The 72089-nt window shown below is 46.9% G+C and overlaps 2 protein-coding genes across 10 annotated transcripts in view; one reads left to right on the top strand and one right to left on the bottom strand.

Annotated features, from left to right (window-relative positions):
* FUS (FUS RNA binding protein) overlaps window positions 1-8492 on the bottom strand; it is a 16891-nt gene extending 8399 nt beyond the window's left edge. For 5 of the 9 annotated variants that reach the window (XM_077447172.1, XM_077447176.1, XM_077447173.1 and 2 more), the window contains exons 1-5: window positions 8365-8492; window positions 3419-3443; window positions 3169-3332; window positions 382-544; window positions 10-290 (exon numbers count right to left, since the gene is read on the bottom strand). In XM_077447172.1, the coding sequence (XP_077303298.1) occupies window positions 10-290; window positions 382-544; window positions 3169-3332; window positions 3419-3443; window positions 8365-8377 (646 nt within the window). In that variant the 5' untranslated portion in view covers window positions 8378-8492. Of the gene's footprint in view, window positions 1-9; window positions 291-381; window positions 545-3168; window positions 3333-3418; window positions 3444-8364 lie in introns of those variants that run through there. The other 4 variants (XM_077447178.1, XM_077447179.1, XM_077447175.1 and 1 more) reach the window with 3 other exon arrangements.
* A 37364-nt stretch (window positions 8493-45856) lies between these two features.
* Window positions 45857-64696, top strand: LOC143923487 (up-regulator of cell proliferation-like). Its single transcript, XM_077447171.1, has 2 exons — window positions 45857-46010; window positions 59882-64696. The coding sequence occupies exon 2, from the start codon at window positions 59887-59889 to the stop codon at window positions 64609-64611; it is 4725 nt and encodes a 1574-aa protein (XP_077303297.1). The 5' UTR covers window positions 45857-46010; window positions 59882-59886; the 3' UTR covers window positions 64612-64696.
* The last annotated feature ends 7393 nt before the right edge of the window (window positions 64697-72089 follow it).

The raw sequence follows: 72089 nt of genomic DNA, 5'->3' as shown, positions 1-72089 counted from the left end.
CAGACTTACATCCACCACCGTACTGTGATTGCTGCTGCTGGCCATAACCCTGGGAGGCATTATAGCTGGACTGCTGCCCATAGGAGCTGGACTGCTGACCACCACCACCACCATATCCGCCCTGACTCTGACCTCCGTAACTGGACTGGCCGCCGCCGCCACCTCCTCCATAGCTGCTCTGCTGACCTCCACCATATCCACCACCACCTCCGCTTCCTCCACCACCGGATTGTTGTCCATACCCGCTGCCCTGCTGCTGCTGGTAGGAGGACTGAGAGCCACTGCCATAGCTGGAAAACAAAGGAACAGGTAAACAATTGATGATTTGCCACCCAACGATGAGGTATGGGGCCCAATAAAGACACTGAAATAGAATCTCACCTTCCAGTGTTACTGCTGGCTGGAGGCTGCTGGGAATAGCTGGAATAAGATGACTGGGAGGATTGTGGTTGCTGCTGTCCTCCACTGTAGGGGGTCTGGGAAGTTTGGGAGCTGCCATAGTTACCAGCGCTGTATCCTGGAGCCGACTGAGCGCCATAACCAGCTGTGAATCAACACACATCAATGAGCTAAATGTTAAATACATAAACCCAACATTTCATGATGTACTTGTATGAGAAACTATCCCGTTCTCTTGTATTGCTTCCTTTGAGTGAAATCCCTGGTGTTCCCGCCAGTCCCTCTGCTTTCATAATACAAGGTGACCATACTAAGCAGAAAAGTTTTCTAGTCGTGCAGAGAAATCAGCCCGACATTCTCAAATGATCGGACTTCTGCTGACCCCCACCCCCCAGATACACTTGGGTTATATGGTAATAGCGATGGATAGGAATCAACAAAGTTCTCCCTCAATTATCCCCCTTAGACTCCCCCATTTACAACTCAGAAAGATCTTTACCGTGTAGTTCAGTAAAATCACATTTAACAGCAGCAACTTGCATATAAAATCATGGAGTAGTTGGCATCGCTCCAATCATGGACTTCTGGTCTTGGCCATGACCGGAAGTAAAAGTCACCTGCCCAAAACATTGCGCCACAGATCACATGACTTACTGAGAAAGTCATGTGATCTGATTAGATTGATGCCGACTACTCTGTTTTTTTATTAGGCAAGTTGCTGCTGTCAAAAGTGATTCTACTGAAATACTACTCTATGGAGATCTCCATCTTTTGAGTTGTAAATGGAGATATTTACTTAGAGGGCGAACATTGGTTATTCCAATCCACCGTTACCATATACTGCACATGTACCCAACATTCTAAAAAGATTCGGAATCGGATTAGATCTGATGCGCCCTTAGACCCACTGGGGGATGATGATGTGTAATTGGTCTCCTCCACCAAGTACTGATGTTTATTTGTGCCGTTTTTTTTGATTATCGCACGTCCTGTGGACATTGAAGATTTGTGTTTGCACATGCACTTTTTTGCCTTTTTGAAATACTGACTTTATGGACTTGGATATACATTGCACTTTTCACACTGAATACTGATTTGAAGTTGAGATGATGTTTGATTTATACACTATTCTACATCTATATTTGAATATAGTATCTATATTCAATTACAGAAATGTGTTGTCTTTCAGCGCCATTTTGAATTGAATGGGTTATTTACAAAAAAACTGTTTACATAAAATATACTTTCATCCACACAAATAGAGATAGCCTTGTATTTGAATGAAAGTATTTTGTTCTTTGTATCGCTTCCTTTAATACCCTGTGATCCTTCCAGTGCCCCTGCTTTCCTATCCCAAACTGACCACACTAGGCATGAAAAAACACTCATTCTGATGGGTGGGATTTCTTTGTTTTCTATTGAAACAAGTCTGTACTCCATTGCTTAGACTTGTGCTGACAACCCCACCCCTTATGCAACTAGGGACAGTTCACATGATCACTTCTAAAAAAAAAAAAAGATCTAAGATGGCCTGAATTCTCCTAGGAATTGACAAACAGGAGGATGGATAAAAATGAGGAAACATGACATGATTTGTAGGTGTGAACGTGACACGTTTTGTGTTGGAAGCGATGTAACGCATTGCTTCCGCTGTGTGGTGAGACAGGAGCTCCCAGGTGAGACGCCCCACTTTCACCATTCACCGAGTGCTGCTAGTAATAGTCATGTCAGAGCTTACAGAGCTTCAAAGAGGGCAAATTGGTGCCTCGACTTAAGTTGCCAATTTGCGGCGTCACAAAGCATGCAAAAAAAAGGGTTAGGACAGCATATGCATATTCCGGGAAAGCGTCATCTGATAAGCACGGTCCACTGACCAAAAGACATTGCAGGAACCTGACCAGGAGTAAGAAAACTGCTGCAAAAGTCACAGCAAAGCTCAAGCTCCGTCTTCTACAGCCTGTGTCCACAAAATCTGCAGAGTGAACTTCGTAAGCAAAACATTCACAGGCAAACTACAATTGCCAAACCACTAGTCAGATTGTAGTGCCTGGAAGAAGATAGTGTGGAAACACCCATAAATGGGGGAATATGGATAAATGGAAGACCAGTATGGTCTGAGTGAGCTTCACACGGTTCCCAACCACTGCACATGTTTATGTTTACAAACAAGCTTATGAACAGGACCGTCTTGTAGCAATGGTAAAGCATGGTGGTGGTCCAATCAGATTACACCACCCAAGAGTTATATTTGTCAATTCCAAGGAGAATTCAGGCCGATATAGAAAGGCAGTCCAACACCATCAGGAAACAATTTCTTTTAATTGGTTTCCATAATTTTGATCTATATACAAAAAAAATTATAATATATATATATATATATATACACACACACACCACTTAAGTACACAATGGGGGTTTATTTACTAAAGTTGGAAAGTGCAAAATCAGGCTCACTTCTGCATAGGAACCAATGAGCGTCCAGGTTTTATTACCAAAGCTTAATTGAACAATCTGGGGTTAGAAGCTCATTGGTTTCTATGCAGAAGCGAGTGATTTTGCACTTTCCAACTTTAGTAAACCCCATTGTGTACTTAAGTGGGGTATGCCTGTATATACACACACACACGGTCTTGCATTTCTATTTTAAATGGAAAGGATTGTTTTACAAGGTGAGGGTTCACATATTTTATAAGACATACTATAATTGGATAAAACCAATTTCCACAATTAATGCTACATACTATTCCCTTCACAAAGCATTATACTTACAGCTCTGCTCCTGTCCATAGGAGGAGCCGTACCCTCCGCTCTGTCCATAAGAAGATGACCCTGTAGTAGACTGCCCATAGCCGCTGTAGCCCTGCTGGCCATAGGACTGGCTGCCCTGCTGGGAATAGCCGCCTTGTGCGGGTTGAGATGGGTAGGACCCATACCTTAAAACAAAAAATAAAAATACATGAGCAAAAACCAAACCACCACATAACAGTAATAAATAGTAAAAAGTTAAAATATATCTTACCCTTGGGCAGCTGGCTGTGAGTAATCTGAAAAAGAAAATAGGAAAGAAAAGGGTTACTGCTGAAGGTCGGGTAATAAACTAATCTTCAGCCCCCCCCTTCACATGTGACCTCTGTAATGCCCACCCAAGTCAGACTTCCAGCCCTCACTGATAAAACTCGAGTGGTGCCGGTGGCTTTTCATCTGGGCAACCAGAAGACTCCGGAGCTTCTCCAATGTGCTCAGCCCACAGGAAGTTGTGCTGCAAATTGGAGACATCCAGGAATTGTGTAATTCAGGGCTGTAGCCTGCATGGAATGTTTCAGGGATGACTGAACTTCTATAAGACTTTCCATTCTAAGAAGGTTTCTCACCACCTCTCTTATTTCGAAGTCAACGTTTCCATCCACTGCACTAAAAAGCATGAAAGGACTGTGCTCCAGAAGGCCTTCTAATCTATCAACTAAGCTGTACTAAAACCCTTCAGCTTATTACCATGTGCAATGAGAACTTCACCTACAGACGGATCCCTCACTGACCCATCGGGGGAGGGGGGTCCCGGCCGGATGCAGTTTCTGGGACAGAAGTGTATGAGGGTTCCAGCATTGAAAAGGTCCTCCGCTGAGGTGGTGCAAACATCACACAGGACACATCTCTGCTACAGAACAGATGGGGGAGGGGTGCTCCATTGACTCAATGCCTACACAGTGCTGCCTCATTCATTCCTAGGGGTGATCTGTACTCCTAGCAGGAATATAGACATTGCAAAGGAAGTCTCCAAAGAATGTCAAAAATCCCTTTCAGAGGTTGATTTACTAAAACTGGAGAGCACAATCTGGTGTGGCTGGGCATGGCAGCCAATCTTCTATTAAGCTTTGACAAGGAAACCTGGAAGCCGATTACAGCAGTGAGGCTTTACAACCCGTTCTATACATCCCAATAGACTTCTACAGAGAGCTCTCAGAGCAGCCCGTGAAAGTCTGCAGTGTTGTAATGTGCAGACACAGCCAGGAGAGGGAGCCTTTCATCACTGAATATAAAATAGAGGCCCCACCTGCTGGGTCTCAGTATGTATCCATCAATGGAGGGGGAGGGTGCAATTATTGCAAGGCAATATAAATAAAATCACAGTATATATGTAAGGACACCACTGATCCAAACCTATAACAATCCCTCAAATTCACACTCCAGGTGCTGAACAAAAGCCCAATCAGACCCCGCAAACTCAGCAGGAAGTCACCACGTCACATCTCATCCAACTTTATTAAAACCGGACAAAGCACACCCCCCGCCCCTTCGTTTCACCCAACAAAGGCTTGACCACAGAAATGTGATGAAGCCCGGATTGGGCGAGATGTTAGAGGGGCGGTCCTAGGCAGGACAGTCATGTGCTTTGCTTGAAATAAAGATGTATGGGACCCAACGTCAGTGTGCGACTTCCTGCTGTATTGAAGTTTGTTCTTTATGGCCGGTTTACACCAGATCCAAGTGCGGGAAACCAGCATTCCATGCGTGGATAAAATACCCCGCATCGGTGTAAATGTAGAGGTAGTAAACTGTTCTACCACTTGTCCCTACAGACAAGTCTATAGCAAGGACTGCCTGCTGCAAGTACTGTGAATATCTATTAGGCGTGTAGTTTAGGAGATATGGAGTGTATGGAGCCGGCAATGTCACCAGTGTACACCGTGCCGGACCTTCAGAGCCCTTCCATAAACCGTGTCTGCTACACGCATGCGCAGAAGTGACATCACCCCCCCCCCTCATGTAGCCAGTTATACATAGATATTCACCAGAACACCAACCACCATCCAAACGTTTCTATTCTAGAGATCACAAAACAGTGCAACGCTTCAGAACCACGGGGAGACTCTGAACCACCCCCCCCCCATCAAAACATTCTCTGCGGCCATTACCTTTTCTACCATCACCCCCCTCCCCTTAGAATGTAAGCTCTACGAGCCGGACCCTCCTGTATTGAACTGTAATTGTGCTCCCCCCATATATTGTAAAGCGCTACGTAAACAGTTGGCGCTATATAAATCGTGTATAATAAGGATGTGGAACTCCCTTCCCCAATTGGTGATGTCAGTGGGGAGTATAGTCATTTTTAAAATAATCCCCGGATGTGCATCTTAACCTGCGGCAGAAAGGCGCATACAGGCAGATTAACATACCTGTACGTTGCCCTTCAAGAGTCAGCCTGTGGGTGCACCGTGACCACAGGTCCCACGGACTCCATGTCCACCATCATCTCACGGAGAGGAAGAACGGGGAGATGCTAATGTGGAAAAAAAAAGCATCTCCCTATTCCTCCTCATGACACGGATCACAGCTCCCTGCAATCGGGAGGGGTGATCAGTGTTTTGACTGAAGTAGCCCATCCCCCCAGTTTGAATCACTCCCTAGGACACACTTAACCCCTACAGCACCCCTAGTGGTGAACCCCTTTCACTGCAAGTCACATTTACATAGTAATCAATGCATTTTTAATTGTACTGTTCACTGTATAAATATGTGAATGGCCCCAAAATCGTGCCAAAAGTGTCCGCCATAATATCGCAGTAATAAAAATAGCTGATCACCATTACTAGTAAAAATTTTTTTATAAAAACGCCATAAAACCATCCCCAATTTTGTAGACGCTATAACATTTGCGCAAACCAAACTTACTGATTTTTTTTTACCAAAAATATGTAGAATACATATCGGCCTAAACTGAGGAAAAAAGTGTTTATATTTTATTGTGGATATTATAGTAAAAATAATGAGCCTTTTCAAAATTGACGCTCTATTTTTGTTTATAGCTCAAAAAAATAAAACCCGCAGAGGTGATCAAATACCACCAAAAGAAAAGCTCTATTTGCGGGAAAAAAGGAGGCCAATTTTGTTTGGGAGCCACGTCGCACGCCCGTGCAATTGTCAGTTAAAGCCGCGCAGTGCCGAATCGCAAAAAGTGGTCTGGTCTTTGGGCAGCCAAATGGCCCCGGGGCTTAAGTAGTCAACCCTTTGGCCGCTAGCGCGGGGTTTAAATTGTCCCTGCTCACGGGCCAAAAAGTGCTGCTTTACCGCTAATGCAGATTTTGTTTGGGAACCACGCCGCACGACCGCGCAATTATCAGTTAAAGTGGAAGTAAACCCATCGATTTAAACAGTTAGGCTGGGTTCACACCATAGCGATGCGGGAACGCCGCGAATCCGCGGCGTTTTCCCGCATCGCATGCCTCCCACCGGCAGTTCACACTGCCCTATGCGGACTGCTGGGAGTGTCAATGAAATGTTAATGACACCCCCAGATCAGTTCGCATATCGCAGTGCGATCTGCAGACTCGCACAGGAATCAGATCGCATGGTGTGAACCCCCATGCGATCCGATTCTGCTGCGGACCAAAAACGGTCCCGTGCGAGTTTGCGGCGGGAGCGATGCGAATTCAGCCATACTATCTGTATGGCTGAACTCGCATCGCTACGGAGATCGGATGTGATTTGCACTGCAGTGCGAATCACATCCGGATCTCCCACCCGCAGCAGTGTGAACCCGGCCTTAAAAAAAAAGGCATGCCGGGAATACTAACTGCACATTGGCTGTGCTCTCAGCCAAACTATCAAACCATCCAATGGCGGGTGTCATAACGAATCACATGTGCAGCACCATAGCAGTTGAAGATTAAACAGAGGCAAAGCTGGCAGCTTCCATGGCTGAAGAGAATAGGGGAGTTTACTTCCACTTTAAAGCGACGCAGTGCCAAATCGCAAAAAGTGCAATGGTCTTCGGCCAGCCAAATAGTCCGGGGGCCCGAAGTGGTTAACCTTTTCTCTGCCCGCTAGCGCGGGGGTTTAAGTGCTCCCTGCTAGCGGCCAAAAAGTGCTGCTTTAGCGCCAAGTGTGAAAGGAGTCAGGAGCGTCAATGCCATCAGGCCCGTGCACTATGTGGCTTTTGGTAAATCTAAAGGAAATTGTACAACAAAAGTTGTAATAGTGTGTATGGGGGTCATTCAAGGGATGAGTATGATGGGAATATGGATCGTGTAGATGGAGGATGCAAATAAGGAAGACCGGGGTTAGCCATGGGCTTCATTTTAGGTCAAGTCTCATACTGCACCAGTATGCGGTGGCATGGCCTTGCAGGGGATATCGTCCCCCCCCACCCCAGATCACTGCCGCTATGATGCCAGCCACAGCGCAGTGCATTTGCCGCACTGATCACATGGTACAGTACCAGGCAGTCCAGTTTCTGTGCATTCCATGCTAATGAATGGGCTGCAATCACACCGCACCCGGATTGTATAGATTTTCTGTGTGATTCATGGCATGAGACGGGCCTTACACCCCTCCAAAAAAAAAAAAAACTAGATGCACTTGGCTCCAGCCCCATTTAGATTAGCTACAACCAGATATCAAATTATTAAACATTAAATGCAAAAACTTTATAGAAATGTATCCTAGGCGCGAGAACGCAATTTTTTTTCCATGTTACCAAAATAGATCATTGGGATGACCACGTGGTCACAAATAGCTCAATAGAACATCCCCCACCATAGATCACTGAATGATCACGTGGTCACAATTTTAACGCAATCCCTCCAGGCCTACACACAAAGGCAGGCTTGCGCAGGCCATTTCTACCTAGCAACAGCCGCATCCCCTCTCTCTCTCTAAGTAGCCCCGCCCACCACACTGCGGAATGGCCGCGCCGCAAAATGGCGCCGAGTCCCCCCGCGAGGACAAAGAATGGCGACCGGGAGACCGCGACCTCCCCGGGGAAGAGAGGGAGGGCACTTCCATCTCCCCACATCGACACCATACCCGGCCCAAAATAATAAACAAAGATATATAACCCGTAATGGTCGGTGATAGGGCCCCAAATCACGGCGCCATCACGTACCTCAGAGCGGATTATACAGAAATGTATCCCCACCACCCTCCCGCCTCACCACAATGTACGGGGCGCCCTCCCGGGGTACATACCGTTGGTCGCCATTATTCTCTTCTGATGGAATACGAAAAAGTTCTCGTGATGATTCTCCGCGCCGCACTGACCGGGGCGGAGCCGCACATGCGCTTTATCAGCCCTCGGACTAGTCCATTCCTCCGCCCGGGGAGGGGGAGGACAGGGAGGGTAAAACGCCCACCGTGTGTGATACTCACCCACCCCCCACCTCCCCACCCCACATACATAACAATGAATGTATGTATTATTAATCATGGCGACAAAACACGGCTCATAGACCATGAATTCCGCACAATACACGGGGGTGGGGGTGGTCTATTCCGCCGTACAATGTGCCATGGTGATAATAAAACAATGTAATATGAAAGTATAATATCAGATACAATCAGTACAGATCATATCACATAGAGCATTACCAACGTCATCATGTGTGACTGTAATGATCCCTCAAACAAGGAGCCCTCCACACCCCACAGGAGGGACAATGGCTTCCTTCCTTCCTGCACACAACATGGGCGCCATTTTGTTTCTCACACTCAGGTCATCATGGCTGAGGACCAGATCTATGAGGAAAAGGGCTCAGTGTGGGGTCATGATGTCTGGAGAATGGGAGAAGATGTGTCCTATAATAAGATGGAGGACATCTCCTTCATGTAATAAGATGGAGGACATCTCCTTCATGTAATAAGATGGAGGACATCTCCTTCATGTAATAAGATGGAGGACATCTCCTTCATATAATAAGATGGAGGACATCTCCTTCATATAATAAGATGGAGAACATCTCCTTCGTGTAATAAGATGGAGGACATCTCCTTCATGTAATACGATGGAGGACATATCTGTCATAAAATAAGATGGAGGACATATCTGTCATATAATAAGATGGAGGGCAGCTCTGTCATATAATAAGATGGAGGACATCTTATTAATAAGATGGAGGACATCTCCTTCATATAATAAGATGGAGGACATCTCCGTCATGTAATAAGATGGAGGACATCTCCGTCATATAATAAGATGGAGGACATCTCTATCATATAATAAGATGGAGGACATCTCCGTCATATAATAATATGGAGGACATCTCCGTCATATAATAAGATGGAGGACATCTCTGTCATAAAATAAGATGGAGGACATCTCTGTCATAAAATAAGATGGAGGACATCTCCGTCATATAATAAGATGGAGGACATCTCCGTCATATAATAAGATGGAGGACATCTCCGTCATATAATAAGATGGAGGACATCTCTGTCATAAAATAAGATGGAGGACATCTCTGTCATAAAATAAGATGGAGGACATCTCCGTCATATAATAAGATGGAGGACATCTCCGTCATATAATAAGATGGAGGACATCTCCGTCATATAATAAGATGGAGGACATCTCCGTCATATAATAAGATGGAGGACATCTCCGTCATATAATAAGATGGAGGACATCTCCGTCATATAATAAGATGGAGGACATCTTTGTCATATAATAAGATGGAGAGATCTCTGTAATTTAATAAGATCATCTTATGTGAATACAGATGTATTGTTTTTAATTGGGACATTGCCACAGGTGTATAAACATGTGCTGCATTCAGATCAATAACCAGTGCCAGAGCCTGTCTGAACGAACCCAAATTGTGGCGTATAGATGTATACAGCTGTCTTCATATTTACAAATGTGCCCATGTGCATTAAGCCATATGTGTTCCCTCCATCTTATTATATGGCAGGGATGTCCACCATCTTATCATATGACAAAAGTTCCTCCATATTATTATCCATCTTATCATATGACAGAGATGTCCTCCATCTTATTATATGACAAAAGGTCTTCCATAGTATTATATGACAGAGACGTCCTAAATATTATTATATGACAGAGATGTCCTCCATCTTATTACATGAAAGAGATGTCCTCCATCTTATTACATGAAAGAGATGTATGTCCTCCATCTTATTGTATGACAGAGATTTCTCCATCTTGTTACATAGCAGAGATGTCTCTAACTTATTATATGACAGGGATCTAATTATTCGCAGAGATGTCCTCCATCTTATTATATGGCACATACAGTATCTCACATAAGTAAGTACACCCCTCACATTTTTGTAAATCTTTTCTTCTATCTTTTCATGTGACAACACTGAAGAAATGACACTTGTCTACAATATAAAGTAGTGAGTGTACAGCTTGTATAACAGTATAAATTTGCTGTCCCCTCAAAATAACTCAACACACAGCCATTAATGTCTAAACTGCTGGCAACAAAAGTAAGTAGACCCCTAAGTGAAAATGTCCAAATTGGGGCCAAAGTGTCAATATTTTGTATTGCCACCATTATTTTCCAGCACTGCCTTAACTTTATTGGCAATGGAGGTCACCAGAGCTTCACAGGTTACCACTGGAGTCCTCTTCCACTCCTCCATGATGACATCACAGAGCTGGTGGATGTTGGAGACCTTGTGCTCCTCCACCTTCTGTTTGAGGATGCCCCACAGATGCTCAATAGGGTTTAGGTCTGGAGATATGCTTGGCCAGTCCATCACCTTTACCCTCAGCTTTTTAGCAAGGCAGTGGTTGCCCTGGAGGTGTGTTTGGGGTCGTTATCATGTTGGAATACTGCCCTGCAGCCCAATCTCCGAAGGGAGGGGATCATGCTCTGCTTCAGTATGTCACAGTACATGTTGGCATTCATGGTTCCCTCAATGAACTGTAGTTCCCCAGAACTCATGCAGCCCCAGACCATGACACTCCACCACCATGCTTGACTGTAGGCAAGATACACTTGTCTTTGTACTCCTCACCTGGTTGCCGCCACACATGCTTGACACCAAATTTAACACACCTGCTCCCCATTCACACCCGAGACCTTGGAACACTAACGAGTCACATGACACCGGAAGGGAAAATGGCTAATTGGGCCCAATTTGACATTTTCACTTAGGGGTGTACTCACTTTTGTTGCCAGCAGTTTAGACATTAATGGCTGTGTGTTGAGTTATTTTGAGGGGACAGCAAATTTACACTGTTATACAAACTGTATACTCACTACTTTACATTGTAGCAAGGTGTCATTTCTTCAGTGTTGTCACATGAAACATAATAATAAAAGATTTACAAAAATGTGAGGGGTGTACTCACTTTTGTGAGATATTGTATATCTCCATCTTATTATATGACAGAAGTTCCTCCATATTATTATATGACAGAGATGTCCTCCATTTTATCATATGAAACATATGTCTCCATCTTATTATATGACAAAAGTTTTTTCCATAATATTAAATGACAGAGATGTCCTCCATCTATCTTATTATGTGATAGAGAAGTCTCCGCCTCATTATATGACAGAGATGTCCTCCAACTTATTGCATGGCAGAGATGTCCTCCATCTAAAAATTGACAGATATGTCTCCATCTTATTATATGACAGATATGTCTCCATCTTATATGACAGAGACGTCCTCCGTCTTATTATATACAGAGATGTCTCCATTTTATCATATGACAGGAATCTCTCCATCTTATTATATGACAGAGATGCCCTTCATCTTATTATATGACAGAGATGCCCTTCATCTTATTATATGACAGAGATGTCCTCTGTCTTATTTTATAACAGAAATGTCTCCATTTTATTATATGACAGATATGTCCTCCATCTTATCCTATGACAGAGATGTCCTCCATCTTATTATATAGCAGAGATGTCCTCCATCTTATTATATAGCAGAGATGTCCTCCATCTTATCCTATGACAGAGATGTCTTCCATCTTATCCTATGACAGAGATGTCTTCAATCTTATTATATGACAGAGATGTCCTCTGTCTTATTTTATAACAGAAATGTCTCCATTTTATTATATGACAGATATGGCCTCCATCTTATCCTATGACAGAGATGTCCTCCATCTTATTATATGACAGAGATGTCCTCCATCTTATCCTATGACAGAGATGTCCTCCATCTTATTATATGACAGAGATGTCCTCCATCTTATTCTATGACAGAGATGTCCTCCATCTTATTCTATGACAGAGATGTCTTCAATCTTATTATATGACAGAAATGTCCTCTGTCTTATTTTATAACAGAAATGTCTCCATTTTATCCTATGACAGAGATCTCCTCCATCTTATCCTATGACAGAGATGTCCTCCATCTTATTATATAGCAGAGATGTCCTCCATCTTATCCTATGAGAGAGATGTCCTTCATCTTATTATATAGCAGAGATCTCCTCCATCTTATCCTATGACAGATATGTCCTCCATCTTATCCTATGACAGAGATGTCCTCCATCTTATCCTATGAGAGAGATGTCCTTCATCTTATTATATAGCAGAGATCTCCTCCATATTATCCTATGACAGAGATCTCCTCCATCTTATCCTATGAGAGAGATGTCCTTCATCTTATTATATAGCAGAGATCTCCTCCATCTTATCCTATGACAGATATGTCCTCCATCTTATCCTATGACAGAGATGTCCTCCATCTTATCCTATGAGAGAGATGTCCTTCATCTTATTATATAGCAGAGATCTCCTCCATATTATCCTATGACAGAGATCTCCTCCATCTTATCCTATGAGAGAGATGTCCTTCATCTTATTATATAGCAGACATCTCCTCCATCTTATCCTATGACAGAGATGTCCTCCATCTTATTATATAGCAGAGATGTCCTCCATCTTATCCTATGAGAGAGATGTCCTTCATCTTATTATATAGCAGAGATCTCCTCCATCTTATCCTATGACAGAGATGTCCTCCATCTTATCCTATGACAGAGATGTCCTCCATCTTATCCTATGACAGAGATGTCCTTCATCTTATTATATAGCAGAGATCTCCTCCATCTTATCCTATGACAGATATGTCCTCCATCTTATCCTATGACAGAGATGTCCTCCATCTTATTATATAGCAGCTAGCTACTGCCATAACCCAGGTATTTAACATCAAACAACTGACGTATTTTTTTGCTATAGGCCGGTCAGCAAGCGCTTAAAAAAAGAAAGCATGAGAAATTGAAGGACAGGGATGGAAAAGTTTTGGAGAATCTAATGGAAACAAACACATTTCTAATCGTTGAATTGGATTCCAACTGGTCAAAATTGTACTTAGCTTTATGCACAAACATTTGTCAAATATATCTACAAAAATGAAGACGTCGTCATTTTTACTTGAAGGAAAGGTCTTTTGAAATTAGTCGAGCCCATAAAGACGCCATCCAATGGTCGGATGAGCAAGTTTCATACTTTTTCATTCAAACTTTTGAATGAAATTCTACATGTGTTAGGCCGCCTTTAGTAAATACGGTCTCGCTCTTTGTTTTTTTAGTAAGTTGATTACCTCTATTGGGAAGTGTCTTGTTTTCCATCATCTACACATGAATGAGGGGAGCTGTGATCTGACAATGGCTCCTGTGGGTGTGAGAGCCAACCATTGTTTACCCAGGTACTGACCTTACAACAGACGCCCGTTTTTTATTGTTTACCTTTAAATTCAAATTTCACTTCTTTGTCTAGAAGACATCCCATACACACTGCAGAGAGAACCATTCGCCTAAAGAATTTATAGAGGGCATCAATTCTGGAGTCATAACCCAAGATTTTGTGGCACGTTCAGTTTTTGGGTTGTTTTTGTGCTGGCAACCCAAAGATTTTAATAGGCTGCCTTAACGCAACAAATGTTAAAAATAGTTAACAAAGCACACAGATGTAAATAGGCCCTTGAAGTATACACTATATTACCAAAAGTATTGGGACGCCTGCCTTTACACGCATATGAACTTTAATGGCATCCCGGTCTTATGCCCTGTACACGAGATCGGACATTCCGATAACAAAATCCATCAGATTTTTTCTGACGGATGTTGGCTCAAACTTGTCTTGCATACACACGGTTGCACAAAGTTGTTGGAAATTCGGATCGTCAAGAACGCGGTGACAACACGTACGACGGGACTATAAAGAGGAAGTTCAATAGCCAGTAGCCAATAGGTTCCGTCTCCTTATTTATTCGGAGTATGCGTGGCACTTTGTGCGTCGGAATTGTCTACACATGATCAGAATTTACGCCATCAGATTTTGTTGTCGGAAAAATTTAGATCTAGATCTCAAACTTTGTGTGTCGGAAATTCCGATGGAAAAAAGTCAGATGGAGCCTACAAGCGGTTGGAATTTCCGAAAACAAGCTCCGATCGCACATTTTCCGTCGGAAAGTCCGACTATGTATACAGGGCATAAGTCCATAGGGTTCAATATTGAGTTGGCCCACCCTTTCCAGCTATAACAGCTTCAACTCTTCTGGGAAGGCCGTCCACAAGGTTTAAGAGGGTGTCTATGGGAATGTTTGACCATTCTTCCAGAAGTGCATTTGTGAGGTCAGACACTGATGTTGGACGAGAAGGCCTGGCTCTCCTTTTTTAATTTATCCCAAAGGTGTTCTATTGGGTTGAGTTCAGGACTCTATGCAGGCCAGTCAAGTTCCTCCACCCCAAACTCGCTCATCCATGTCTTTATGGACCTTGCTTTGTGCACTGGTGCGCAGTCATGTTGGAACAGGAAGGGACCATCCCCCAAACTGTTCCCACAAAGTTGGGAGCATGAAATTGTCCAAAATGTCTTGGTATGCTGACACCTTAAGAGTTCCCTTCACAGGAGCTAAGGGGCCAAGCCCAACCCTTAAAAAAAAACCCACACCATAATCCCCCCTCCACCAAATTATTTGAACCAGTGCACCAAGCAAGGTCCATAAAGACATGGGTGAGAGAGTTTGGGGTGGAGGAACTTGACTGGCCTGCAGAGTCCTGACCTCAACCTGATAGAGCACCTCTGGGATATATTAAAAAAGGAAACTGCGAGCCAACATCAGTGTCTGACCTCACAAATGTGCTTCTGGAAGAATAGGCAAACATTCCCATAGACACACTCCTAAACCTTGTGGACGGCCTTCCTAGAAGAGTTGAAGCTGTTATAGCTGCAAAGGGTGGACCAACCCAATATTGAACCCTACGGACTAAGACTGGGATGCCATTAAAGTTCATGTGTGTGTAAAGGCAGGTGTCCCAATACTTTTGGTAATATAATGTATCTAACCGCCACCCCCCCCCCCCCCCCCCAAAAAAAAGTGAAACATTCCTGTTTATCACTCTGTAGATATAATGGCGACATTAACCATTTCTCACTCTCCCCTGTACACCCCTATGGAACAGAGTAACTTTTACATTTCTGTTTACTTGGCAATGACTTTATAATTACTTACCCGTTTGCCATCCGCCCTATAGGAGTTTTACTGCTACAGGGCCACAGCTCTGCACTGAATCCTGTATATATATATATGTGACCCCGAACTGCCGTGTAGGGCGTGAGCATGAGCACCGCCGGTGTTCTGGTAGATAGTGTCCTGCCATCGTATAGTGTCCGCCCCGTACTGCGCATGAAGCTTCGGAAAATCTCTGAAGATGAACGGCGCCTGCGCCGTGAGTGGAGGTGGTAGCCCCACCATCCAAGCGGACATAGGGTTGGGAAAATTATAGGGCCCCTCGCGGGCGAGCTTCGCTCGCCACACTTCGGGCTCGGCCTCGCTGCACTCGGCTCTTTTATATTCCTACTCTATGTCCACTTGGATGGTGGGGATAGAACCTGGACTCACGGCGCCGTTCATCCTCTGTTATTTTCGGAATCTGTGTGTGCTGTGTACTGCGCATGCGCAGTACATAGCAGACACTGTTCGATGGGGGACCATATATGATAGGACACCGGCAACTCACTTGTATGCTTCGAACAAGGACTTTACCCAAGACCATGTAAGGGTGAAGTTCCCAGAAATCCTCTCCTCCTGCACAAACTTATGCTGAAGCACATTCATTTCCTGTCATATCTTGTTTGCAAAAGAACCCACTCTGAATAGCCTCTAATGCTGACTCTGGTTGCTCGCTGCTACTAGGCCAGAGGCCTGCAGTACCTCTCCCCAGAGGCCTAGTAGTTTAAAAGCACATGTTGGACGGTGGACTACTGTTCCCAGCTAGCCCAGCTTGTAAATCCTGTGCCTTCAGGCCACATCGATTTGACACAACTCCGCACAGTCTTTCCTCTGATCCAGGACTCCTAATCAATGACCGTGTAATGATGAGGACTTCACCAATGACCGTGTAAAGATGAAGTTCCCTCACAGACTTCCTGGCATGTCGCCACATCCAGACCTCCACTGTGGTACACTCACCGACCTTTCTCTGCCCTGAGTCCATGATGGAGAACTTAACTGTACCGTACGTTTCGACAGCTTCACCTGCCCCTTTGCTCCAGGACTTCTAATTAATGACCGTGTAATGATGAGGACTTCACCAATGACCGTGTAAAGGTGAAGTTCCCTCACAGACTTCCTGGCATGTCGCCACATCCAGACCTCCACTGGGGTAAACTCACCGACCTTTTTCTGCCCTGAGTCCATGATGGAGAACTTAACTGTACCGTACGTTTCCACAGCTTCACCTGCTCCTCTGCTCCAGGACTCCTAATCAATGACCGTGTAACGATGGGGACTTCACCAATGACCGTGTAAAGGTGAAGTTCCCTCACAGACTTCTTGGCATGTCTCCACATCCAGCCCCCCACTGTGGTACACTCTCCAACCTTTCTCTGCCATGAGTCCATGATGGAGAACTTAACTGTACCGTACCTTTCGACCGCTTCACCTGCCCCTCTGCTCCAGGACTCCTAATCAATGACCGTGTAATGATGAGGACTTCACCAATGACCGTGTAAAGGTGAAGTTCCCTCACAGACTTCCTGGCATGTCGCCACATCCAGACCTCCACTGGGGTAAACGCACCGACCTTTCTCTGCCCTGAGTCCATGATGGAGAACTTAACTGTACCGTACGTTTCCACAGCTTCACCTGCCCCTCTGCTCCAGGACTCCTAATCAATGACCGTGAAATGATGGGGACTTCACCAATGACCGTGTAAAGGTGAAGTTCCCTCACAGACTTCTTGGCATGTCTCCACATCCAGCCCCCCACTGTGGTACACTCTCCAACCTTTCTCTGCCATGAGTCCATGATGGAGAACTTAACTGTACCGTACCTTTCGACCGCTTCACCTGCCCCTCTGCTCCAGGACTCCTAATCAATGACCGTGTAATGATGAGGACTTCACCAATGACCGTGTAAAGGTGAAGTTCCCTCACAGACTTCCTGGCATGTCACCACATCCAGCCCCCCACTGTGGTACACTCAACGACCTTTCTCTGCCCCGAGTCTGTGTAAAGGTAAAGACACCAATGACTGTGTAAAGGTGAAGTTCCCTCACAGCTCTCTTGGGCCTTCTCCTGCGATCGACCCCCCCCCCCCCCAGATGGGGGATGGCCTTCTGCTGCTGTCTAGTACTCTATTCTCCACTTCTCCCAGTCGACAACTCCTCCCAGTGGCCTGTTACCTCAGCTTATATATGAGGCCTGCCCCCTGCCAAATACCAGTTGGGGATTGGTAAAGGCTCCCACATGAGCTGCCCGCCACTCCAGTTCTAGGCCCTTCCCCTCTTCCAGAAAATTCTACCTGGAAGCAGGGGAGGTGCCTCAGAACTAGAGCACAGGTGGTCACACCCACTGCTACACTAACCACTCCCAGCCCCCAGATCAAAACAAACAGGCCTAGCTCAAAGCATAGGCCTGCCTAAATTTACCTGTGCTGACAGTTTCCCTAGCAAAAATCCCATGCTAGCACCTACCTATGGTAGAGGGTGCTACACTATGATGCTCATGTGCACTACACTGCACAGTGCACGCGCATCATGGGAAATGTAGTTTCAAAACATCTGGGGTGCCAAGGTACTCCATCACTGTTCTAGTGGATTCTAGAAGAAGAGGAGGGGAAGAGAGGTGGAACTGTCTGGGGTGTCTCAGTGTGCCTAGTTGGGAATCCCCAACTATGATTGGCAGGGGTCAGGCCTCCTTGAAATACCCAGGGTCAGCCCAGCTGGGGAGGAGTTGTTGGGTGGAAGAACTGAGGATGGAGTACTTGGCTGTCGGGGCCTTTGAGGGAACTCCCCAGTCTGGGGGGGGGGGGGGTGACCTTGGGCCTGGGACTTGGGTGCAGGACGGAGTCCTTCAAGAACTCATGAAGGGTCCAAACAGGAGGCACAGGAGGAGTCAGAGATGACAGCAGGAGCTCGTACTGCTGGGCAAGCCTTCAGGAGGGAACCACCGGTTGCAGCCAGGAGGGCTGTTGAGTGACATGTGCATTCGGTAGGGCTGGAGAGGCATGCCAGAGAGGACTGAGAGGAAACAGTCAGACCTGGGTGTGGAGCCAGTTGTGAGGACTGCAATGTCATGTGTAGTGGAGTCGGGGCAGCTGCGGCCAGGAGGGCTGGCAGGACCTGAAGAGGACTGACTGGGAGCAATAGTCAACCAGAAGGACATGCTAGCACTAATAAGACTTTTCATATTTTCTGCTACATTATAGGGGCCCGTGGTCCCTGCCTGCAAAGGGCACGTTACTTAGGCCTGGCTGAGCCAGTGTCAGGTCTAACCACCATGTGCCCACTGATCCTGGAACCACTAAATAGGAAGCGGCATCCAGGAGGGATGGAGTGAACTACTAGATAGGAAGTTAAGAGTTGTGCTGGAGGAGTCTGGAGAAATGGTCAAAGAGCGTACATAGTTGCCCCTAGCAACCTTGCTATTATTTCACTGAGCATCCCATATAGTCCTTTACCCATCCAAGTTTATCCTCTCAATAATAAAAAAAAAAAGCCAATGGAATGTTCATTGTCTTAGAGTGTCTGAGAAGTGAATGCCAGGCTGGGCAGGGAGACAGGCGGGCAACATCACTTAGCAGCCCCTACGGGGGTAAATCTTCCCGGAGGTCAAGTAATCCGAAAAATGTGCAAACAAAAAAAGATAGCAGTGTTTATGAACCAATTGCTGTGCATTGTACAGATCTATGATGTAATGCCTGCAATGACCTACATTTTATTTTTTGCTGCGCAATCACCCCGTATCCCTCCCTCCCTGTCTTCCTATGGAGACCAGACTGGACTGAGCTAGAATGGAGGAAACCATTCAGGAAGAGTGGAGGGGGGGGTGGATTGCAGCACAGAATGCAGAGCTGGAATATTGCAGTGAGTCACGTGTGCACAATGGCGTGTTCATCCTCCTCTGGATGTACATATGCATGCACCGTGCAAAGGGCTGCAGCTGCACAAACCCCGTGTCAGTGATTTCCAGCTTAGGTGACATTGCCGGGATAAAAGGAATTCCCATCCCATCGGCTGCCTTTGTATATTCAGAGCAGCAGAGGAGATGGATGCTTGGCATGACTCCATACATCCAGGGTCACCTAATACGACTTTTCACTAGCAAGTTGACTGCCAAAATCCTGTCCTGATAACTGGGAAGTGTATGGGAACGTCATTTGTACGGATGGAGCCTCCCATGGTGCCGTTTTTTAACCCCTTCAATACCGGGCACTTTCACCCCCTTCCTGCCCAGGCCAATTCTCAGCTTTCAGAGCTGTCACACTTTGAATGATAATTCTGTGGGTATGCTACACTGTACCCATATGATAAACAGAAGTTTATTTTGGTGGTATTCAATCACCACTTGGGTTTTTATTTTTTTGCTAAAAAAAAAAAGTTTTTCTGTTTTTCTGTTTTTCTGATGAGGCTGCACTGATTAGGCAAAATAAGTAATTTTTCTCCTTCACTGATGGGCACTTATAGGCTGCACTGATGGGCACTAATAGGCGGCACGATGAGTATGATGAGGTGGCACTGACTAGGCAAAATAAGTAATTTTTCTCCTTCACTGATGGGCACTGATAGGCTGCACTAATGAGGCGGCACTGATGAGCACTGATAGGTGGCACTTAGGCCGCGTACACACGGGCGGACTGTTCGCCCAACTTTGTCCGCTGAACAGTGTTTGGGCGGACAGTCCGCTCGTGTGTGGGCTTTCAGCGGACAGTTTCAGCGGACAGTTTGACGGACAAGGTTTTTCGGAATTTCCGAAAAACTGTCTGCTGAAACCTTGTTTCAGCGAACAGTCCGCTCGTGTGTAGGCTTGTTCGTCAAACAAAGTTGCGCGCATGCTCAGAAAGGATTTTCACGCCGAAAGTTATAATGCAGTGTATAGGACGTCGTATTTTTCGTCCCGTATTTTTCGTCCCGTCGTACGTGCCGTTCACGTCATCGCGCACGGTTTCAGCAAACTGTTCGTCCGTCGTGTGTGGCCATGTCCGTCCATGCTAAGTTTGAGCGGACTGTTTGCCGAAACTGTTTGACGGACAAAGTTGGGCGAACAGTCCCCGCGTGTGTACGCGGCCTTATGGGCACTAATAGGCAGCACCGATGGGTGGCACTGATGGGCGACACTGAGGAGCAGGCACTGAAAGGCAGCACTGACTGGTGTCACTGATGGGCACTGGTTGGTGTCACTAATGGGCACAGACTGGCATCACTTGCTGGGCACTGTTGGTGCTGCACTGCAACCAGGGCACTGATGATCAGTGCCCTGATTTCCTGTAAGTCTCCCCTGCGAGGAGATACCGCTGATCGGCTCTCCTCTCCTCTCCTCACAGTCTGTCAGTTTGAGGCAAGGAGAGCCGATAAATGGCATAAATTTACATGTGATCGGCTGTGCTTGGACACAGCCAATCACATGGGTAAAGAGCCACGTCATCGGCTCTTTACTGAGATCGGGGTCACGTCATGTCCTAGGCCGTGGGGGCACGCAAGAGCGGTGACACTAGGGCGACATCATTTGACATCTCCCCAGAAAACGAGAGAGGATCACGCCCGCTGTAATTTCCCTATACGGAAGAAAGAGGTTAAAGTGGTTGTAAACCCTTACAACATACTTTGACCTACAGGTAAGCCTAGATTAAGGCTTACCTGTAGGTCCAAGAAATATCTCCTAAACCTACACGGTTTAGGAGATATTTGCCGAAAGACAGGCACCGGCGCACTGAGCGCGGCACCGTCAACGGCGAATATGCCGCGCGTGGTGGCTCCCGTGACGTCATCGTGGCTTCGCCGAATGACAGCGGCGGAGCAGCGAGACCCACCGAGAAGAGGAATGCGGCGGACTACAGGGGACAGTGGTGACTTTGCTGGCTCTTGTGTTAGGTAAGTGAAACATAATGGACTACTATGCGATGCATAGTAGTCCATTATGCTTTACCTTTGCAGGGAATGAAAGAGGAAGTAAACTCATCAGGGTTTACTTCCTCTTTAAACACAGGGGATAACATGACCGGACTGTAGCAGCCTGAAAACAGGTGTATACATCTTTTCTACACAGGGGGCTGAAAGAGAGGCGGATGAGAGAGAGAGGGGGTGGAGAGAGAGGGGGGCTGAGAGAGAGGAGGGGCTGTGAGAGAGAACAAGGAGGGCTGAGAGAGAGGGGGGGGGGGGCGAAAGAGAGAGTGGGCTGAGAGGGGGTGTGGAGGAGGGGATGAGAAAGAGGAGGGCTGAAAGAGAGAGGGGTGTGCAAAGGAGAGCGGGAGCTGAGAGAGAGGGGGGTGAGAGAGAGAGAGAGAGAGGGGGGGGATTGAGAGAGAGAAGGGCTGAGAGAGAGAGAGGGAAATTGGGAAAGGAGGCTGATAGAGAGAGAGGGAGAGAAAGAGGGCTGAGAGAGATGCGGGATTAGAGAGAGAACAAGGAGGGCTGAGAGAGAGGGGGTGAGAGAGACAGCAGAGCTGAGAGAGAGAGAGGTGGGGCTGAAAGAGATAGAAGAGGCTGAAAGAGAGAGAGGGGGCTGAGAGTGGGGTGAGAGAGAGTGATGTAGTGCTGAGAGAGAGTTGGGTGAGAGAGAGAAAGAGGAGGGCTGAGAGAGACGGGGGCTGATAGAAAGGTTTGAAAGAGGGGGCTGAGAGAGAGAGGGTTACTGAGAGAGAGTGAGGTGAGAGAGAGGGGATTGAGAGAGAGGGGTGAGAGTGACAGGGGGCTGAGAGAGAGAGGTCTGATAGAGAGAGGGGGTTGAGAGAGAGAGAAGGGGCTGAGAGAGATGGGGGATGAGAGAGAGAACAAAGAGGGCTGAGAGAGAGGGGGTGAGAGAGAGTGATGGGGAGCTGAGAGAAAGTGGGGTGAGAGAGAGAGAGAGAGAGGAGGGCTGAGAGAGACAGGGGGCTGAGAGAGCGAGTGGTGGCTAAGAGAGAGAAGGGGGGCTGAGAGAGAGAGGAGGTTGAGAGAGAGAGGGGGCTGAGAGAAAGAGGGGGAATGAGAGAGGAGAGGCTGAAAGAGAGAGTGGGGGCTGAGAGACCGGGGGGCTTATAGAGATGGGGGCTGAAAGCGAGAGGGGTGGCTGAGAGAGAGAGAGCTGAGAGGGAGACAGGGGGGCTGAGAAAGATGGGTCTGAAAGAGAGAGAGGGGGCTGAGAGAAAGAGGGGGCTGAGAGAGAGACAGGGGGGCTGAGAATGATGGGGGGTGAAAGAGAGAGAGGGGGCTGAGAGAAAGAGGGGGGCTGAGAGAGAGACAGGGCTGAGAGAGATGGGGCTGAAAGAGAGAAAGGGGGCTGAGAGAGAGAGGGGGGCTGAGAGAGATGGGGCTGAAAGTGAGAGAGGAGGCCGAGAGAAAGAGGGGGGCTGAGAGAGATGGGGCTGAAAGTGAGAGAGGGGGCTGAGAGACAGGGGGGCTGAGAAAGATGGGGGCTGAAAGAAAGAGAGGGGGTTGAGAGAAAGAAGGGGGCTGAGAGAGATGGGGCTGAAAAAGAGGACGGCTGAGAGAGGGGGGGGGCTGAGAGAGATGGGGGTTGAAAGAGAGAGGGTGCTGAGAGAAATAGGGGGCTGAGAGAAATGGTGGCTGAAAGAGAGAGGGGCTGAGAGAAAGAGGGGGGCTGAGAGTGAGAGAGAGAAAGACACGGGGTTCAGAGAGATGGGGGCCGAAAGAGAGAGAAGGGGACTGAGAGAGAGATGAGGCTGAGAGAGACAGGGGGACTAACAGAGAGGTGGGACTGAGAGAGGGAGGGGGCTGAGAGAAAGAGGAGGGAATGAGAGAGAGAGGAGAGGCTGAAAGAGAGAGAAAGAGGGGCCGAGAGAGAGAAAGGGGAGCTGAGAGAGATGGGGGCTGAAAGAGAGAGAGTGGGGGCTGAAATAAAGAGGGGGCTGAGAGAGAGACAGGGGGGCTTATAGAGATGGGGGCTGAAAGCGAGAGGGGGGCTGAGAAAAAAAGGGGGCTGAGAGGGAGACGGGGGGCTGAGAAAGATGGGACTGAGAGAGAGAGAGGGGGCTGAGAGGGAGACAGGGGGCTGAGAAAGATGGGGGCTGAAAGAGAGAGAGAGGGCTGAGAGAAAGAGGGGGCTGAGAGAGAGATGGGGACTGAGAGAGATGGGGCTGAGAGAGAGAGAGAGGGCTGAGGGAGATGGGGCTGAAAGTGAGAGAGGGGGATGAGAGAAAGAGGGGGGCTGAGAGAGGGACGGGGCTGAGCGAGATGGGGCCGATAGAGAGAGGGGGCTGAGAGAGAGACAGGGGGGCTGAGAGAGATGGGGCTGAAAGTGAGAGAGGGGGCTGAGAGAAAGAGGGGGCTGAGAGAGAGACTGGGGGGCTGAGAAAGATGGGGGCTGAGAGAGAGAGGGGGGACTGAGAGAAAAAGGGGGGCTGAGAGAGAGAGGGGGGGCTGAGAGAGAGAGAGGAGGGCTAAGAGAGAGACGGGGGGCTGAGAGAGATGGGGGCTGAAAGAGAGAGGGGGCTGAGAGAAAGAGGGGGCTGAGAGAGATGGGGGCTGAAAGAGAGAGGGGGGCTGAGAGAAAGGGGGGCTGAGAGTGAGAGAGAGAGAAAGACAGGGGGCTCAGATAGATGGGGGCCGAAAGATAGAGAGGGGGACTGAGTGAGAGAGGAGGCTGAGAGAGAGAAGGGGACTAACAGAGAGGTGGGACTGAGAGAGCGAGGGGTCTGAGAGAAAGAGGAGGGAATGAGAGAGAGAGGAGAGACTGAAAGAGAGAGAAAGGGGGCTGAGAGAGAAAGGGGGGTTGAGAGAGATGGGGCTGAAAGAGAGTGAGGGCTGAGAGAAAGAGGGGGCTGAGAGAGAGACAGGGGAGCTTAGAGAGATGGGGGCTGAAAGCAAGAGAGGGGGGCTGAGAGACAGGGGGCTTAGAGAGATGGGGGCTGAAAGTGAGAGAGGGGGGCTGAGAGAAAGAGGGGGCTGAGAGGGAGACAGGGGGGCTGAGAAAGATGGGGGCTGAAAGAGAGAGAGGGGCTGAGAGAAAGAGGGGGGCTGAGAGAGAGAAATGGGGGCTGAAAGAGAGAGAGGAGGGCTGACAGAGAGAGAGGGGGGGGGGGTGAGAGAGATGGGGGTTGAAAGAGAGAGGGGGCTGAAAGTGAGAGACAGAGGGGCTGAGAGAGATGGGGACTGAAATAGAGAGAGAGGGGCAGAGAGAGAGATAGCAAAAAGGAAAAATATTGTTTTTGTTTTTCAAAATTATCGCTTTTTTTGGGTTTATAGCGCAAAAAAGAGAGAGGGGGCTGAGAGAGAGACAGGGGGGCTGAGAAAGATGGGGGCTGAGAGAAAGAGGGGGGCTGAGAGAGAGATGGGGCTGAAAGAGAGACAGGGGGCTGAGAGAGAGACAGGGGGGCTGAGAGAGATGGGGCTGAAAGAGAAAAGGGGGGCTGAGAGAGATGGGGGTTGAAAGAGAGAGACAGAGGGGCTGAGAAAGATGGGGACTGAAAGAAAGAGAGAGGGGCAGAGAGAGAGATAGTAAAAATTAAAAATATTGTTTTTGTTTTTCAAAATTGTCGCTTTTTTTTGGTTTATAGCGTAAAAAAAGAGAGAGGAGGCTGAGAGAGAGACAGGGGGGCTGAGAGAGAGAGACGGGGGGCTGAGAGAGATGGGGCTGAAAGAGAGAGAGAGGAGGGCTGAGAGAGAAGGGGGGCTGAGAGAGATGGGGGGCTGAAAGAGAGAGAGAGGAGGGCTGAGAGAGAGAAGGGGGGCTGAGAGAGATGGGGGGCTGAGAGAGAGAGGGGGGGCTGAGAGAGATGGGGGCTGAGAGAGAGAGGGGGGGCTGAGAGAGATGGGGGCTGAGAGAGAGATAGCAAAAAGTAAAAATATTGTTTTTGTTTTTCAAAATTGTCGTTTTTTTTTGGTTTATAGCGAAAAAACACCCAAAAAACGCAGAGATGATCAAATACCACCAAAAGAAAGCTCTAATTTTAAACATACACGATGGTCACGACGGCGCCATTGTCGGTTAAAGCGATGCAGTGCCGTATCGCAAAAAATGTCCTGGTCATTAAGCCGAAAAAATCCTTTCCGGGGCTAAACTAGTTAAAGCGGGATTCCACCCTAAAGTGGAACCTCCGCTGATCGGATCCCTCCCCCCCTCCGGTGTCACAATTGACACCTTTCAGGGGGGAGGGGGGGTGGAGATACCTGTCAAAGACAGGTATTTACACCCACTTCCAGGCATAGACTCCCGTGGGAGTCTACGCCATTTCCTGTCCTGCCGCGCTGTCTGCTGGGACACACACGGGTCCCAGTGACAGGGCGGAGATTTCCTATTGCGCGGCGCGGCTCGCGCATGCGCAGTAGGGAACCGGGAAGTGAAGCCGATTCGCTTCACTTCCTGATTTGCTCACCTAGAATGGTGGCGACAGCAGCCGAGGGCCGAGAGATCGATCGGCCTCGGCATCGCTGGAACCCGGGACAGGTGAGTGTCCATTTATTAAAAGTCAGCAGCTGTAGTATTTATAGCTGCTGGCTTTTAATATTTTTTTTTTTGGTGGAATCCCTCTTTAATCATTTATATATCAGCAGTGTGTGGTGGGGGTGGGTGCAGAATTATATACAGAAGAGCGCCCCCTCCGGAATGGTATGATCCGAAGGCTGATAAAGAGCGGCGTGGCCCCGCCCCCCGGTCACAGCAGCACGGTGAATCTTCAGGCGGAGAGAGATTTGTGTTTCATCGCAAAAAGCAACCAACAGTACGTACTCCGGGCCGGTGTTCTGCCTAATAGAGTCCGGCCATCGATATGTGTCCGTTCCGTACTGCGCATGCGCAGTACGGAGCAGACGAAGCTTCGGAAAATCTCCGAAGCTGAACGGCGCCTGCGCCGTGAGTGGAGGAGGTAGCCCCACTATCCAAGCGGACATAGGGTTTAGAATTTTAGAGGGCCCCTCGCGGGCGAGCTTCGCTCGCCACGCTTCGGGCTCGGCCTCGCTGCGCTCGGCTCTTTTTTATTCTAACTCTATGTCCACTTGGATAGTGGGGATAGAACCTGGACTCACGGCGCAGGCGCCGTTCGTCCTCGGCAATTTTCGGAATCTGTGCTCCTGTGTACTGCGCATGCGCAGTACGCAGAGGACAGCATCTGATGGAGGACCCTAATTGACAAGACACCGGCCCATTCCTGAGGGGGGGGGTGCCCCGGGCCTCGCGCCCCGCTCCCCTGTGATGAGGGGGGATATAGTCCGCTCTGAATGATAGGCTGGTGCTGTGATTTCGCTCCGTGTTGTTAATGATCATTGCGGGTTATACCCGCTTTGTTGTCCGCTATGGACAGCGCAGTCGTTGTTCAGCGTGTAGGGGTGGGGCTAGTTACTGAGGGGATGCGGCGGGATTAATGATTGGCTGCGGCTGTTACCAGGCAGAATTAGCCTGTCTGCTATGGATGACATTGGAGGGAGGTGATTGGTTCACGTTGAATGATTGTGGAAATTGCTATAGAATAAAGTGTTTTTTTTTTTTTTTTTTTTTATTTAAAATTGAATAATTTTTAACCACTTCAATACCGGGCACTTTCACCCCCTTCGTGCCCAGGCCACATTTCAGCGCTGTCACACTTTGCATGACAATTGCGCGCTCATGCTACATTGTAACCCAAATTATATTTTTATAATTTTTTTTCCACACAAATATTGCTTTCTTTTGGTGGTATTTAACCACTTCAACCCCTATAGCTCTTTAAGGAACTGCCGTACCGTTGCGGCAATTTTGCGCAATACAGCTGACCTGTCGCCGTGTGTCGGCGGCGGCTGGTCGGCAAGTGGTTAAAATGCTATAACACTTAACACCCCCCCCCCCCCTTTCCTGCCCAGGACGATTTTTAGCTTGCAGCGCGGTCACTCTTTGAATGATAATTGCGCGGTCATGCAACGCTGTACCCACAGGACATTTTGTTCACACAAATAGAGCTTTCTTTTGGTGGTATTTAATCACAACTGGGCTTTTCATTTTTTTTGCTAAATGAATAACCACTTAAGCCCCGGACCATTTTGCAGCTAAAGGACCAGGCCCCTTTTTTTGCGATTCGGCACTGCGTCGGTTTAACTGACAATTGCGCGGTCGTGCGACGTGGCTCCCAAACAAAATTTGGCGTCCTTTGTGCCCCACAAATAGAGCTTTCTTTTGGTGGTATTTGATCACCTCCTGTGGTTTTTATTTTTTGCTCTATAAACAAAAATAGAGCGACAATTTTGAAAAAAAAAACGCAATATTTTTTTCTTTTTTTTTGCTATAATAAATATCCCTAAAAATGTATAATTTTTTTTTTTCCTCAGTTTAGCCCGATACGTATTCTTCTACATATTTTTGGTAAAAAAAAAAAAAATCGCAATAAGCGTTTGGTTTGCGCAAAAGTTATAGCGTCTACAAAATAAGGGATAGTTTTATGGCATTTTTATAAATATTTTTTTTTTTTACTAGTAATGGTGTCGATCTGCTTTATTTATTTATTTTATTGTGACTGCGACATTATGGCGGACACGTCGGACAATTTTGACACATTTTTGGGACCATTGGCATTAATACAGTGATCAGCGCGATTAAAAATGCATTGATTACTGTAAAAATGTCACTGGCAGTGAAGTGGTTAACACTAGGGGGCAGTGTAAGGGTTAAGTGTGACCTAATGTGTGTTTTTTTATTTTTTTACTGTAGGGGGGCGTGGCTTGGCGTGTGACATCACTGATCGTCGTTCCCTATGACAGGGACAGGCTCACTAGGAAGCACGAGGAGAGGTTTGTTTACACTTACATCTCCTCGTTCTTCAGCTCTGTGACCCGTTCGCGGGACACCAGCGGCGATCGGGTCCCACGGTCACGGAGCTCTGGTCCGGGTCGTGAGTGCGCCGCCCACGGCTGGGCTCTTAAAGGCCAACGTACCTGTATGTGCTTGTGCCCAGCCGTGCCATTCTGCTAATGTACATTAGTGTGAGGCGGTCCTTAAGTGGATAACGACAAACAACGAAAATGTCAGTTTGTTATAAAATCTAGCAAACGGGTAATTTTTCTCCTGCGCTGGCGGGGCAGAGATTGGGGGCTGCGCTGGCGGGGCAGAGATTGGGGGCTGCGCTGGCGGGGCAGAGATTGGGGGCTGCGCTGGCGGGGCAGAGATTGGGGGCTGCGCTGGCGGGGCAGAGATTGGGGGCTGCGCTGGCGGGGCAGAGATTGGGGGCTGCTCTGGCGGGGCAGAGATTGGGGGCTGCGCTGGCGGGGCAGAGATTGGGGGCTGCGCTGGCGGGGCAGAGATTGGGGGCTGCGCTGGCGGGGCAGAGATTGGGGGCTGCGCTGGCGGGGCAGAGATTGGGGGCTGCGCTGGCGGGGCAGAGATTGGGGGCTGCGCTGGCGGGGCAGAGATTAGGGCAGCGTGGTGAATCCGTGGCAGAGACCACTTTTATCTTGTGCCGGCCGGACACGGCGATATCGGGGTTATGGCAGCTGGTTGCTGTCATAAGAACGATATCCGTCCTCAAAGTGAGGATGTATATCGGCGTGCGGCCGTCCGGAAGAGGTTAAAAAAAAAAAGTATCGGTGAGTAATTGAAAAAAAAGTATCGGTACTTTGTACTCGGTCTTAAAAAAAAAAATAAAAAAAGTTGTATCGGTGCAACCCTAGGGGGGCGGGTGACAGCGGACACCGCTCCATAGGAGGCTGCAAGGTCTGATCGAATCCGCACTAAAAAACTGACGGGTGGATCTAATCGGACATCCCGTGTGAAAAGCGTCTTTAGAGAAGAGTCTTCGGATTGTTTGCCAAGATGGAAAGTCATCTGAACCACTCAAGTTTTTGACCACAACGAATGTGGTGAAGTTCTTACAGTTGAAACCTGAGCAGGCGTTGCCGGGTTCAGATGATGGGGGGGGGGGGGGGGACGACTGAGAAGATGATTTTTGGTTTATTACCCCGACCTTCCAACAGTAACATTTTTCTTTTCTATTTTCTTTTTCAGATTACCTACAGCCAGAATCCCAAGGGTAAGATAATACACACTCACCGGCCACTTTATTTAGGTACACCTGTTCAATCGCTCGGTAACACAAATTGCTAATCAGCCAATCACATGGCAGCAACTGAATGTATTTAGGCATCTAGACGCGGTGAAGACAACTTGGTGAACTTCAAAACCCGAGCCTCGGAATGGGGAAGAAAGGGGATTTAAGTGACCTTGAACGCGGCATGGTCGTTGGTGCCAGGCAGGCTGGTCTGAGTGTTTCAGAAACCGCTGAACTGCTGGGGTTTTCACGCACCACCATCTCTCGGGTTTACAGAGAATGGACGGAAAAAGAAAAAATTTCCAGTGCGCGGCGGTTGTGTGGACGAAAATGCCTCGTTGATGTCAAAGGCCAGAGGAGAATTGACAAACTGGTTCAAGGCGATAGGAAGGCAACGGTAACGGAAATAACCACTCGTTACAACCAAGGTAGGCAGAATACCATCTCCGAACGCACAACGCGCCGGGCCTTGAAGCAGATGGGCTACACCAAAAGACCACACCTGATAGCCAAGAACAGGAAACTGAGTCAGCAAGCCGCACAGGCTGACCAAAATTGGACAGCAGAAAACTGGAAAAACGCTGCCCAGTCCGAGAAGTCTTGATTTTAACCTTTTTATTATGGATTTAAAAAAATAAATTGTATATAAACAACTGTGTGTTTTCTACTTCAGGGGGGAGTTTGATTGATCAAGTGTTGGTCAGTAATTATCGCAGGTGAGAAGAGTTCTGCTCTGTGATCTTGTACCTGTATCTCCTAATCTGGGAGAAAGAGAAACCTATACAGCAGGGATATGCAATTAGCGGACCTCCAGCTGTTACAAAACTACAAGTCCCATCATGCCTCTGCCTCTGGGTGTCATGCTTGTGGCTGTCGGAGTCTTGCTATGCCACATGGCACTTGTAGTTCTGCAACAGCTGGAGGTCCGCTAATTGCATATCCCTGCTATACAGGGTTCCCCACTCTGCAACCAAAGAAAAGGAAAATTTCCCCGCAAAGCACAAGCTTTGCACAAATAGGCGTGGGTTGTGTGAAACCAACCAACATAAACCATGGCAATAAAATAACAGCCTTGTGAAAATTATTTCACACATTGACCTCTAATAATTGAGCAATGAAGGTACCAAAGGGTTTGCAGGATTCCTAAATGAGTTATTAAATGTTACCCTGTTTCACTGGCTTTCTAATCAATAGACCAGCCTTTTTTTCAACCAGGGTGCCCTGAGGTTTCTCCAGGGGTGCCTTGGCAAAATGCTTCTACCCGATGACATCAGCTGATAAGGAGGATGTTGGTTGCGTACATAGTTAGGTTGAATAAAGACACCAGTCCATCCAGTTCAACCTGTGTGAGTGTCTACAATTGTCCCTATCCCTATACATTGCACACTCACATCGGTCCCTACCCTCAAGGAGCCCACGATCCAAGGTCCCCATTCATATACTAGGGACAATTTTGGACAGAAGCCAATTAACCTACCTGCATATCTTTGGATTGTGGGAGGAAACCGGAGTACCCGGAGGAAACCCACACAGGCACAGGGAGAACATGCAAACTCCAAGCAGGTAGTGTCGTGGTTGGGATTCGAACCAGCGACCCTTCTTACTGCTAGGTGAGAGTGCTAACCACTACACCACTGTGCTTACCATAAGGCGGGGCCTCACGATCCTTCTGACTTTTTGGGTTTAAGCTGCAGGTGTCAGAAAAGTTACCAGAGAAACATACCATCCTTGTTTGACCCTTCCTTGCCTCTCTCCATTAGCTTTTGGGGTCTCAGCTGAGTGATGAAAAAAAAAAAACAGAGGGAGAAGAGAAACATTGGAATACTAGTCAGTACCAGTTTGCAAAAGTGTATTTGCTTTGAAAGAATAAATCACCTCTGAGTTGGGATGTTGCTGCATTATGTAAAACTTTTGGAATAGTTTTTACATTTTAGAATGGGGGTGCCTCAAGACTGTGCATCATTTTGGAGGGTGCCTTGACTGAAATAAGGTTGGGAAACGCTGCAATACACAGTGGAACTGACTACTAAAACTTCAGAGGTTGCTGGATAAATTGCTACAATTGTCTTTGCCTTGTATCATTTCTTCACACTGTTGATATAACAATCTTCCTCTATAGAGAGCTCAATGATATTCCTACATCATGGCAGCCCTCAAAATTTCTGCTTGCATTTGGCGAGTGGAAATAAGGTGAAGGCGAGTGTGAGTTGGAGGAGAGGGACGGACGCCTATTCTCTTCCCAGCGATCGGCCAGAAATTGTGGTGTCCCTAGAACAATCTTCCAGTATAGAGAGCTCAATAATATTCCTACAATAAAGGCAGCCCTCAAAATTTCCACTTGCCTGCTCGCATTTGGCGAGTGGAAATAAGGTGAAGGCGAGTGTGAGTTGGAGGAGAGGGACGGACGCCTATTCTCTTCCCAGCGATCGGCCAGAAATTGTGGTGTCCCTAGAACAATCTTCCAGTACAGAGAGCTCAATAATATTCCTACAATAAAGGCAGTCCTCAAAATTTCCACTTGCCTGCTCGCATTTGGCGAGTGGAAATAAGGTGAAGGCGAGTGTGAGTTGGAGGAGAGGGAGGGACGCCTATTCTCTTCCCAGTGATTGTCCAGAAACTGTGGGGTGCCTAGAACAATCTTCCAGTACAGAGAGCTCAATAATAATCCTACGTAAAGGCAGCCCTCAAAATTTCCACCTGCCTGCTCGCATTTGGCGAGTGGAAATAAGGTGAAGGCGAGTGTGATTTGGCAGAGAAGGATGGAGGCCTATTCTCTTCCCAGCAATCGGCCAGAAACTGTGGGAAGAGGAGAGCCGGCCGAATCACACACAGCGGGGATCTCCCACAGTGACCCAGCTTGGATCTGTAAATGGCAGCCGCTGTCAAAGTTCCACCTCCTGGACCAGCTCCTATGATAGACGGCACACTGGTCCAATGCTGAGAAATTGAAGCAATGTGACATCTTTAATAGAAGGCGGGACATTGTTTGACAGCGGCCAGCGTTTCCGATCGAAGCTGTGTCACAACGGGAGATCCCTGCTCTGTGTGATCCCCATGCACTGATGAGGCTGCACTGATGGGCACTAATAAAGTTGTTAATTATTTTTGTAACTTAACTCTGCATAAAACATTTAACTAGCCTTTCATGAGATCATTATCAAGGGCGTGTTTAGGGGCCGAGTAAGGCTTGGGTGGGGCAACTGGTGGCGAGCAATGCTTAAAGGATTGCATTAAGATAAAAAAACCTTTTATGTGTAGCAGCCTCCCCAGCACCCCCTAATTACTTACTTGAGTCCCGTCTCTCTCCAGCGATGTCCACAAATGTCTAAGCCGTCCCGGACACTCCTCCTGATTGGCTGAGACACAGCAGCGGCGCCATTGGCTCCCTCGGCTGTCAATCAAAGTCAGCCAATCAGGGAAGAAAGGAGGCGGGGGCAGATCGGGTCTCCGTGTCTGAATAGATACACGGAGCTCTGCCTCTGCTTGGGTGCCCCCATAGAATGCTGTTGGCTGGGGGGGCTCTGAATGGGGGGGGGATGGGTCAGGAGCAGCAAAGAGGGACCTGAGAAAGGGAGGAACCTGGGCTGCCCGGTGTACATTTATATATATATATATATATATATATATATATATATATATATATATGTGGGAAGTAGTTAAAATCTGGCCTGTTAGTAGGTCCTGAGGACAGGAGTTGAGAACCGCTGCCTTACACGTTTCGCTCAATGAAGAGCTTCATTAGGTGTGTTAAAATAAAAATATAAGGACTACCAACATAAAGTGTGAAAAAAAATAAAGGGGGGGGGTGAGATAAACTATTCCCACATGGTAAAAAATGGCTTCTCCCCCCCCCCCCCCCCCCCTCCCTCTGCCTCTCTATTTATAATATTTTTCCAAGATGGTCACCACTTTGGCAACACATACTTGTGTGTTATCGCCATCTTGTGGAGAGAAGACAGAAGGCAGGTTCTTCAGGTGGGAAAAATTGTGAATGTATGGGAGTATTTATAAACTTGTTATGTTAAAATGCTTCCAGTGACCCATAGAAGCCCTCCTTTAGTCTGCCAACCTTTATATTCCCATGTTGGCTGCCCCTTACGCCACATCTCCATCTCTGCCTCATATTATTTACACAACCAGTATATACCAAAAATAATATAACATTTGAGGCATCTAGACGCACACTACCAAATACAGACTACAGAACTACTCATGCACAAATGGCAGATACTGTATGTAAAGGTGCCATTCAGCCCATGTGGAGCGTGTGAGTTGAGATGAAATATCCATCTCGACTCTTATTGAAGTCGCCTTTTCTCGGCCCAAGTTGAAGTTGTTCAATGACCCAAAATGTCAAACAATCTGGTTTTGCTCAATGCGTTTTCCACATGCGTCTTGCTATAGGTCTATCCTTCTTTTTCATGCTCCTGGAGACAATGCCTGAACTGGCTTGTCTTCCCCACATACATTATATTGTCAAAAGTATTGGGACGCCCGCCTTTACGCACATGACCTTTAATGACCTCCCAGTCTTAGTCCGTAGGGTTCAATATGGAGTTGGCTCCACCCTTTGCAGCTACAGTGCCTTGAAAAATAATTCATACCACTTGAAAATGTCCACATTTTGTCATGTTACAACCAAAAAGCTATTTTATTGAGATTTTATGTGATAGACCAACACAAAGTGGCACATACCGTATATACTCGAGTATAGGCCGACCCGAATATAAGCCGAGGCCCCCAATTTACCCCCAAAAAAACTGGCAAACTTATTGACTCGTGTATAAGCCGAGGGTGAGACATGCCTGTCCATCCCTGTGTGTGTGTCCGTCCATCCCTGTGTGTCCGTCCATCCCTGTGTGTCCGTCCATCCCTGTGTGTCCGTCCATCCCTGTGTGTCCGTCCATCCATCCCTGTGTGTGTGTGTGTCCATCCATCCATCCATCCCTGTGTGTGTGTGTCTCCATCCATCCATCCATCCATCCCTGTGTGTGTGTGTCTCCATCCATCCATCCATCCATCCCTGTGTGTGTCTCCATCCATGTGTGTGTGTGTGTGTGTGTGTGTGTGTGTGTGTGTGTGTGTGTGTGTGTGTGTGTGTGTGTGTGTGTGTCCAGCCTACCTTTGTCCCGAGCCTCCGTCCCGTGCCTTGCCTCCTTGCCTCCGTCCCGTGCCGTGCCTTGCCTCCTTGCATCCGTCCCGTGTCGTGCCTTGCCTTGCCCCCGTCCCGTCCCGTCCCGTGCCGTGCCGTGCCTTGCCTTGCCTCCGTCCCGTGCCCTCTTCGTCGGCGGCCATTGTAAAGTTCAAAAGCTGCGCCGCCGCCTTCGCCTGTGATAGGCGGAACACTGAATTTCCCAGCAGCCTGTGTTCCGCCTATCACAGACGTCGTATCATCCTCGTCCGTAGTACGAGGATGATACGATGTCCGTGATAGGCGGAACACAGGCTGCTGGGAAATTCAGTGTTCCGCCTATCACAGGCGAAGGCGGAGCCGGAGGCGCGGCTTTTGAATAGAATGGCCGCTGTCTGTCTGCTCGACACGCTGATCGAGCGGGCAGACAGCGATGACTCGAGTATAAGCCGAGGGGGGCACTTTCAGCCTCAAAAAAGAGGCTGAAAATCTCGGCTTATACTCGAGTATATACGGTAATTGTGAAGTGGAAGGAAAGCGATAAATGGTTTTCCAATTTTTTTTTTACAAATAAATATGTGAAAAGTGTAGGGGGGGGGCATTTGTATTCAGCCCCCTTTACTTTGATACCCCTAGCTACAATCTAGTGGAACCACTTGCCTTCAGAAGTCACCTAATTAGTAAATGGAGTGTGTAATTTAATCTCAGTATAAGTTCAGCTGTTCTATGAAGCCTTCAAAGGTTTGTTAGAGAACCTTAGTGAAGAAACAGCATCATGGAGGCCAAGGAACACACCAGACAGGTCAGGGATAAAGTTGTGGAGAAGTATAAAGCAGGGTTAGGTTATAAAAAAAAATCTCCCAAGCTTTGAACATCTCACGGAGCTCTGTTCAATCCATCATCCAAAAATGGAAAGAGTATGGGCACAACTGCAAACCTACCAAGACATGGCTGTCCGCCTAAACTGACCGGCCGGGCAAGGAGAGCATTCATCAGAGAAGAGCCAAGAGGTCCATGGTAACTCTGGAGGAGCTGCAGAGACCCACAGCTCAGGGGGGAGAATCTGTCCACAGGACAACTATTAGTCGTCTCTCCACAAAAACGGCCTTTATGGAAGAGTGACAAGAAGAAAGACATTGGTGAAAGAAAGCTTGCAGTTTGTGAGAAGCCATGTGGGGGACACAGCAAACATGGAAGAAGGTGATCTGGTCAGATGAGAGCAAAATTTAACTTTTTGACCTAAAAGCGAAACACTGTGTGTGGCGGAAAACTAACACTGCACATCACCCTGAACACACCATCCCCACTGTGAAACATGGTGGTGGCAGCATCATGTGGTGGGGATGCTTTTCTTTAGCAGGAAAAGGGAATCTGGTCAGAGTTGATGGGAAGATGGATGGAGCCAAATACAGGACAATCTTAGAAGAAAACCTGTTAGAGTCTGTAAAAGGCTTGAGACACCGGGGTGTAGGTTCACCTTCCAGCAGGACAACGACCCAAAACATACAGCCAGAGCTACAAAGGCAAGGTTTAGATCGGGGGTAGGCAACCAGTATCTCCAGCTGTTGTGGAACTACATTTCCCATGAGGCATTGCAAGGCTGGCAGTTACAATTACTCCCAGAGGCATGGTGGGACTTGTAGTTCTGCAACAGCTGGAGGACCCCAGGTTGCCTACCCCTGGTTTAGATCAAAGCATATTCATGTGTTAGAATGGCCCAGTCACAGTCCAGACCTAAATCCAAATGAGAATCTGTGGCAAGACTTGAAAATTGCTGTTCACAGACGCTCTCCATCCAATCTGACAGAGCTTGAGATATTTTGCAAAGAAGAATGGGCAAAAATGTCCCTCCTAGATGTGCAAAGCTCCAAAAAGACTTGCAGCTGTAATTGCAGAGAAAGGAGGTTCTACAAAGTATTGACTCCGGGGGGCGCCATACAAATGTACCCCCCCACACTTTTCACATATTTATTTGTAAAAAAAAGTTTGAAAAGCATTTATCATTTTCCTTTCACTTCACAATTTTGTGCAACTTTGTATTGGTCTATCACACAAAACCCCAACAAAAATACATTTACGTTTTTGGTTGTAACATCACAAAATGTGGAAAGTGTCAAAGGATATGAATCTTTTTTCAGGCACTGTATAACAGCTTCAGCTTTTCTGGGAAGGCCGTCCACAAGGTTTAGGAGTGTGTCTATGGGAATGTTTGACCATTCTTCCAGAATCACATTTGTAAGGTCAGGCACTGATGTTGGACGACAAAGCCTGGCCCACAGTCTCCACACTAATTCATCCCAAAGGTGTTATATCGGGTTGAGTTCAGGACTCTGTGCGGGCCAGTCAAGTTCCTACACCCCAAACTTGCTTTGTGGACTGGTCATGTTGGAACAGGAAGGGGCCGTCCCCCAAACTGTTTCCACAAAGTTAGGAGCATGAAATTGTCCAGAATGTCTTGGTATGCTAACGCCTTAACTGCTTCAGCCCCGGAAGATTTTACCCCCTTCCTGACCAGAGCACTTTTTGCGATTCAGCACTGCGTCACTTTAACTGACAATTGCGCGGTCGTGCGCCGTGGCACCCAAACAAAATTGACGTCCTTTTCTTCCCACAAATAGAGCTTTCTTTTGGTGGTATTTATCACCTCTGCGGTTTTTATATTTTGCGCTATAAACAGAAAAAGAGCGACAATTTTGAAAAAAAAGCAATATTTTTTACTTTTTGCTATAATAAATATCCCCTAAAATATATATATATATAAAAACAAAATTTTCCTCAGTTTAGGCCGATATGTATTCTTCTACATTTTTTTGGTAAAAAAAAAAAATGAGCAATAAGCAAATTTGTGTCTACAAAATAGGGGATAGATTTATGCATTTTTTATTATTCTTTTTTTTTTTTTTAATTAGTAATGGCGGCGATCTGAGATTTTTTATTGTGACTGCGACATTATGGCGGACACATCGGACACTTTAGACACTATTTTGGGACCGTTGTCATTTATACAGCGATCAGTGCTATAAAAAAAGCACTGCTTACTGTATAAATGACACTGACAGGGAGGGGGTTAAACACTAGGGGGCGATCAAGGGGTTAAGCGTGTCCTAGGGAGTGATTCTAACTGGAGGGATGGGCTAAAACTGACATGACAGCGATCACGGCTCCCAGTGACAGAGCAGTGGATCTCTGTCATGTCACTAGGCAGGACGGGGAAATGCCTTGATGTGACACGATCGCCGGGATTTTAATGGTGGTTCATGGACGTTTAGTTTGAAATAGATTTTCTTTGGAAATTGTATGGACACTTACCATGGGGGCTTTGGCACATATGTTTTATGAATTCACTTATGATTTCAGCACTATTATTGTTTATGTATGTATATACTGTGGAACCTTGGTTTACGAGTAATGCGGTTAACGAGCGTTTTGAAAGACGAGCAATTTTTTTTTTTTTAATTCTGACCCGGTTTGCAGTTGCTGTCTTGCAAAACGAGATGAATTCAAGCTAATGGGCGGTGCAGTACTGCATTTGGCCAGAGGTGCGGGGGCGCCGGGGACACTCGGAAATACTCGAAATGACTCGGAAATAGTTCTCGAGTGTTTCCCCGGCTTTCCGAGTTCAGCCGAGCTGTCCTCGAGTATTTCTGAGGCTCTCCGGCGCCCCCCCCCCACCTCTGGCCACATGCGGTATTGCATGTAATAGAAGTCAACGTGGAACGAATTATCTTAGTTTCCATTGACTTCTATGTTGAAACTCGCTTTGATAAGTGAGTGCTTTGGATTACAAGCATTCTCCTGGAATGGATTATGCTCGTAATCCGAGGTTCCACTGTATGATGTTTTAGAGCGTGGTATGAAATTGAGTTCTTTAACACCTTCCACTTCTCAATAATAGACTTCACTGTGCTTCTAGGCATTGATAAAGCCTTAAAAAAAAATTTTTTTTGTATCCATCTCTTGACTTGGGCCTGTCCGCAACTTTATTCCGGAGACCCCGGTGACAATGCCTTGCCACCCATAGCTGATTGTTTGCTTCAGTTGCACTATCAGGGACTGAAATGCTCCAGGAAAGCTCTCTGCATGCTGAGCTAATCACAATGACCACAGCTGATCACAGTTGAAAGTCAAATGGCTTTGAGTGCCATTGAAAAGGTGATTAGCTACACCTGATTGAGTTTACAAGTCTTTTTTTTTTTTTTTTTGAGGAGGGGGGTGATCCTTTTTCCAACTCAGTGATTCTGTTTTTTGTTTTTCTTTCTGACATGTTGGTGTTATATCTTTCACTTGGATGTTATAAGTTGCACTGAGAAAATACAGCTGGATAAAACAAAAACTGCGCTGTGTCTGTCTTCATTTCAGGCTGCAAAGCAAAGAAATTATTTTTTTTGGGGGGGAGGTATTATTTTCTTTACCCAGTGTATGTGATTTGCTACGTTTTACTAGGGGTGCACCAAAACCGAGACTTTGAGTCAATACAAAATGTACAAATCGCACTGCAAAGAATTGCATGCGATTTTGAACAGCAATGCTGTGCGATTCCTGTCCAAGTCACTTGCGATTTCCCCCACTGCTCCTGTGTGTGTGTGCATATAGAAAAGGATTAAAGCGCCATCTAGTGGGCAGTTTAAAAAAATGTTAGAACTCACAGTACGTATCTGGCTAAATGCAAATGATATAAAATCACGGCCGCTGGAGGGGCTCACAGGGCTGGAGAAGATGTAGAGGCGGTGCGCCTCCAAGCTGACATCACTTCCGCCCTATACTCACAGGATTCCCAGAACTTCCCCTCCAGCACTGTGAGCAACTACAGCGGCCCTGATTTGCTATCGTCGGCAGACCGGGACACCCACATAGATTATTTTGCATGTGCCCAGATATAGATGGGCATTACAATGTCTAAGTGTAAAAAAATGAGTGAAACTCCGCTTTAAGAGTCAAATTTTGTTTGTATGAATAGTTTGTGATAGTTACAGTTTGTCTAGTTGAAAAGTTATATTATGTACACTTAGGAAAGAATCCAGGCCTTTCTTAAAGAAATCTACTGAGCTGCTGGCCAGAATCTCCTCTGCAGGGAGTCCATTCCACATTTCCACAGCTCTTAGGCCGCATACACACGAGAGGACTGTCTGCCCAACTAAGTCCGTCAGACAATCCGACGGACAGTCCGTCCTACTTTCGAATGAACGGACTTGACCACACACGATGAACAGACAGTCCGCTGAAAGCTTGCGCGATGACGTGTACGGCACGTACGACGGGACTAGAAATACGACGTCCAATACACGGCAATGCAACCTTCCGCCGTGTAAATCCTTTCTGAGCATGCGCCATACTTAGTCCGTCCAACTAGCCTACACACGAGCGGACTGTCCGCTGAAACCAAAGTTGGACGGACAAAATTACGGAAATTCGGAAAGACTTAGTCCGCCAGACTGTCCGCTGAAAAAGTCCGCTGAAGCCCACACACGAGCGGATTGTCCGCTGAAACACGTTTCAGCGGACCAAGTCCGTCAGACAGTCCGCCCGTGTGTACGCGGCCTTACTGTGAAGAAACCTTTCCGTATTTGGAAATGAAATCTCTTTTTCTCTAGATGTAAAGAGTGCCCCCTTGTCCTCTGTGCTGACCTAAAGGTCAATAACTCAACGCCAAGTTCACTATATGGACCACTTATATATTTATACATGGTGATCATATCCCCCCTTATGTATTTATACATGGAGATCATATCCCCCCTTATGTATTTATACATGGTGATCATATCCCCCCTTATGTATTTATACATGGTGATCATATCCCCCCTTATGTATTTATACATGGTGATCATATCCCCCCCTTATGTATTTATACAGGGAGATCATATCCCCCCTTATGTATTTATACATGGAGATCATATCCCCCCTTATGTATTTATACATGGTGATCATATCCCCCCTTATGTATTTATACATGGTGATCATATCCCCCCTTATGTATTTATACATGGAGATCATATCCCCCCTTATGTATTTATACATGGTGATCATATCCCCCCTTATGTATTTATACATGGTGATCATATCCCCCCCTTATGTATTTATACAGGGAGATCATATCCCCCCTTATGTATTTATACATGGAGATCATATCCCCCCTTATGTATTTATACATGGTGATCATATCCCCCCTTATGTATTTATACATGGTGATCATATCCCCCCTTATGTATTTATACATGGTGATCATATCCCCCCCTTATGTATTTATACAGGGAGATCATATCCCCCCTTATGTATTTATACATGGAGATCATATCCCCCTTATGTATTTATACATGGAGATCATATCCCCCTTATGTATTTATACATGTAGATCATACCCCCCTTATGTATTTATACATGTAGATCATATCCCCCCCTATTTATTTATACATGTAGATCATATCCCCCTTATGTATTTATACATGGAGATCATATCCTCCTTATGTATTTATACATGGAGATCATATCCCCCTTATGTATTTATACATGGAGATCATATCCCCCTTATGTATTTATACATGAAGATCATATCCCCCTTATGTATTTATACATGGTGATCATATCCCCCTTATGTATTTATACATGGAGATCATATCCCCCCTTATGTATTTATACATGGAGATCATATCCCCCTTTAATCTCGTCTTCTCCAAAGAATACATTCAGTTCCTCTCATCTTTCCTCATAGCTGAGCTCCTCCATGCCTCTTATCAGTTTGGTTGCCCTTCTCTGCACTTTCTCCAGTTCCAGATAGGGATTGGTTAACATCATCTAACATACACTTACCGGCCACTTTATTAGGTACACCTGTTCAATCACTTGGTAACACAAATTGCTGATCAGCCAATCACATGGCAAAAACTCAATGCATTTAGGCTTCTAGATGTGGTGAAGACGACTTGCTGAAGTTCAAACCGAGCATCGCAATGGGGAAGAAAGGCAATATAAGTGACTTTGAAGGTGGAATGATTGTTGGTGCCAGACGGGCTGGTCTGAGTATTTCAAACACTGCTGATCAACTGGGATTTTCACACACAACCCTCTCTCAGATTTACAGAGAATGGTCTGAAAAAGAGAAAATATCCAGTGAGCGGCAGTTGTGTGGAGGAAAATGCCTTGTTGAGGTCAGAGGAGAATGGACAGACTGGATTTGAGATGATAGAAAGGCAACAATAACTTAAATAACCACTCGTTACACCCAGGGTACACAGAATACCATCTCTAAATCCACAACACATCAAACCTTGAAGCAGATGGGCTACAGCAGCAGAAGACCAAACCGGGTGCCACTCCTATTAGCTAAGAACAAGAAACTGAGGCTACAATTGGCACAGGCTCACCAAAATTGGACAATAGAAGACTGAAATAACATTGCCTGGTCTGATGAGTCTGGATTTCAGCTGCGACATTCAGATGGGGGGGGGGTCAGAATTTGGTGTAAAGAACATGAAAGCATGAACGTTCATATAGAAATCAGGATTCCAAAAAGTGACAATGTGCATAAATGAAGAATGAAAATGGATGCCAGAAGTGTGACCTCCACCATAAGACCCTCTTTATCACTCACCATAATGATAGGAGAGTCAACAAAGGGTCAAAAAGGATTTCCCTTACAGGCAAAATCCTGGAGAGTAGAGATAAACCTCTTCAGAGTGCAAAGCACAGGGATCACCACATCAGCTCATATACAGGGGATCGCAGCAGAAGATCATCAGTGTCCCAATATCCCGACATATGTAAATAATGAGGATTTTTACATGTAGGAGAGAAATGTCAGAATTGACCTGGGTGGCAAGGGGTTAAAAACTTTTTTTTAACTTAAAGTGATTGTAAAACTTTGTGTCTTAAAAAAATAAATAAATAATAAGAAACATATCATACTTACCTCCACTGTGCAGAGTGGTCCTGAACATCCTCTTCTGGGGTCTCTCGGCGGCTCTGGTAGCTCCTCCCCACATCATATAACCCCCTAGGAGAAGCGCTCTCGGGGAGGGGGGGGGGGGGGTTACCTTACGGGTGCGCTCCAGAGTCCATCATTTGCATCCATAGTTGCAGAATGCTGGACTCCGACCCCTGCCCCCCACCCCCACGACGCGTCATTGGATTTGATTGACAGCAGTGGAAGCCAATGGCTGCGCTGCTATCAATCTATCCAATCAAGACCTGAGAACCCCCCCAGGCAGAGGAAGAGCGTGTCTCCGCCATGGGAATTACAGGGCTCAGGTGAGTAAAACGGGAGGTTGTGGGCCGGTCACTACTGACTTACTGACTCCGGTGTCTGGGCTCAGCAGCCCTGATATATGGGAGCCAGCACAGAGAGGGGAGGGGGGAGAGGACACAGGAGACACAGAAGAGAGCTGTGTATGACGGAGACATGTACCGATTCCCGGTGTCTGGGCTCAGCAGCCCTGATATATGGGAGTCAGCACAGAGAGGGGAAGGGGGGTAGAGGACACATGAGACATAGAGGAGAGCTGTGTATGACGGAGACATGTACTGACTCTGGTGTCCGGGCTCAGCAACCCTGATATATGTGGGAGTCAGCACAGAGAGGGGAGGAGGGAGAGGACACAGGAGACACAGAGGAGAGGTGTGTATGATGGAGACACTTACTGACTCCAGTGTCTGGGCTCAGCAACCCTGATATATGGGAGTCCGCACAGAGAGGGGAGGGGGGAGAGAACACAGGAGACACAGAGGAGAGCTGTGTATGATGGAGACATGTACTGACTCTGGTGTCTGGGCTCAGCAACCCTGATATATGGGAGTCAGCACAGAGAGGGGAGGAGGGAGAGGACACAGGAGACACAGAGGAGAGGTGTGTATGATGGAGACACTTACTGACTCCAGTGTCTGGGCTCAGCAACCCTGATATATGGGAGTCAGCACAGAGAGGGGAGGGGGGAGAGGACACAGGAGACACAGAGGAGAACTGTGTATGACAGAGACACGTACTGACTCCGGTGTCTGGGCTCAGCAACCCTGATATATGGAAGTCAGCGGAGAGGGGGGGGGGTAGAAACTGTCAGGATCAGCCAAGGTATTACAGGTGATACAGGGGGCCAAATGATACAGCACAATCACTGTGCTGTATAACATGTTTTAAAGTGGTTGTACACCCTATATTAAGGCTTACCTGTAGGTGCTTGAAATATCTCCTAAACTTCCATGGTTTAGGAGATATTTACGAAAAAGCCCAGCGCACTTTAGAAAGGGCATGTCATGCCATTTCTAATAGGGGTAATACCGTGACTGCCGTGCATGTGCATGCGCGGAAGTGACGTCACGCGACTCCAGCCAGTCACAGAACCGGCCCTGGAAGGAAGAGGGGTGAAGATGGACGCTCGCTGCCAGTGGGGACAGCGGTGACATCGCAGGCTTCAGTTTCAGGTAAATGACACATATTGGGCTACTATGCGATGCGATGCATAGTAGCCCATTACGCTTTACCTTTGCAGGGAAATAAAGAGGACGTAAAATCTGCCAGGGTTTACATCCTCTTTAAAGGAGCAGGATGTTTATTGATTTTTTTTTTTTTGGGTTAGCAAACGCTTTAGGGCCGGTTCATACTGCAGGCGCGGCGAGGCGTCTCCGACTTGCCTCGCCGCGACCTGCGGCGGCCTCGGCGGCGACTTGCAGATGACTTCTGTATAGAAGTCAATGCAAGTCGCCCCCGAAGTCGCCCAGAAGTAGTACAGGAACCTTTTTTCTGAGTTGGAGCGACTCGAGTCGCTCCTCTCAGAACGGTTCCATTGTACAGAACGGGGGCGACTTGCGGGAGCGAGGCGAGGCGAGTCGTCACGCCTCGCATCGCCCGCTGTGTGAACCGGCCCTTACACTTATGTTATGATTTATTTGGAGACAGATTCTCTTCAGAGACATGCAGGGTTTACAAGGTACAGAAAGGTAAAGGGCTAAGTAATCTTTAGATTTAAAAGTATTTTTTTTTAAACGCGTGTGCAAAAAAAAAATAAAAAAAAATGGAAAAATGGTTCTGGCAGCGAAAGGGTTAAACTTGAAACTTGATAGTTGAGTTGATAGTAAACAATATATAAGACTTTACACTTACACTTTAGCGCTGTAATTAGCGCAAACCTCTTTCCATTTGTTACATCTGCGATGCTTTTATGAAACACAAGAAGCCCTTGTACACACGGTCAGAGATTCCGACAACCAAATCCGACGGATTAATTCCGGAAGTGATGTTGCATACACACGGTCGGACTAAGTTGTCGGAAAATCCGATTGTACATAACGTGATGATGTTATTTCGTTACGACGGGACTACGTTCAGGCTAGTAGCCAATAGCTTTGGTCTAGGAATTTGATCTGAGCATGCGTGGCACTTTGTCCGTCGGAGAAGGCTACACATGATCGGAGTATGTCCGATCGGAGCATTTTGTCGGAAAATTTTACCGGCAAGTTGGAAAACTTGGTCCGTTTGATATTCCGACTGAAATAGTTCGATGCAGACCACACACAGTCGGAATATCCGACAAAACGGTCCAATAGGAAACATTCCGTCAGAATCTCCGACCGTGTGTACAAGTGCTAAGGCTCCATGCACACTGGAGCTCATAAACTGCAGTTTATTGGATTTTTTTTAAAAAGCCCATAAACTCCACACTATGTTAGCCTATGTGTCCATGCACACATGGACGTTTTTTTAGCTTTAATGAGCAGTGGAGTTTATGGGCTTTTTCTGAACGCCAGAAATTCGGGTTCAAAGCGCCGTTTTTCACCGCCAAAAAAATGACAAACGTTGATAAACGCTCATAAACACGCGTTAATTAGTGTTCGACATTCTATTTTTTCAATGCATAGTGGGAGTTTGAAATGCACTGTGGGATTTTTGGAGTGTCCTCTGTGTATTTTTATTGAAAATGCTCATAAACGCTAATAAACGCTAGTACAAAACACTGTTAAAAGCATGTTTTTTCAACCAGCGTTTTGTGCCAGCAATCTGGCGTCCAGAAAAAAGCTTTTTTTTGAGCTTCAGTGTGCATGGAGCCTTAGGATTATCAAGGAGTGCTGCGATTTCCCCCGGGAACGATTCGCTTGTGGAAGACTCTTTTACAGGCAGAAGGTAGAAAACGCCGCCACCAGGGGGCGCAGCGCTCAGCAGAACAGAAAGTGAAAGTAATATTCTGCGCTCCTCTTGTGCTTTCACTTTTCCTGTTGATCACTTTACAGCGACGGAGACACCCGATCCCCTCGCCCCTGAATTACGGCATTCCTGAGACTCTCCATCGGATGCCGCCCGCCTGATAGACACGTCTTATATATCGCCGAGCATCGGGTAAGTAGAATAGGTTACTCATCAGTTAACTTTGTATCTATTGATGGAACACAATTTCTGATACTTTCTTTCACGTTGTATCTGATACTTTCTTTCAGGTTGTATCTGATACTTTCTTTCAGGTTGTATCTGATACTTTGTTTCTATAGTTTGCACATCTTCGGTGGTCTTTTCGTTATGTCTTTATTATTAAGCGCCCCTACGTGCTGCAGTTGGGTGTGCCTCCAACAGGAAATGTTCTCTCTAGATGGACTGCATCATCAGCTTGAAGCCTGAAGCTACAAAACCCTGGAGGGGAAAAAAAAAAATCAATAAGGGTCCTTTCACATGTGCTGATCCGCCCCGTGGATATCCACTTGCTCAACGGGGATGGCCGGAGCGATCTCCACTGAGCAGGAAGATGACAGATCTGTCTCTGCACACTGCGCAGGGATGGACCTGTCACAGCGCCGCTCTCCCTTATGGGGGATTGGATGAGGACGGACCGCAGTGTCCGTTATCACCTGTTCCGATCCGATGACGGAAGGGAAAATAGCTTTTTCCTCCGTCACGCTTTTTCGGATCGGAGCGGGTCGGATGTCAGCGGACGTGTCACCGCTGACATCCGACGCGCCATAGAGCTCTATGGAGCATCCGTTCAGGTCCGCCTGAAATACTGACAGGCGGAGCTGAGTGGACCGTCCGTGTGAAAGGGGCCTAAATCTCTATGGAGGAGGTTCACATCGCCACTCCAAAATGCCCGAAGCTCAAACTAGTTCTGGAATTTTTTTTTTTTTTTAGGCAGATTTGGGCGTTTTTCTGCTTTTTACATTAGTGACCTTTTGACCTGTACGAAATTGAGGCAAAAACACATCAAAACCGCGGCAAAAGACAAACAAGATATTTGGAGAGCACGCCATAAAAGATGCATTAACCGCTTAAGGACCGAGCCTCCTTCTGAGATTTGTTGTTTACAAGTTAAAAACTGTTTGTTTGTTTTTGCTAGAAAACTACTTAGAACCCCTAAACATTATACATAATTTTTTCTAACACCCTAGAGAATAAAACGGCGGTCGTTGCAATACTTTACGTCACACCGTATTTGAGCAGCGGTCTTACAAGCGCACTTTTTTTGGAAAAAATACAGTTTTTTGATTTTAAAAATAACACAACAGTAAAGTGAGCACAATTTTGTTTTATATTGTGAAAGATGATGTTACGCTGAGTAAATTGATACCCCACACGTCACGCTTCAAAATTGCGCCCGCTCGTGGAATGGCGTCAAACTTTTACCCTTAAAAATCTCCATAGGCGACGTTTAAAAAATTCTACAGGTTGCAAGTTTTGAGTTACAGAGGAGTTATAGGGCTATAATTATTGCTCTCGCTCTACCGATCGTGGCGATACCTCACATGTGTGGTTTGAACACCGTTTTCATATACAGGCGCTGCTCACGTATGCGTTCGCTTCTGCGCGCGAGCTCGTCGGGACGGGGCACTTAAAAAAAAAAAATTCTTATTTATTTTACCTTTTATTTTTTATTTTTACATTGTTCTTTTTTTTTCATTTTTATTCCTATTACAGAGAATGTAAACATCCCTTGTAATAGAAAAAAGCATGACAGGTCCTCTTAAATATGAGATCTGGGGATCAAAAAGTCTTCAGATCTCATATTTACACTAAAATGCAAAAAAAAAAAAAAAAATGTGTCATTTAAAAAAAAAATAAAAAAAATGTCCCTTTAAGAGCTGTGGGCGGAAGTGACGTTTTGACGTCGCTTCCACCCAGCAATGGTATGGAGACAGGTGGGGACCATCTTCCCCTCACTCGTCTCCATACCCAGGCAGGGGACAGATGCGACCAATAGTTCCAGAGGGCACTGGATTGCGGCGGGAGGGGGGGGGGCTTTACACGCACATGACCTTTAATGACATCCCAGTCTTAGTCCGTAGGGCTCAATATTGAGTTGGCCTGCCCTTTACAGCTATAACAGCTTCAACTCTTCTGGGACGTCTGTCCACAAGGTTTAGGAGTGTGTCTATGGGGAATGTTTGACCATTCTTCCAGAAGCGCATTTGTGAAGTCAGGCACTGATATTGGATGAGAAGGCCTGGCTCGCAGTCTCAACTCTAATTCATCTCAAAAGTGTTCTGTCGGGTTGAGATCAGGACAGGGTTGTGCAGGCCAGTCAAGTTCCTCCACCCCAAACTCGCTCATCCATGTCTTTAGGGACCCTGCTTGGTGCACGGAGGGACACGGAGGGAGAACTGTGGAGGAGGGAGGGACTGAAGGAGGACATGGAGGGAGAACGGAGGAGGATGGGGGGACCAGAGGAGGGCGCAGAGGGAGAACTGAGGAGGGGGGGGGACCGGAGGAGGATACGGAGGGAGAACGGAGGAGGAGGGGGGACCCAAGGAGGACACGGAGGGAGAACGGAGGAGGAGGGGGACCCGAGGAAGACACGGAGGGAGAACAGAGGAGGAGGGGGGGACCCGAAGAGGACACGGAGGGAGAACGGAGGAGGAGGGGGGGACCGGAGGAGGACATGGGGGAGAACAGAAGAAGAGGGGGGGCCGGAGGACGACACAGAGGGATAACGGAAGACAAAGGGGGGACCCAAGGTGGATGCGTAGGGAGAACAGGGGTGGGACCGGAGGAGGACATGGAGGGGGGACCAGAGGAGGACACCGAAGGAGAACAGAAGAAGAGGGGAGACTGAAGGAGGACATGGAGGGAGAACGGAGGAGGATGGGGGGACCCAAAGAGGACACGGAGGAGGAGGGGGGGAACAGAGGAGGGCGCAGAGGGAGAACTGAGGAAGGGGGGGACCGGAGGAGGATACGGAGGGAGAACCGAAGAAGGGGGGGACTGGAGGAGGACACAGAGGGAGAATGGAGGAGGAGGGGGGGACCCGAGGAGGACACGGAGGGAGAACTGAGGAGGAGGGGGGGAACCGAGGAGGACACGGAGGGAGAACGCAGGAGGAGGGGGGACCCAAGGAGGACACGGAGGGAGAACGGAGGAGGAGGGGGGACCCGAGGAAGACACGGAGGGAAAACGGAGGAGGAGGGGGGGACCCGAGGAGGACATGGAGGGAGAACGGAGGAGGAGGGGGGGACCCGAGGAAGACACAGAGGGAGAACGGAGGAGGAGGGGGGACCGGAGGAGGACACGGGGGAGAACAGAAGAAGAGAGGGGACCGGAGGACGACACCGAGGGATAACGGAAGACGAGGGGGGGACCCAAGGTGGATGCGGAGGGAGAACAGGGGTGGGACCGGAGGAGGACACGGAGGGGGGACCGGAGGAGGACACCGAAGGAGAACAGAAGAAGAGGGGAAACCGGAGGAGGGCATGGAGGGAGAACGGAGGGGGGGGGACACAAGGAAGACACAGAGGGAGAACGGAGAAGGAGGGGGGACCCAAGGAGGACGCGGAGGGAGAACAGGGGTGGGACCGGAGGAGGACACAGAGGGAAAACGGAGGAAGAAGGGTGGGGGAACCTGAGGAAGACACTGAGGGAGAATGGAGGAGGAGGGGGGGGGACCCGAGGAGGACATGGAAGGACTGGAGGAGGACACGGAGGGACTGGAGGAGGACACGGATGGAGAGCAGAGGAGGAGGAGGAAGGGGGACCGGAAGAGGACACAGAGGGAGAAGGGAGGAGAAGGGGGGGACCAGAGGAAGGGGAGGGGGACCCGAGGAGGATACGGAGGGACCAGAGGAGGACACCGAGGAGGAGGGGGGGACCCAAGGAGGACACGAGGGGGAACGGAGGAGTGGGGGCGTGGAGGAGGACACAGAAGGAGAACAGAGGAGGAGGGGGGACCGGAGGAGGACACGAGGAGGAACAGAGGAGGGGGGGCGCGGAGGAGGACACAGAAGGAGAACAGAGGAGAAGGGGGAACCGCAGGAAGAGACTGAGGGAGAACGGAGGAAGTGGAGGGGAGCTGAGGAGGACACGGAGGGAGAACGGAGGAGAAGGGGGGGATCGCAAGAAGAGACTGAGGGAGAATGGAGGAAGAGGGGGGGACCCGGGGAGAACACACAGTGACCAGAGAAGGACACGGAGGAGGAGGGGGGGACCCGAGGAGGACACGTAGGGAGAATGGAGGAGGAGGGAGGGAGGACCCGAGGAGGACATGGAGGGAGAACAGGGTAGGAGGGGGGGGGACCGGAGGAGGACACGGAGGGAGAATGGAGGAGGAGGGGGGGACCCGAAGAGGACACGAGGGGGAACGGAGGGGGGGCAGAGGAGGACACAGAAGGAGAACAGAGGAGGAAGGGGGGATTGGAGGAGGACACGAAGGGGGAACAGATGAGAAGGGGGGGACCGGAGGAGGACACGAAGGGGGAACAGAGGAGGGAGGGTCCGGAGGATGACAGGAGGAGCACAGAGGAGGACACAGAGGGGAGCCGGAGGAGGTTACAGGGGACACTCAGGGATGATCGGTGTGGCGGCGAGGAAAGTTATAATCACCGATCTCCCTGTGTGGCTTTCAATAAAGCAGCTGAAAGCCACAGAGGGGAGAGGAGGAGAAGCTGTCAGTTGCTTTATTGGAAGCCACACAGGGAGATCAGTCATTGTAACTTTCCTTGCCACCGCTATGATAATCCCTGAGTGTCCCGGTATCGCAAGCATCGGCATCGGGGGTACAAGTACTCCTGCAAATGCTCGGTATGGGCACCGATACTACAGTAGCATCGGTATCAGGACAACTCTACTCCAAATTGATAACCTGTAAAGGTTTTAAAGGGTAACTTGCTAAAAATAGCAATCTATAATAATATAATAATATAGCAGTTACAGTTGTGACACAAGTCATATTGTGATTGAATGATAATAAAAATGACCTTTCCTTTTCAATCTGCAGCTCTGTAATTTTCTGTAAAATGCAATATGGCTGCCTGGAAGCTGTACACAGACGGCATACAGAACACCCCGCAGAAATGTCATTTCCTGTTTGTGTGTGTCATTTTTGGTAAGATATTCACAATGGGAAATCACATTTCAATGGATGCAGACCCTGCAAGTTTCCTCATTAGAGCCCTGTAGGTGCAGCAGCTGATTGATAATTATAAAACCACCCCCATCTAGCCGCTGCTAGACTATTTTGCTATTTTGATCCCAATGGCCTACCACAGACAAGCTGGGTGAGCGGGGTGGGCTGCCGGAGCAGCTTAGCTTTGGGCTCCACCAGGACAAGTGGCCCAGCGGCCCTGGCCCACCAGACAGATGCCCGGCGTGTGGCCTACAGCCAGTCTGGGCCTGGGTGGATCTATACTGGCTGTATCCATCCACGATGCCGCCCGCACTGCTCCTCCAATGGCTGCACATTGCACGGGGAGGAAGGCGGGCAGAAAGCTGACGGGTTGCTGCCTGGACACCAGCACCACTCAGATCCCAGGGACGGAGGAGGAGGCTGATTGAGTGACTGCAAATCTCCCCCTCCTCCTCGGTGTGCGATCATGGCTGCAGAACCCTGGCTGTGCCCTAGGCGGCTGCCTAGTTTGCCTAATGGGGGCGCCGGCCCTTTGTACAGATTCCCACGGACAAACAAACAGCTGTTCCTTCAATCTCCAACAAAGATGGTTAAAATCTTTGTAAGGTACACAGATCACCCAGAGGGGGAATATTTTTTTCCCTACAAAAGTGGAGTTACTCTTTACTGTTACGCTCATGATCATACCTCCGACATTTTGCTTTTTAATTTTGGGTGGGTATGAAGGTTTAATTATTTTTGTATATTTTATACAATTCTTTTTTTTTTTTAAACTACACTTTTTTTTTTTAACCACTCGCCTCCTGTATATTTACGTCGACAGAATGGCACGGCTGCGCAAATGGGCGTACCTATACGTCCCTTTGAATTTCGCTGCCGCGCCATTGCGTGCGCACCTGCTGCGAGCTTCATTAGTGTGATCGCGGGTTCCATGGACTCCATGTCCGCGGGGATACCCGCAATCGTCTCACGGCGAGGAAGAACGGGGAAATGCTAATGTAAACAAGCATTTCCCCGTTCTGCCTAGCGACAGGACACTGATCATAGCTCCCTGTAATCGGGAGTGGTGATCAGTGATGTGTCACACCTAGCCCCTCCCCCCACAGTTATAATCACTCCCTAGGACACATTTAACCCCTACAGCGCCACCTAGTGGTTAATTCCTTCACTGCCGGTCACATTTACACAGTAATCAATGCATTTTTAATCGCACTGATCGCTGTATAAATGTGAATGGTCCCAAAAATGTGTCAAAATTGTCCGATGTGTCCGCCATAATGTCGCAGTTACAAAAAAAATCACAGATCACTGCCATTACTAGTAAAAAAAAAAAAAAATTATTAAAATTTGCAATAAACGCTTATTGCGATTTTTTTTTTAAACAAAAATATGTAGAAGAATACATATCGGCCTAAACTGGGGAAAAACATTTTTTTTATATATTTTTTAGGGATATTTATTATAGCAAAAAGTTTTTATGTCTTTATGGGATAGGCATGGGCAGAAAAACAAGGACCATGTAACACATATATGCAGGGACAGGAATAGTGGGCTTCAATGCTCAGCTGACGCATATATTATTATTAATAAAATGATTCCCTCTTTTTAATTTAGCGCCAACAGTTTGCACAGCGCTTTACAATATAAAGGGGGAGGCTTACAACGATTACAGTAGTACAGGAGTACGATTACAACACAGTTTAACCACATGCCGACCGGGCCATAGCCGAAATACGCTACAGCGTCTTATTCTGGGAGGGCGTCCATGGACGTCCTCCCAGAAGCTTGCTCCCGCGCACCCCCTGGGGCACGCCCCCGGGAACATCCGTGACGTGGCATCACGGATCATGGTAAACGGCTGCTGATAGCGGCTGTTTACCACGTGACGGAGCGATCACTTGTAAACAAACCGGTGTCACGTCATGACGCTGGTTGCTCCCTCCCCATCTAGTGCAAGGGGAGAGGGGGAGAGATGACAGCAGCACTGCGGGCTGGATGTGTAGTGCCCACAGAGCTGCTCAGTGACAATAATCTGCAGTACTCTGCCCATATTCTGCAACACTGTACAATACTCTTCAACACTGTGCAATACTCTGCAATAATCTGCCAATACTCTGCTAATACTCGCCAATACTCGCCAATACTCGCCCATATTCGCCCATACTCTGCCCATACTCTGCAATACATTTTAAAAGAAACAAAGGATTTATTTTATTTATTTTTTACGGAATTTTCAGCCTTTTTTGATTAATAGCGCAAAAAATTAAAAAACCAGCGGTGATTAACCACTTCCCGCCCACAGCCATCATATGACGTCCTGGACTTTCAGTGGGAATATCTGAATGATGCTAGCAGCCACAGGCATCATTCAGATATCCTTTTTTTCAGCCGGAAATTCTGTGCACCATAAGAAGGGTCATAGTGGCAGTTCCACCACTTGATCGTTCTTACAGGCGACAGGAGGGGACATCCCCCCCTCCAGCCACCATCCGTTGCTTCTCTGGGCTCTCCCGTGCGATCGGAGACCCGGAAAAAGAATCGTCCGACGCTGGATGATCACGATAGAGATTTCCGGTGACCAGATGGTCACCAGTCATCTCTATGACCGTTGGAGGCCCGGGCGTGACGTCATAACATCCCGGAAGTAAACAAATAGGATAATAAAAACAGTGTAGCGCTTAAATGATAGTGAACTTGATCAACATAAAAAACAATAATATGTCAAAAATCACATAAATATAAATGCCTAGAGAAAAGTCCAACATTGGGCGCTCATTCCACTATGTAGCTGGCATGGGGGTGACCGAACCGTCACAGAGAAAGAAGGTAAAACACTAGGCGAATGTATTCATATGGATCTGCTTGACTGTAAACATCAGTAAAGAGTGGATAAATACTTCTTACCGGAACAGTTGGACTCACGCAGTCATATGACGGTTGAGTCTAGAAAGCTTGAGGTCACAATCTGGGACCAAGGAGTATAAGGAGGGAGATCTGTTGAGCTGGTGGTGGAGCTCCAGGCGGTTGTAGGCCCAATAGTAGGGGCAATGCCCCAGTTGAAGACACATATGTCGAAACGCGTCGGGCGAGCTGTTGGCACCCCACATTGCTTTTAATTTCATTTTATATTTTTTATGTGATCACCAAGTCATTAATTACCTTTTGACTTCAATAAATCAACTTTTTTATATCGTTTGACCCGCACCATGTGGAGCCTTTTTCTCTTTTTCATTTTTTCTGTTCCTTTGGTTTAAACCTTCACATCACTTCCCTCCCCATTCGGGGGAGATTGGAGTATTGGTACAACAGGCTGCGTCTGAGTTTGACTACCTTGACGTTCCATCTGTAAAGATCTACTATTGGGCCTACAACCGCCTGGAGCTCCACCACCAGCTCAACAGATCTCCCTCCTTATACTCCTTGGTCCCAGATTGTGACCTCAAGCTTTCTAGACTCAACCGTCATATGACTGCGTGAGTCCAACTGTTCCGGTAAGAAGTATTTATCCACTCTTTACTGATGTTTACAGTCAAGCAGATCCATATGAATACATTCGCCTAGTGTTTTACCTTCTTTCTCTGTGACGGTTCGGTCACCCCCATGCCAGCTACATAGTGGAATGAGCGCCCAATGTTGGACTTTTCTCTAGGCATTTATATTTATGTGATTTTTGACATATTATTGTTTTTTATGTTGATCAAGTTCACTATCATTTAAGCGCTACACTGTTTTTATTATCCTATTTGTTGAACTTTGTTTGTTTTTGGTGTTGGCTGCTCTTCTGGCTATTGTGGCCATTCTTCACTTATATCAAATCACAGCGCAGTGTTTTTCTTTTTAATTGTATTTTTCCGGAAGTAAACAAAGCCGCGATCGCAGCTGTCAGCATGGGATCGGTGAAATTTTTTTCATGATCTCATGCTTTCCAGCCTGAAGGAGAGATGTGGGGTCTTACTGACCCTATATCTCTCCATAAAGAGGACCTGTCACATAGATTCTTATTACAAGGGATGTTTACATTCCTTGTTTACATTCCTTGTAATAGGAATAAAAGTGATCAAAAAAAAAAGTTGTAAAAATAAAAAAAAGTAAAGTAAAATAAAATATAAAATAAAAAATTCGTTTTTTAAAACACCCCTGTCCCCAGTAGCTCACACTCAGAAGCGAAAGCACACGTTAGTCCCGCCCACATATGTAAACGCCATTCAACCTACACATGTGAGGTATCGCCACGTGCGTTAGAGCGCAAGCAACAATTCTAGCTCTAGACCTCCTCTGCAACTCTCAATATGTAACCTGTAAAAAAATTTAAAGCCTTGCCTATGGAGATTCTTAAGTACTGAAGTTTGGCGTCATTCCATGAGTGTGGACCCTATGGCTGAATGCTGCGGACAGGAGACAGGTCCCACCGGGTTTAGAGCATAAGATTCCCTGGGGCGCGGAGTCTAAGAGCCAGCAGGTGTTCACCAGAGCCTCGAGTGGTGAGGATGGACTTGGCTGCAACTGGCTCCAGGTCGCGACCCCCAGGGTCCCCCAGCTCACACTCACAGTAGGCAACAGGAGGATAGGGATCGTGAGGGACAAAGTCAAGGTCGGGGCCACAAGCAGACAGGAATAGTCAGGGACACGCTAAAAGGTCAGGATCACAGGCAAACAGGGATAGTCAAAGACACGCCAAAGTCGGTAACGGAACAACAGAAGAGCACACGGCAGGTAACAGGAAGCTAACACAAAGGAATACACAATGGTTGATCAGCCCTGTTGGCTTGCAGTGCACAGGTTAATATAAGGTTCCCTGATAGGGCCTCGGTTGGAGCCATGCTTAGAGAAGAGGTTATAAAAACCACCAGGTGGAAGTGGCTGGCCCCTTAGTCTGAACACATGAGGGGAGGTAAGCAAACAGGAAGATCACTGCATAACCATGACAAGTGCCAGAATAGGCTCGGTATTGATGTGGTTAAATACCACCAAAAGAAAGCTCTATTTGTGTGAAAAAAAGGATACAGGGTACAGTGTTACATGACTAATTGTCATTCAAAGTGTGACTGCACCAAAATCTGAAAATTGGTCTGGTTAGGAAGGGGGTTTAAGTGCCCAGTGGCCAAGTGGTTAATACAGAGGGAATAGAACGTCCCTGCTCATGGAGCTTACAATCTAAAGGGAGGGGGAGGTGTTACAAAAGTTAATAGATGCAGGGTATGACCTTATGGAGATAAACCAGGCCAAGTAAAAATTACAAGCTTACATACTTACAGCCCTCAAATGCTGATTACTGTAATGGCCAGTCATAGGTGGGGGTAGTGGACCCCTTTTTTGTATGTATGATCTGATGGAGGTGGCCAAAGTACAGTTTTTGGGTGGGGGTGGGGGTAGGCTTTCCTGAATAAATGGGGTTTCAAGGATCGCCTAAAGGTAGACAGAGTAGGAGCTAACTGGACATACTGGGGTAGGGAGTTTCAGAGGAGGGAAGAGCTTCTGAAGACATCCTGGAGGCAAACATGGGAGGAGGTAACAAAAGAACCAGAGAGAAAAATATCTTGGGAGGAGCGGAAAGGATGATTTGGCCGATATCTGCAGATAAGGTTGGTGATGTAGCCGGCTGGCAGTGTTGTGGATTGCTTTGTAAGTTGTGTTTGGTATTTTGAATTTTATAGGTTGGGCTAGTGGAAGCCAATGAAGGGATTGGCAGAAAGGGGACAGATTGATTAGTAAGGTGTATAAGTCTAGTAGCAGCATTTGTGATGGACTGAAGGGGGGGTGGTCTGTCTATGGTGGCCTGGAGTTGTGTGCTGAGCTCACTTACCGAGCTGTCACCGACAGCTCTTGGTCACGGCTTATGTGGGATGGGCTCCTGATCATGTGACCACTGCACGAGTCAACCACAGCAGTCACATGACAGAGAAGCCACGCTGTCTCCTGACAGCCCTTTAAGTGAGCTTTGATGCCCCAGAAGTGGTGTGGCTTCTCTCCTATGTGACCATTGTAATTGGCTTTCACAGTGGTCACATGATCAGGAGCTCGTCCCCTTGGCTCCCGATCATAAGCCGTGACCAAAAGCTTTTGGTGATATGCTCAGTCATTGCGCAGGTAGCATGCAATTAGCGCGCTCTCAGCACACAACCCCAAGCCACTGTGCACACCTTTTTGTATGGCAACTGGGCATTAAAGTGATACTAAAGGCTTAATTAAAAAAAAAAGAAAAATAACAAACATGTTACACTTACCTGCTCTGTGCAAGAGTTATCTGTACAAGAGATCCACTTCTTCTCAGGTCCCCCGCCAGCGCTCCTGGCTCCTCCCGCCGTCAAGTGCCCCCATAGCAAGCCTCTTGCTATGGGGGCACTTGTGCATGCTAGCTCCCGAGCCCCACTCTGTGTATCCATATGACGCACAAAATGGGGCTTGGCCCCCGCTCCCTCCTCACTGGCTGCTGTCTCTGAACCAATGAGGAAGCAGAGAGCCAGGATAGCAGCCGCTCTCATGAAAAAATGGGGCAAATACTGCGCTAGAGTTTCAAGTGTATATATAGCTGTAACAAAAACTATCAAATATCTCTATAGTGCAAAAATGTGTATACAATAAGTTGCGCATATGACGTAAGTGATCCTGTGTGACAAGTGAGAAAACACAAAAGGTGCACTATTGCAAGGAAAAAAAACGAATTTCCGAGTGAACCAAACGTGAAGAGTCTGTATATGAAAGTCTATATGAAAAAGCTCTTTATGAACAGTGAAAATAGTAGTAATTGAGTCCGTGGCAGAAACAAAAATGACAGCATGATTCCAAAAGTGTAGTAAAAGTCCAAGAATCCTTCAACCTTCGCCCAAGAAGAGAAAGAGGATGAGTCCCTTGCCCGAACTGGCGGACCCCCTAAAGAGCAAGGTCTAATGCGCCAGCAGATTTAGCCCTCTGCAGGGTCTAACGAGCCTTCCGTCCTCTTGGAGCACCCCAAAACACAGCGGGACTCCTCTGTGATGTCCTGATCGGGGATGGAGAGTCCGGTCTGTGGAGCAAACCCCCCCCCCGGTGTCTCCTCCCCAGTCTCTCGCCATCTCTCGTGCATCGTTGGCTCGAGATCGGAATTGGGTAAGCATTAAGTATGGCAGTGTTGCCAACTTACCACATTGAAATTTACTGACACCACACCCAATATTTGCTGGCACAGCCAAGTTTTTACTGCCATTTCCAACAGTTACAAAATGACAGTTTTAAGTGCAAATTTCAGTATTTAGGCTACAAACATGTACAATATGCAATTAGCAACATGATTTAAGGATTTATGTGATATTAAGGCAAAAAACATATTTCTTATTTTATTTTCGTTATAGTGAGCAAGCAGTTCAGGGACAGGACTCAGGAGGGCAAGAAATTAGAATGGGAGGCACGCACACATGAAATTGACATTTACAGTGACACTGACAGCAGTGTGCAGCAGCACAGACGATGTCACCTCGCCGACATGACATGTCCCCTCCTGAGTCACAGCGACGGTCTCACTTCATGCCAGGTGATCTCTTCAGTCCACTCCAGTCCAAACAGTGCTGACAGTCCCACTCCTGGCTGGCTTTGCTCCCGTCCCGCACACGAGGCTCTCTTCGGCTCCCTTGCACCATGACATCACACGATGCGCCTTCAGGCACCGCATCCACCAAAACCCACCCCCCGCCAGCGCTGCCCGCTACAGCCTTTGCAACACTGGCAAAAAGAATGTTGGGACTTTATATGAAGCGCAGTTAAGAACATAAAAATTTAATTCACGTGATCATGGGCTCCAAAAATGTAAACATTAAGTTAAGAAAGTAACATGATAATATGGTTCAATAGGATCTGAGTAATTTATTATACATGATAATAACATATTTCATAACAAAAAATATAAAATAATAATACAAAATGATAATGATCTTAATATAAAGTAATGATGTAGTAATAATTCATGAACAACATGATTAAGTTGATAATGGTAAAATATAAAACCAATCTATGGGTAATAGAAACATTGGTACACGGTAATGTAATTATATTAATTCATAAACAACGATCATGTAATCAGTAAAAAAGGTAGAGAAATAAATAAAGTAGAGAAAAAGAAATAAAAATAAAAGTGATAATAAAATTAATATCACTAATTGCAGAGTCTCAAGATCACAGGATGTTGGAGATGTAGCATAAGGCTAAGGCTCTACGCGTTTCGTGGGGACTCCCACTCATCAGGAGCAGTAAACAAGTGCAACGATCTATGATAAAAGGTAGAAAATTACAAGGTGAACAGTTGCTGGACAAAAAGGAAAGAAAGGCAAGAATATGCTAAACGCTCTTACCTATAGTTGCATAAAAAAAATTCAAAGTAGAGGACACCATGAGGAAAGCAGAGCCTCCCCAGGAGCTGAGGCTACACAGATGGGGCCACTTCGAGGCACAGGGCAGCAGTATGAGGAACACCAATAGTGAATGTTTGATGATGAAGTGTAGATGCACATAACTGTGAGTATTCTGTGGAAAACTGTAGCAGCCACCTGGATGGTCTCGGCCGAAGTCATATTCATATTGTTTACTGGCAACCTTTTAATGTGACTGCCATTTACTGGCAGGGGAAAAGCAACCATGTTGTATTGGCTACCAGTAAAAATACTGATGTTGGCAACACTGGCTGTGACGGGGGGAGCTGCATACTGAAAGGTAAAGAGCCTTCAGACTTTACAACTACTTAGAGAATAGAAATATGCTTTGCATGTTTTGCAAAAGGTTAAATGCTATCATTAAAGCATGTTCCTGTGTTCTTCTGCCCATGCCTACCCTTCCATAAGATGGCATGAACGGTTTAAAATAAACTGTTAGGTGTAATCTATGCCACTGATTGGTTTATCTTTTTATTTCCTTTTTAAAACAGACAAAATGGATGAACTTCTAGCAAAGCTTCTTTTGAAAAAGTATGAGAATTCCAAGCTGACCCTGAAAGAAGTGTTGTGTATAAGCAACAAGGATGAAGACAGTTCTTCATTGAAGACAATACCATCATGGAGCTTCTTAAGGAAACTCATTGCATTGGATGGAACAGCTCGAAACACAAGGCTGGATGAGTTTGAGGAAGAGGCCACTGCTGGTTTCACTGAAGGAAATTTATTTGAGGCGTTCGAATCGTCATCTAGAACTTTAAACTATTCTGTCCATCCCCTGGATGTCCTGTGTGCTGTAATGAATTGTTCAGACAGTTTTCTAAAGCAGGAAATTGTAACCAAAATGTCTACATGCCAGTTTGCAGTCCCCCTACTGATCCCAGCTAGTGATAGTTCAGATTGCACCTTCATGCTGTGGGCCATGAGAAACATCATAAAGAGATGGAGACCACCTTTGTTATTAAGATCCAAAGGCTTTAAAGAAGAAAATATAACTAACATCTCAATGCCTATCTTCTCCTTTGTGAGAATGGGCAACTGCAGCCTATCGAAGTCTAAATTTCTCAATAAGATTCTGAGCCCCATGCACACTCATTATGACTTCTTTGTACATCAGGACATGGAGTGTGGTTATCATCCTAGAACCATCTCAGAAGGTCTTCTCGAAATGTCCTGGTACTTTCCGGGTGGGAGTGAAAACTCAAATGTATTTCAAGAGCCTGTGGCTGTCACAAATCTACGTGGAGATCTTGTTTCCCACCAGAAGCAGTTCAGCTTTCTAATAAACATGTCCACGGCTGTGTTCTTTTTCTCTGAAGACATCCAGGAAAACCACCGCAAATTCTTAGAAAGCTTTGCACAAGGCAACGCTAACTATTTCTTTGTTATTTGTCCACAAAAAGGCCAATTTGTTAGGGAGAAAATGAAAGAGACCGAAAAAAAACTATCTGCATTCCTAAACTCGAAGAAGAACAACATTTTAGTGAAAGATTCATCAATGAATGAGGCTGAGATTGTAAAGCAAATACAAAGCATTATGATAAACTTAACAAAGAGTTCTTCTAACAAGAGACACCTGGAAGATCTTGAAAAAGATTCAAAGAAATTTGGGATTTTGGTAGATGAGAGCTCCAGGGAATGTCAAAAAGCGAAAGACCTTGCTATGAAAATTTGTAAAAAAATAGAGGATGTACCACGGTATAAAAAAGAAACACTGATTCTGCAGGGGGATCTCTGGAAAAACATTGCGAAAATTGAGAAAGAAAGATGTCGGATGAAAAAAACGAATGACATGGATGTGGAAGAATATAAGTCAAAGCTGGGCACACAATGCGTAGCGCTACGTAACCAACAGAGACAGCAGGAACTTCAAGGAGACATTAAGACATTCCTAGAAGCTCTTATTGAAAGTTCTTCAACAGAAAAGCTTTATTTCTTGAAGTGGATGAAGCTCTTCCTTGACAATATTGCTCGATCAAATTTGTCAGAGTTGCAGGCTGAATATATAAAATACTCCAGCAACATAGCAGAACTCAAGCGCATTGACCGCAAAATCACGGACAGCTCTCTTGGAATTGAAAACTTTTTGCGTGAACTGGGACAGATGCACGAGGCACAGAATTTTGTTAAAAGTCATTCCAAATTGAATGAAAAATTTGGCAACATTCCAGGGATAGCTGCTGATCTTCTCCTGGACGGGTTTCCGTTGGAACTGATTGATGGAGACACCTCCAGCATTCCAGTACAGTGGATATCAGATGTTTTCAATCAGCTAGACACCAAAACAGGAAAGAAATGCACAATGAGAATAATTACGGTGCTGGGAGTGCAAAGTACCGGGAAATCCACTCTTCTCAACACCATGTTTGGTTTGCAGTTTCCAGTGGCCAGTGGGCGATGTACACGAGGAGCCTTCATGACTCTTCTAAATGTTAAAGAGAACTTCAAACAAGAGCTGGGTTGTGACTTCATTCTGGTAATTGACACCGAGGGGTTGAAAGCTCCTGAGCTAGCCTCTCTGGAGGACAGTTATGACCATGACAATGAGTTGGCAACGTTGGTAGTTGGATTGAGTGATATCACCATAGTCAATTTAGCTATGGAAAATACAACAGAAATGAAAGATATTTTACAGATTGTGGTCCATGCTTTTCTTCGGATGAAAGAAATTGGAAAGAAACCCAACTGCCAGTTCATACATCAGAATGTGAGTGATGTTTCTGCCCATGTCATGAATATTAGACATAGGAAGACACTCTTGGAGCATCTGAATGAAATGACAAAAGCTGCAGCAAAGATGGAGAAGCTAGAGGGATTCACATCATTCAACGACGTCATGGATTACGATCTCAATGAACACACTTGGTACATTCCTGGTCTGTGGCATGGGGTTCCACCTATGGCTCCAGTAAATACTGGATACAGTGAAGGAATTCTTTCACTAAAAAAATACTTACTTCAGTTCATGAAGATGAAGGTTCAGAAACCACAGAATATCCCAACGTTTCTCAAGTGGCTACAAAGTTTATGGACAGCAGTGAAACATGAAAAATTTATCTTCAGCTTCAGAAACAGTTTGGTAGCAGATGCATATGATCAACTGTCTGTAAGATATTCAGAACTGGAATGGAACTTTCGCAAAGAGATGTACAGCAGGATGACAGAGTTTTTGAATTCCATCAGAAATCAGCAGAAAATAGAAACGTTGGAAGACCTGATGATCACATTCAAGAAGTCCATGCTTGAAAAGCTCAACGAATTGGAAAGAAAAATGCAGGATTCACTGAATTCCTATTATGAAAGTGAACTGGAAAATGCACATCTGGTGGAAAAGCACAGAGACGATTTCTTTAACAGTATAAACCTTCTTAGAAGGGCACTTAATGAAGAGTGGAATGCCAAATTCTGGGAAGTTGTTCATATCCAGAAGATGAAATTTAAGATACAGGGTCTGAAGGATGACTGTAGTGCAAAAATCGAAGCAGAAGTTAGTTCCGTCTTGGACTTGTGCAAGGAAAAAGAAAAAAAGATTGGGGAGAAGGCATTAGAACAGAGGTTTAATGATATATGGGAGGAAACGGTAAAAGGATTTCAAATCCATCGTATGAAGAAAAAAGACGTCGACAAACAAATGCTCCAACAGTTGCAGAAGGAGATGAAGCACAAGAGCGGGGTCATAAATCAACAATTACTAAAAATTGGAAAGATTTCTACATATGCTGATGTTTCATTTGTAGAGAAAGATGAACACATTGACCTTCAGTGGTACAAAAAGAGCGAACAACAAGTATGTAACAAGGGAGCAGGTTATAACAATTTCTACAAATCTGACTGCTACTATAAAATAAAAAAGATAGTCGATGATCTAACAAATCAGTGCTTTGATTACATAAAACAAAAAGCTAGTACAGGCAATGATTATGATGATACATTTTGTACAGAATTGCTAAGAATGTGTAATGATAGACTAAGACAGAAGGATGTAGAGAAGCTTCACACTACAGACCAATTTGAACTTGACCTCAAACTCCTTGTTCTTGGCAGAGCAGCTAAAAGGTTCCAGGAGATGCATGATAAGTTTGTTGAAGAGAACGACCCATTCTTGTGTCTTCAAACTGCCAGATCCCATTATCTTTCTATATTCAAAAATGTATTCCAAAAGAAGGATGAGTGCAAGAACAGGGCGAAAGAGTTCTACCAGCAATGTCTCAAACCAGCCATAATGAAATATGTGAGCAATCACCTCGGGAAAGAGATTGTGAATGACCTACTTCACGGCAAAGACAACAAGAAATACATGAGTCGGACATTTTTCCAGCACTGTGTGCTCAACAAACTGATCCAATATGGTAAATTTGAACAGTATGTGGAGTATATTAACAATTATGAGCAATTTGTCAAGAACACTATTTTGGAGTTTATCGAAGAAAGCTATGGAGAACCTGAATGCTTGAAAAACTTACTGTCCAACATTAGCCTTTCCATTGTTAAGAAGGTGAGAGAAACTTTGCAGGATACCCAAGTTCTAGAAAGTAATAATGTGTCCGATTTTCTATCCCAGATCTGTAAAAAGTTAGAAGGGGATTTGGTCATATCGCCGGACAACATTAAGCTGGTTATTTTTCAGAATTCTGCACCTGTCAGTCAGTTCTCTGCTGATATCAATTTCTACCTTTCTAAAACAGAAGATGATATTCTAAAAGAAATTGGATCCCTCAGCATTGAGTCTCTCCTGGCACAGCTGACCCTCAAACCTGAAGATGAATTGTTCAAAAAGGTTATTGGCTGCGGGAAGCAGTGTCCATTCTGTAAAGTCCCCTGTGAGGCGGGATGTGCTGAGCACACAGAGCACTTCGCCACTGTCCATCGACCTCAAGGTCTAGGACGTTACAGATTTATTAATTCCCAAGTGCTGTGCTCAGCGCTTTGCTCTACTGATGTGGTCAGCGAAAGGTCCTTCAAAAATTCGGACACAGAGTGGAAACTTCATCCGTACAAGGAGTACCGGACATTTTACCCAGAATGGAATATCCAGCCAGATCCAAGCATCTCTGCCTCTGATTACTGGAAATATATTTTCAAAGAGTTCAATAAAGAGTTTGCAAAGGAATACAAAGCTAAACCTGCAAACCTTCCCGAAGAATGGTATGACATAAACAAAGAGCAAGCCATTGAGAGCCTAAAGGAGTCCTATCGTATGAAAGAAACCAGAAACCCACAATGAACTGTTACCATTCTCACATCAAAATCGGGGGTCTTTTCAGTATGAGGACCACATCGTATGTTTTACACATTTTCATGAGCTAAAATTTTTTTTTTAAATTTTAAATATGAACAAATCAAATTTATGTGAATGAATACGTTTTACCTGGAGTTTTTTTTTTTTATTTTTATTTTTTTTAATCAACAGGATGTGATTTAAAGCAACAGAGAAAATACTTCAAGTAGACATATAGACAAAACGTTTCATTTTTTTTTAGAGTAAGGGAAAAATATAGCCCCTGCCATTATTTTTGTTTTGCCATCTTTGTCCCATTAGGGGAGATTTCCCCCTCACTTCCTCTCCCATAGCCAAAACAGGAAGTGAGAGGAAATCCCTGCAAATTAAAGCGATTCTTTGGGATTTACTTTCACTTTCAATGATAATGGTAAACAGGACAAATAGAGAGAATGAATCTCCATAACAGGGGTAGAGGTAACAATAAAAGCCTGACAAAATCTTGCAACGGGCAGGATTTAGCCCACTGACTGTAGTTTGGAGACCCCCGATCTAAAGCATTGTATAATATATATTTTTTGAACATCTGTCCACGGGGCATGCACCAAAATGTGCCTGGTTTACAAGTTGCATTGGCACCTGTAATCCAAGAGGCTGGGCTGCCACTTGGACAGCCAGTTCCCCATCTGCGTACCTGGAGCTCTGATAGAAGCCCCTGATACAGAGAGCAGGACCTGTCTGTCAAAGTGACAGCTGTGCCCAGCAGATTATTCTGGGAGAACGGCCCTGGCAGTAGTGATGGCCGAACGGTTCGCCCGGCGGTCGTTTCGCGGCGAATTTCCGACATTCGCGGTCCGCACGTTCGAACGCCTTTTTCCGTCGTTCGCCGCGGCGGACTTACGTGTTTAATGTATACAAGAACTTTAACCTTTGGTGACACGTTTATCATGTGATACAGGACAGCCAATTGAGACATGACAGCACATGGACACTTGTACATTCCCCCTAACCTATAAATACACCCGATCCGGTGGCCATTTTACATTCTTTCTTCTGTTACGATAGGGACAGGTTCCTGTGTGGAGTAGGGAGAGATAAACCACTAGCTATTTGGTACACAAAAGTTCTTTTCAGGACTGGTATAGGTGTTAGGTGTTGATAGGTTTGCTGTGCTGCTGATTCTTGCAGCAGCCTGAGTGTCTTTTGTTAGTTTAGAGAAAGGGAAAGGACGGTGTATGCTACAGGGACAGCCAGATTAGTCTTTCATCATCATCATCATCATCATCATCATTAGCTGTTACTATCAAGGTCCACAAAAGAGCTGTTCCAGTAACCACTAATCGTTCTCTTTTTTTGCCAATTTGTATAGGGACAGGAAGGAAGCAGTGTTGTCAGGCAGTGAGGGTAATTTTAAAGACTTGCTGTTATTATTAGTTCCACAAAGGTTCTTTTCAGGACTGGTATCAGTGGTACAGTAATAGGCTTGTACATGTATAATATTCTTTCTTCCAAATATAGAAAGGATATTATACTTGACTGCTGCCCTTCTGCTGCAGTCTGCTAAACATTCACAACTCACTTGTTCCACAAAAGTTCTTATAAGGACTGGTAACTTGGTATAGGGTGCTACGGTACATAGGCTTGAGTGCGGTACAGTCTGCTGTTCTGTAAGGACCGCTATCGGTCCACAATAGATAGGGTTGACGTGCACCACTGCTGACCGCTGCCCTATACTGCAGCAGTCCTTCAGCGGTATAGGGACTGACGTACAGTCTGCTAAACACTAATACACAACCTGCTTGGTCCACAAAAGTTCTTATAAGGACTGGTAACTTGGTATAGGGTGCTACGGTACATAGGCTTGAGTGCGGTACAGTCTGCTGTTCTGTAAGGACCGCTATAGGTCCACAATAGATAGGGTTGACGTGCACCACTGCTGACCGCTCACCTATACTGCAGCAGTCCTTCAGCGGTATAGGGACTGACGTACAGTCTGCTAATCACTAACACACAACCTGCTTGTTCCACAAAAGTTCTTATAAGGACTGGTAACTTGGTATAGGGTGCTACGGTACATAGGCTTGAGTGCGGTACAGTCTGCTGTTCTGTAAGGACCGCTATCGGTCCACAATAGATAGGGTTGACGTGCACCACTGCTGACCGCTGCCCTATACTGCAGCAGTCCTTCAGCGGTATAGGGACTGACGTACAGTCTGCTAAACACTAATACACAACCTGCTTGGTCCACAAAAGTTCTTATAAGGACTGGTAACTTGGTATAGGGTGCTACGGTACATAGGCTTGAGTGCGGTACAGTCTGCTGTTCTGTAAGGACCGCTATCGGTCCACAATAGATAGGGTTGACGTGCACCACTGCTGACCGCTGCCCTATACTGCAGCAGTCCTTCAGCGGTATAGGGACTGACGTACAGTCTGCTAATCACTAACACACAACCTGCTTGTTCCACAAAAGTTCTTATAAGGACTGGTAACTTGGTATAGGGTGCTACGGTACATAGGCTTGAGTGCGGTACAGTCTGCTGTTCTGTAAGGACCGCTATAGGTCCACAATAGATAGGGTTGACGTGCACCACTGCTGACCGCTCACCTATACTGCAGCAGTCCTTCAGCGGTATAGGGACTGACGTACAGTCTGCTAATCACTAACACACAACCTGCTTGTTCCACAAAAGTTCTTATAAGGACTGGTAACTTGGTATAGGGTGCTACGGTACATAGGCTTGAGTGCGGTACAGTCTGCTGTTCTGTAAGGACCGCTATCGGTCCACAATAGATAGGGTTGACGTGCACCACTGCTGACCGCTGCCCTATACTGCAGCAGTCCTTCAGCGGTATAGGGACTGACGTACAGTCTGCTAATCACTAACACACAACCTGCTTGTTCCACAAAAGTTCTTATAAGGACTGGTAACTTGGTATAGGGTGCTACGGTACATAGGCTTGAGTGCGGTACAGTCTGCTGTTCTGTAAGGACCGCTATCGGTCCACAATAGATAGGGTTGACGTGCACCACTGCTGACCGCTGCCCTATACTGCAGCAGTCCTTCAGCGGTATAGGGACTGACGTACAGTCTGCTAATCACTAACACACAACCTGCTTGTTCCACAAAAGTTCTTATAAGGACTGGTAACTTGGTATAGGGTGCTACGGTACATAGGCTTGAGTGCGGTACAGTCTGCTGTTCTGTAAGGACCGCTATCGGTCCACAATAGATAGGGTTGACGTGCACCACTGCTGACCGCTGCCCTATACTGCAGCAGTCCTTCAGCGGTATAGGGACTGACGTACAGTCTGCTAAACACTAATACACAACCTGCTTGGTCCACAAAAGTTCTTATAAGGACTGGTAACTTGGTATAGGGTGCTACGGTACATAGGCTTGAGTGCGGTACAGTCTGCTGTTCTGTAAGGACCGCTATAGGTCCACAATAGATAGGGTTGACGTGCACCACTGCTGACCGCTCACCTATACTGCAGCAGTCCTTCAGCGGTATAGGGACTAAGAGTTTTGTCACAGGGTCATTTAAAAAATGACATGCAGAGGAAGAGGCAGGCCCTTCCGCAGGGGTGGTAGGGGTAGGGCAGGAGCAACAGGCTTGAGCCAAAGTGGGAAGTTGCAGAAGGTGCGTTCAATTACTTTAAAGGATGCACCAGACTTGGTTGAGTGGCTCGCTCAGCCTTACTCTTCTGCACCCTCCTCATCCTCTCGATCTGCACCCTCTTCTTCACTCTCTGCTATGTGCACCCCCAAAGACACTACCACCAACAACACGACCACCACCACCACCACCACATACCTTCCGCTTGAGTCACTGGAATTATTTTCCGATCCATATCAAGAGGACATTTCTGATGCGCAGCCACTCTTGGTATTGGATCAGGAAGAGGAGGTAGCAACAAGCGCTACTCAGCAGTCTGACGCCAGTACCCAGATCAGCCCAAGGAGGAGGTTGGTCCCCGGTGTTGCTGCCTACTCCGAGATCTCTACTTATAGCGGTGGGGAAGGTGACGTTGATGATGACGTGTCTAGTGATGTCACGTGGGTGCCCACAAGAGAGGAAGAGGAGGGGAGTTCAGAGGGAGATATGGACCAGCAGATAGGGAGGAGAAGCAGCAATGACTTACATTGCACAGCAGGGACAAAGCAGACTGCAAATGTATCAGGAGCGAGTCATCGACCATGTACGGTCACATCTGGCGCTCCCAGGACACCGGCACATGGCTCCGCAGTGTGGGCTTTTTTTAACGTGTCCGCTGCTGACAATAGCGTTGCCATCTGCAATCTTTGCAGTCAACGCGTTAGTCGCGGTAAGCCCAATACTCACCTAGGGACGACCGCCTTAAGAAGGCACATGAGCAGCCATCACCGAGCCCAGTGGGAGCAACGGAACACACAAAGCCACACTGCAGGCTCTCACCGTCCAGCCTCGTCTTCTACTTCTCCTTCTCCTCTCTCCTCACAATTGTCCTCCACTCCACCTTCCATCACGCCAAGCTCACATTTTTCTGCAAAAAGGCAGGCTTCCGTGGGCCTAATGTTTGAGCGTAAAAAAATGATGATGCCGGATAACCCTCTTGCCCAACGGTTGGCGGCTGGCTTGTCAGAACTCATAGCCCGCCAACTACTGCCATATAAACTGGTGGACTCGGAGGCCTTTCGCAAATTTGTGGCCATTGGAACACCACAATGGAAGGTCCCAGGAAGGAAGTATTTCTCAGAGAAGGGCATCCCAGAGCTATATGGCCATGTTCAGCGGCAAGTGAATGTATCTCTGGCACACAGTGTCGGTGCCAAGATACATCTGACCACAGACACGTGGTCTAGCAAACACGGGCAGGGAAGGTATATCAGTTTTACTGCCCACTGGGTGAACCTTCTGACGGCCGTCAAGCATGTAACCCGTGGCACCCGTGTAGATTTGGTTTTACCGCCACGGATTGCATGCAGGCCTGACTCTTCTTCTCCTCCTCCTACTCCATCCTCCTCCCTCTCCTCCTCAGCTGCCTCCTCCTTTTCCGCTGCTAGCGTCTCTTCCACTGCACCGCCCAAGCTCCCCAGAACCTATTCCACATGCCAGGTGAGACGTTGCCATGCCGTGCTGCGTCTGTTGTGCCTGGAAGCAAAGAGCCACACTGGCCCGGCACTCCTTTCAGCTTTGCGTTCACAGGCAGATGAGTGGCTAACACCGCTCAATTTGACAGTTGGTAAAGTGGTGTGTGACAACGGTGCCAATCTGCTTAGCGCATTGAAACAGGGCAAAATCACGCACGTGCCGTGCATGGCACACGTCTTAAACTTGGTCGTGCAGCGATTCCTTGTCAAATACCCTGGGGTCCAGGACATCTTGCGGCAGGCAAGGAAAATCTCGGCCCATTTCAGAAGATCTTACACGGCCATGGCTCGCCTTGCTGACATTCAGCGGCGACACCATCTGCCGGTCAGACGTCTTATTTGCGATTGCCCGACGCGATGGAACTCAACCTTCTATATGCTTGATAGGCTGCTCCAGCAGAAACGTGCAGTTAACGTCTACCTGTATGAACTCTGCGAAAGAAACGGTTCTGGGGAGCTGGGTTTTTTTTCACCGCGCCAGTGGCTGCTCATGCGCGACACATGCAGACTTCTGCGGCCATTTGAGGAGATCACCAAACTGGTCAGTCGCAGCCATGGCGCCATCAGTGACATGGTACCTTATGCCTTCTTTCTGGAGCGTGCATTGCGTCGTGTCATTGATCAGGCTGTGGAGGAGCAGGAGCGGGAAGATGAGGAAGTCGCAATGCTGGATGAATTCCCAGGGGGGGCTACTCTATCTGAGACAAGTCAACAACAGGAGTCTGATGAGGAGTCAGAGGAGGATGGTGCCGGGGCGGATGAGCAGGAGCAAGAAGAGCATGCTTTAAACCTTTCTGGGATCCCTGTTGTGCGTGGATGGGGAGAGGAGAATGAAGAGGACGACATTATCCTGGATGATGAGCAGGAGCCAGGCCACCACACCGCTTCCACTTTAGTGCAAATGGGGGCCTTCATGCTCCAGTGTTTTAATAGGGACCCCCGTATAAAAAGCATGAGGGTCAAGGACCAGTACTGGGTGGCAACGTACTTAGACCCCCGGTACAAACACAAAATGGCGGAAATGTTACCGCCGTCGCAGAGGGCTGTCAGAATGCAGCACTTCCAGGCCTTGCTTCGAGAAATGCTGCATTCTGCTTTTGCGTGCGCTGGCAGAGGAGCAATTCCCACTCCCAGAGAAGGATTTGCGGGTACCAATCCAACAGCGCCTGCAAGAAGAGGCCGGTTTGAAGATGTGTTGGTGACTTCGGATATGAGGTCATTCTTTCAGCCGACCCATCGACAGGTGTCATCCGGATCCAGCATCAGGGAACGCCTAGACCGTCAGGTGTCCGACTACATTGGGTTAACGGCCGATGTGGACGCTCTGAGGAGTGATGAACCCCTAGACTACTGGGTGGGCAGGCTTGACCTCTGGCCAGAGCTTGCCCAATTTGCAATCGAACTGTTGGCTTGCCCCTCATCCAGTGTCCTGTCCGAAAGGACGTTCAGCGCAGCAGGGGGGATTGTGACCGATAAGCGTACTCGCCTAGCTCACCACAGTGTTAACTACCTCACATTTCTAAAAATGAATGAGGCATGGATCTCGGAGGAATTCAACACATGTGACCAGTAGACCATGTATATGTCTATAAACTATTTTTTTAATCAAGCACACAGACCTTCTTAATTCATTTGGCTCACTTCCTTGACCCAAAAAAGCACACCGTACTATATGCCCCTACCCTCCTCTTTGAAGAGGTTGAGCGGTGTCATATTTCTACTGGGGCTGCTTATGATATCCCTGTGCTGTGCTGACTTCCTCCTGGGGGTTCTTATTATGAAGGGATCACACTATCCCTGTGCTGTGCTGACTTCCTCCTGGGGGTTCTTATTATGAGGGGATCACACCATCCCTGTGCTGTGCTGACTTCCTCCTGGGGCTGCTTACGGTGCTGCTGTCAGTGCTGTATGTCACGGTGCTGCTGTCAGCGCTGTATGTCACGGTGCTGCTGTCAGCGCTGTATGTCACGGTGCTGCTGTCAGCGCTGTATGTCACGGTGCTGCTGTCAGCGCTGTATGTCACGGTGCTGCTGTCAGCGCTGTATGTCACGGTGCTGCTGTCAGCGCTGTATGTCACGGTGCTGCTGTCAGCGCTGTATGTCACGGTGCTGCTGTCAGCGCTGTATGTCACGGTGCTGCTGTCAGCGCTGTATGTCACGGTGCTGCTGTCAGCGCTGTATGTCACGGTGCTGCTGTCAGCGCTGTATGTCACGGTGCTGCTGTCAGCGCTGTATGTCACGGTGCTGCTGTCAGTGCTCTGTATTACGGTGCTGCTGTCAGATGCCTCTATCACGGTGCATGTGTCATTCCGGTATGTCACGCTGCTGGTGATCATCTCCTGCACCCTCT

Source organism: Lithobates pipiens, unplaced genomic scaffold (genome assembly GCF_037356315.1).
Source record: "Lithobates pipiens isolate NorthernLeopardFrog02 unplaced genomic scaffold, aLitPip1_a1.2 Scaffold_22, whole genome shotgun sequence".
Lineage (NCBI taxonomy): Eukaryota > Metazoa > Chordata > Amphibia > Anura > Ranidae > Lithobates > Lithobates pipiens.
The sequence above is the reverse complement of the archived record's forward strand: the minus strand, read 5'-3'. Positions and strand labels throughout refer to the sequence as shown.

Bases quoted from the DNA above. Each gene is read 5' to 3' on its own strand.
- LOC143923487 (XM_077447171.1), top strand. From the start codon at position 59,887: ATGGATGAACTTCTAGCAAAGCTTCTTTTGAAAAAGTATGAGAATTCC.